At 37.3% G+C, this 72,089-nt stretch overlaps 1 long non-coding RNA gene across 1 annotated transcript; it reads left to right on the top strand.

Moving 5' to 3' along the window:
* Positions 1-35,749: 35,749 nt before the first annotated feature.
* LOC108507622 lies at positions 35,750-70,822 on the top strand. Its single transcript, XR_001878205.1, has 3 exons — positions 35,750-35,848; positions 65,383-65,457; positions 70,541-70,822. It is a non-coding gene; the product is annotated as an uncharacterized LOC108507622 (long non-coding RNA).
* The last annotated feature ends 1,267 nt before the right edge of the window (positions 70,823-72,089 follow it).

Below are 72,089 nucleotides of genomic sequence, written 5' to 3'. Positions count from 1 at the left end.
AGTCATCACTATGAAAGACCTAGAAATATAGAAGCATAAAGAAACTTGAGAAAAGTATACAGTGATGGTCCTGAAAACAAACTAAAAACTGTACATGAGAGTACCTCTGACTTAACAAAAACACGATTCAAATTGGAAAATAAAGAAAATGTGCATTTAATTCTGCCATGATTACTAGAGAAAATTAAAGTATCTTATTTGGTAGATTGGTTTACTTGAAGAAAGACCTGTGCCTACCTGACATAACTACTTTGCAAAATTAATAGCACACTTCCAAACATTTAGGTAAACTTTCAAATACCATGAGTTAATTTTAACAAGGAATTGAGGATTTCTCTAACTTCCACTTCACACATTTAGAAACTGGAAAATTCTAAAAGTTGTGTTAATATTAGATTGTAAGATTGTGAGATTGTAAGGCTCAACACTGTGGATATTCAGCAAATGGAAATAACTCTTGTAATTTTCTTGTTTGTATAAATTATCTCCCTCTAGTAATGTACAGTGGAACTGAGAACACAAAGAGAATTTGAATGATAAAATGAAGAACAACTGGAATTTGCCTGATATTGTATCAGATTATGAAAGGAAGTGAACTAAATTAATTCCAGTAAATGGAGTTAAAAAAAATCACTTATACAGATTGTGATTGCATGATTTTGCTCTAGACTCTGACAGTATTCTGGGCAAGAAAATTCTATCATAAGTGGAATGGAAACTATTCATTCTTGCTCTGGCCCGCCAGATAGCCCATTAGCTTTAAATTAAATAAATATCAGCAGTAATATTAAATAAAATTTAAATGTTGCCATAAAAGTCAACTGTCATTTATTTTATGACTGTTACTCAAAATAATGGTTATTGTTTTAACTATGTCAGAGGGAGGTATTTCTCTCACTGATTTCTAATTTTCTGTATCAGAAAGAAACTTCTAATTTATATTAGGGAACAAGTTGTCATTTGAGATCAAGAGCACTGCACTGGTGTTAGACTTAGCAATCTCCCAGACTTCTGGCAAAATTGTTTTAATTAGCCTTCTCCTAACAGCGTTTAAACAAATCCTATGCTGCCAAGGAAGGAAGAAATGACTTCTCAGTCAGATAGTTTACTTAGTTCTTTTTCTCCACTGCTATAAATCTTGTTGTGGAGATTATTAGTGACTTGACTACTTTTTTTAAACAATGAACTGTGACCACTTTACCCACTGAAAAGCTCACACATCATTCAAGTATAAATGTCCTATTTCTGCATGGTTTATTTTCACACTATTGTTGGGTGCTAAAACAGTTTTGCACCATTTATAAAGCATAGACGTTTTAGCTAATCTATCCAGTCTGTTACAGATTTGCCAAAATAGAAAAACTAGTAGTAGCAACCATGTATATGTGCAGTGCTGCAGGTACATCTGTCGGAGCCAGACATGTTTGGCTAATGCTAACAGATAACTTGAATGTCAAATTAAGTGGTAGTTATGTACTATGAATTCCATGATACATAGATAAGTTCAGAAAATACTTCAATTTGAACATGTTAAATGATCCAAAATGCCTCTTCCAAGAGAATTTACTTAGAGACTCGTGGGCCAAAGAACTCACTCACCTACAGTCTACAAAGACCCTGTATAAGGTTTGGCATTGGCCCTGCGCGTTTTCTTCACAAAAGAATTGTTGTCTGTTTCCTGACTGTGAATGCGAACTCCTGTGAGCGGGCTCACGGGGTGCGTGTGTGCGTGTTGCCCCAGCGTTTCCAGCCGAGGCAGCCCAGCGCTCCATGCGGTTAAGTAAACACAGCGTGGCTGCTGGGGCACGCAGCCAAGGCTGAGGCCGGGAGGAGGGGATGGGGCTGGGAGGAAATAAGAGCAAATTCCTCTGAAATGATCTGACAGGAAATGACAGAGTGTCAGCCTTATACAACCACACTGCGCGCGAGAGAGAGAGGGCGGGAGAAGTTCTTCCTAAACACAGAGTGGTGCCAGATCTCAGTAGGTGAGGATGATGAAATAATAAAGCATTTCCCGTGTGTGTTTTTCATTAGTCCTGTTTTGTTTTTCTTCCAAGTGCTGTGGAAACAGAACAGAAGCCCATGTTTCAGCCATGACTGCAATGGCCTCCTCTCATGGGAATAACAGCTGCATAAATAGGAGGGAAGCCCTCAGTGGAATTGCTTCCAACACCTTTCTAATGGAAATAATGATTTGCAAAGCCCAGTTTATACCTTTGCCACGTAATTAGTAGCCAAGATTAAAAACATTGTTCCAACTCCCAGCATCCTTCAAATCTGGCAAGACCTTAAATATTCCACTGTGTTCCTAAAAGGTAGCCCATAAGTGATCATTGTAAGGATAGTCTTGGCCATCTGAGTCCAACCCTGAATCAATCAACACTTATTATATGGAAATTAACCAGTTTGATGTCAATTAGTGGAAATTTGTTAGCAGACATAACCTATGAGACACTTTATTTTGAATTCCCAGCTCTCCTCATTGAAGTTAGCCGAGATGGGGCTGAACACCAAACCACAGATTTCTCAAGACTCAGAGCAGAATCAATTAAAAAAGGGTGTGGAGGGAAATTATCTCAAAATGTGCAAAACTTTTCCTGTTTATTAGGCCCAAGAAGCACAAAGAACTGGATAATGGATTTTTCCCTATAAAGAGTCAATTTCTAGTTATAGATTTGGGTGCATATCAGTCTATTCTGTATGTGTCAATACTGAGTACAGAAGAAATAAATGTTGCTAGAGTAATGACAAAACCTACCCTCACTTCATGCTACTTTTAAACTAAAATTCTTTTTCCCTCCTGTTCTTATAAATTATATTCTCATATTAGGAAAGTAGAAGTTTCTAAATTAAATTTTCTGACTTGATCATTAATTTCCCTTCTAAGGATAACTAAAAATCAAAATTTTGGTTATCTGTTCAAACCAGAAGAGGCAATAAAAGATTTTCCTAAGGCTTGAGGACATTAAGGACATTACCTGTCTGGCTTGCGACTTTACTGTGAATTCCACCTTTCATTTAAAATTAATAAAATACCCTAATATAACATTTTACCTGTATATAGCAACATACAGTGTGACAGCCTGCTGATATACCATTCAAATTAAATATTAGAACTGTGGTTTCAATCTCAAAGCTTTACAGCAATCCAAAAACACTCACAGCTAAGAAGTGAATACAAGATCAGAATCTTGCTATAATATGAAAAACTCCTGACAGTTTTGAAGTCAGGGTTTCCACATGGCTTGTGGAAACACTTCTGTAGCTCCTATTAACTGACTGTGATATATACAGCATGTTACCCTCCCATAAAAATGGGTGTTCCTAAAATAATGGAGCTCAATATTGCCTTCTAGAGTGCACATTCCCTATTCATTATTTACAATAAAATTGGCCAATTTTACTACAACTTCCATAGTTCAAACTTTACCTAATTTGAATTGTCCCTTAAAACTAAGTGTTCTAAAAATTCTCTCAAGCATTTTAAGTTGCTAGGAATAATTTTTCTGCTTGTTTAATTTATAAACAGTTATTAAATGAGCCATTCAATGTAGTGCAGTACAATACTTCCAGAAGCTGACAATGGAGACACCACTGTCAAACTATAATGTCTTTCCTTTGATACTGATAGGGGTTCTGTAACCTACATGATCAATGCAATTTATCACCAGATTCAGGCAACGACAGCACTCACTTGAGAACAGCCTGATAAAGTTGCAATTATTTCTTGATACTGTTGGCCATCCAATCTTCTATATTTACCAGTAAGAAGTGCTTTTAAAGACAGCAGCCTCTTTTGAAGGGTCATGTCTATGCGTGATCACATGGGTACATCCAGTACCTTGTAATATCACTGGCAAAAGATGCTAACATAAAACTGGCTTTCTCTACCCTTCAAGTCAATTTAAATCTTAACAATAAACGTACTTCACTCTACACATTTAGTAAATTAGACATGTTATTTTAAAATATGAGCAGACCTTGCTTTTCTCAGACGAAGAAAGCAGTGCCAGAAATGTTAAAATATTAGAAATGTGTAAAATTTATTGCAGGGTGCCTAGAGACTGCTTATTTAGTAATGGGTCTGTACATTGCTGCCGAAACAAATGCATAGATGATAGTGGGGCAAAATGGATTTGTAAAAGAACATATTTCAGTTATGCTCAGTATGTTTTGCATGAAAGTTTTAAATATATGGCAAAAAAAGTATAGATCCCTCTCTGAAGTACTTTTCATCTCTGTTGATGGTGTCAGAGACTATAGTTTAGATTAAGTATCTGGATAAATCCTTGACTGTTGAACTTCATGGGAATTTTGCTATCCACCTTAGTGGATGCAAGACTTTAATTCTGGAATTTTTTTCAACAGCGATGGAAAATGTATTTTCAACCTCAGTAGTCTAGGGACATATTCCACTTCCAACAGACAGGTGTATTTACTGTGGAACTACCAAGGTGTAATGTGGAGGTGTAAGGCAGCTGTTAGGAGAGTTCCTGGGCATACAAATTCATGTACAAGCTGCAAAGCCGAGGGGTAGAACTATTATATTATCAATATTTTCTGCTCCAGTTTCTAACTAGCCAAGTACATTAAAAGGCCTTAAGGACCTCAGAAGACCTCAGAGTAAGGAACTCAGGATCCAAGAGACGTTGCTGACCCAGAAACATACCCTTTTCTTTCTTCTGTCATGACATCAGCAGGTACTGCAAATCATTTACAGAAGCTGTTCATATAATGAAAGAAAAGGTCTTCCTGTGTCTTTTAATGCTCTAACTACTTCTTGAAGACATAATACTCAGTTTTTGAGATAATATATAATGTTCTCTGACATTTAGAAGAAGTTTTTCTGTTTATATGAACTAAGATAACTGGAAACTATGGAACCCAGTGTATTTAATCCCAGAATCACAGTATCTTGTGGTTTTATACTGTACAATTTACATGCTTCTATAATTTGAAGCTCACATTAATATGTAAATTCTAGACACAAAGGCAAACTAAAAACCTATTCTGCAGTTCTTTGTGTGTAGAAGCTTGATAGCAATGAAATACAGAACAGAACTGCTATTTTTTTATTCTGTGAATCCAAGAATCATTTGGACAATGTTCTCAGGCACATGGTATGATTCTTGGGGCTGTTTTGTGAAGGGCCAGGAGTTGGACTTTGATGATGATCCTAGTGGGTTCCTTCTAACTCACAGTGTTCTGTGATTTTGTGTTACTACCGAGCACCTACTTGCCGCATAGTGACAATAATATCTCTGCACCAGCTGAACGAGAATATTCAACAGTAAAAACTTGAATCACTTTTGGTTAGAGCATTTTAAATTAGAATATCATTGGACACATTCTGTTTAACTGTTGTATTAACTTGGAAATCTTAGAGGAGCTGTCTCTTTTCACCTGATCTTCAACTCTGATTCAGCATTTGACTGATAACTGAAACTAGATTTAGGTGAACTTAGGGACTAATTCTTAGTAAATAAAAGCAAAAACTTCTGGTAGCGATGCTTAAAACTAGGCTAGCTATATTACTTGTTTCAGTCTCTGCAACTGCTTCCCATCTTAGAGCACCAACAGGGAGCCTGACATTTCATAATGGTCTGCAGCTTTAAGGAGAAAACCACTTGCACTATCAATTGAACCCTGTGGGTGTTGCTGGCAGAGGTAATAAGCCTCTACATTCAGTGATATCTGTGTACATTGTATTACATACCTGCTATTAACTGGGATAAGAAAAAAAATCTCTAACATTTCATAATTTAATTGTGTGGAATGTTTTCCTGAAGATGTAAACAGCATGTCGTTGATGGCACATGCACAAGATCTTAACCATCTCCTGGTGTAATTTGAGTGGCACTTCATTACATTTTTTCAAATGAAGTGCCATTTCATTTCAATTTTTCCACAGGGTAGGTGTTTCAGGACGTATCTATATTGCATTATAAGAACATATACAGCCTCTTAAGGATAAACAGCATCTCTTAAAATTGTATCTTTATACAAGGAAAGGACAGATGCTCTGAAGAGAGATAAAGGTCATGTTTTGGGCCCTTAGAATGCAGGCTAGTAACCCTGAGATATCCTTTGGGTTTCTCCGATTCTCATCTCACTTCTGAATTTTTTCATATCAGAGTACAGAAGACAGGCCACCAGAAGTTGTGTGTGTCAGTATAAACAAACAAACAAAAGCTATAAAAAATAAATCCCTATCACATATGCAAGACTCTCTGATACTGAGAAAATGCACAAAGAATTTTTTCATGCTCATTTAGTTGTCTGCTTTGACAACTGCTTTTGTTTGACTCATTGCCTCAGATAGAAAATACCAACAAAATTTGGTCTGAGAAATTCAGTGGATTATATATCTTAAATCATCTTTTCCTCTAAGTTTAATGATTCCTACAATTTTGCACCACAACTATTCTGATATAACTTTAAGAAGGTTGCAAAGCCATGCACGACAAAGTTAAGAAACACTAGAATAATGGAATAATGGAAGTCTGTATAAAACTAATTCAAATCACTCATGTATATGTACATAGCCTTCATTTATGTGACTGCATGCTACTTTGAACACAAGTTCCACAACATTTTTCTCAAAGTTCCAGGATGAGGTAATAATCTGCAGGATGAGCAGTGACCACTAAATAAAAGCTCTTGAATCATCTTCCCCTATTGCCAGTGTATGGTCCCCTGAATTTCTTTCTATGCACTGTTCAAAGCATGTTTTGAAGACAAAAGTCCTCATTTTATCAGTCCTACAGCATTTACTTTCTATGAAGCATTTGTCTGCCTACTATCTCTTTGAGGTAAACAGATACTACCTGTAATTCACAGCTGTTGACTTAGGGTAGATTGATATAGAACCATAGAATCATAGAATATCCTGAGCTGGAAGAGACTCACTCACACTCATTGAGTCCAACTCCTGGCCCTGCATAGGAAAACCCTCAGAATCACAATATGTATAATAATTCTGAGAGCATTGTCCAAATGCTTCTTGAGTTCTGGCAGATTTGGTCACACTGCTGTGACCACTTCCCTGGGGAGTCTGTTCCAGTGCCCAACTACCCTCTGGGTGAAGAACCTTTCTCTAATATCCAGTCTAAGCCTTGCCTGACTCAGCCTCATGCATTTCCCTCAGGTTCTGTCTCTGGTCACCAGAGAGAAGAGATCAGTGTCTGCCTCCCCATTTCCCATTGTGGTGATGTTGAAGACTGCAATGAGGTCTTGCCTCAATCTCCTCTCCTCTGGGCTGAACAAACCAAATTACTTCAGCTGCTCCTTGCAAGGAATGGCTTCCCCTCCAGACCCTTCACCATCCTTGTGGCCGTCCTTTGGACACTCTCTAATAGCTGAATATCTTTCTTTTATTGTGGCACCCAAAACCGCACACAATATTCGAGGTGAGACCACACTAGTGCAGAGCAGAGTGGGACAATCACCCCCCTTGACCGACTGGTGATGCTTTGCCTGATGCACCCCAGGGCAGGTTTGGCCCTCCTGGCTGCCAAGGCACTGCTGACTCATATTGACCATCAATCAGGACCCCCAGGTCCCTTTCCATGGTGCTGATTTCCATCTTCTCACTCCCCACTTTGTACATACATGCAGGGTTGCCCTGTCCCAGGGATATTAAAATCAGAAGTTTCCAATACATTTGGCTGCCCATTTTAGATGGTTAATTTAGCCAGAGAGGGGAGCAGTGATTAGTAGCATGTAGTACTTCATACATTCAAAATTCATCTGCCAGTGACTTTTGCTGTGAGCAATCTTTAGTGCTGAAAGTCACAGCACATAAGCCTTATTGACCCTGTGCAAATTTGCTGCAGAGCAAGATACAAGGCATCACTAAGACATTGTGTGGTAGAGATGAACCCAGGAAGATCCATGGAGAGTTTTCTTTTGGTTGACCTTAATTTAAATTCCCAATTTTTGATCAGTGATTTCAGATATAGCCCTGGTCTGTAGCCCTGGTCTTGGGAGCATTACGATAAGTGAAGTATCAACTGTCATTCACGTTTCAAACATCTGAGCTGAAGGATGATCAATTACGTTGAAGATTTAGTATACATCTGAGCCAACTGGATATGAAATAAATAAATTTCCTTGAATAGTAACAACAGCCTATTTTAAGATCACTTGCCCCCAGGACACACCAATTGCCATAGCAACAACTTTCATTCATAGCTCAGTGCACCACATTTTCCAAAGGTGAGTCAGTGTCACTCTCACTTTTTCAGATCCCCAAAGCATTTGGGAGATGGTTTGTAATTCATGCAGCAAATTATTAACTAGGCATCAAGTGAGGGTCATGGACTCACTACAGGGGTCTGGAATTCAGCTCAGTTAGCAGGAAGAAAGAGACCAAAATAGCACTGTACCATCAATGTCTTGATACACGGTGTCATTGAATTGAGCGCTCTTTTGGATTAAAAGACATCCAGATATCTACACTCTTAAAAGCCATTACAGTAGCCAAAAATCTGCATAATGCTACCACTAATCTGAGTGCACTGTGTTGCATGGAGTTAGTTACAGCTCTACATCCCTTGAGGTTTTCTCCTCTGCTCTGGGAACACACTGCTGCCTAAGTCCTAAGGGCTGTGACTCTAACCTGCCACAGTCTGTGGGCAGGAGGATGTGGAAGAAATACAACTTCTTTAAGGTGAAGTGTCAGTGCAGGACAAACCATGCTGAGTTTTCTTGTCTTTATAAAAAAGGTCTTGGGAGGATATATAGATTCTCAGTGTTGGCTGCTTTGCACTCACAGGAGAACATTATTATTATTCTGCACCAAAGTACAAGTAAGCTCTGGCCAAACAACAAAAGATTTACTGCTTCTTCAATTTGTTTTTAAATGCAACTTGACAAATTTAACCAAAGCCCACATACTAGCAGAGTATCTTATGGAAAAATCCTTTAATGCCTTGGATTTATTAAGTATATGTGTTATATTAGTCAGAAACAGTGTAATAGAGGAGCTGTGTTTGAGTGCTAGATATTACAGTCTTTTTTACCACTTAGCTAAAGTAGTATTAGCTATTATACCAGCTAATAATAATTACTGTAAAGTGAAACACAATATTCTGCATTTTAGTTTGTAGTCACCATTCTTAGGTAGGTATTACCATTCTTATCTGGACCAGAAACTTAAATATATTTTATGTTTAAAGCAGCACAAGTGAGAAAATAGTCATAATGCATTGAGCAGGGAAAAAAGTACCCCCACTTACCCCCTGGTGTTGTAAATGCTTAGACCTAGGTGGAGCTGGGGAGGGTCTGAAACAACTACCCATCATGGTGATCTACACACTGAGATAAAGCTCAAAAATTCCGGTTATGATGTCTGGATGTTAAAAAGAATTAAAATAAATTTTTTCCCCACTGAAAATATAGCAGCGGGTTTTTGACACGGAAAGAAAGAACAGCTTCATAGCTACATACTACAAGCAAATATTTAGTATAAGGATATGAAGAACCAGAGAACATAAAATTAAGTAGACAAGTGATGAGAAGCCAATGTATGAAAGGGAAAACGTGTAGAAACTATCACAGCAGGTTGTTCTTAACGTCAGTGGATGAGAGAGATGAAAGACATCTGTAAGGCTCTAAGCGTGGTTTGTAGTGCTTCTGCAATAGACCCTGAAAAGCAAAGAGCTGAAACCTTTTCTGCCCTGTAAACTATTCTTATAGTCAGAAGCATCAAAATGCTGCATCAGCTTTTTTCAGTCGTCTGTCATTTATTCTGTCAGCAACAGTGAAGTTATGAACAGGATGCAGAACAGCCTAGTATGTACACTGCCATATTTGGAGATTACTCCAAGCTGAAGAAGCTTCCAAGCTGTTTGTCTACACCAGAAGTGCTTTTTTTTTCAGATAGTACAAAGCATATAGAGCAAAGACCAGGTTTTACCCTGAACCCAAGCCTTGGGAAGTGCACCATTCCTCTACCCGAATTAAATTCCCCAAGAAACACAAATGCTGAACACATCCAAAGGCTTCTTTACATCCCTGTAAGTTGTCCTTTGGTGCCTTCTAAATTAGGCAGCAAATGCACATCCTAATTTGCACAAAAAATATCTGTGGCAAAAATCATATTTCTTTCATGTAATTGGTTTTCTTTTAATCCTGACCTTAGTGCATATCATTCTTGATGAACTGCTTCAAATAGGCTTTGAACTAGGATTTTAAGAAGAATGTTAAATAATGAAAAAAATACCATCTTATTTTACTGCTTACTTCAACATTCAGAGATGAAGAACAGTGACAGCATAGCTGTTCACCCATAACCCTGGGACAGCAGGTAAACTGACAGTGTGTAATTACTAAGAGGTGATATTAAGTTAAAACATATAGCCAAAGTACTGCTATTGCATATGCATCCCTTGGTTTTCAAGGCAGTGTTTAAAATAAAAAACCTTCACTGAGACAGAAAAACTGCTATAGTTATATCATAGCACACTGAGTTGCGAACCTTTTAATGAAAGACATAATTCTTCTGCTGTCTGCATCATACTATATTCTCATGCAAAACACTTTAATGCATCGTGTAAATTATCTAAGACTTTCTTAGTATGTATTACATTTCTTAATCATAGATATTGGGTGTAAAAAAAAGAGAATTATGTGACATGCTGCAAAACAAATTGCTTGGTGTTAGCATATACTAGCTGGGTCTATATATGAAAAATGCATGCATAGAAGGGTTGGATTTTTTTTTTTAATGTGTTGAACTTGCTTCTAAGTGCATATGTTATCAATGAAGCAAAAATGACTAATCTGAAATGATGGTGGTCTGATTTTCAGCCATATCATCAGTTTAAAAACAAGGGATCTAGATTACAGTCTGGATGATCTATTCCTTCTGAATTTCAGAAAAGGCTTCAGGCGGGAAGAGGGTGCTTATAAATAAACCAAATGTTTTCAATCAGTTTTTCCATTCAATACCACTTAGTTTAGTTATAAAGAAGTTTTAAATGCAAATCTTGTTTTTCATCAATGAAGTGTTTTTGTTTCCAATTAGCAGACAGGTTTGATTTGCTGATCTCACCAGGTGAACACTACTGCAGTGTAAATGGTGGGCAATATCATCAGCACCTTGTAAGGTATGAGTTGCTCATAGATGTCCCTTTTGAGAACAAGATCTGATGAGACATACTATCTAATTTTCTGTTCTGTTTCAGTTTGATTGAAGGTAAAGGTCACTTACATTATATTAATGCTGAATATTTGTGAGTACTAAGCAGAGGTTAGAACTTAGCATATTCTATACTATTTATTTAATAAAACTTCATTCAAATAGATGAGACAGCTGCTTTGAATGCAACCTGAAAATCCATATGTCAAAAACCGTCAAATAGACCGGAATTTGTGAAGGTTAAACTCATGTGGCTCTTGCAAAAATATAACTGTATATTGCAGTTGTGAGTACAGAGGAATAGGACATCTTTTCAAATGGACTTCTGGGAATAAGGCATATAGATATATACAATAAAAAAGTCATGATCTGGCATTTCAAATGGATCAATTGCAATTATCATGCTTAATCATTACAGATATGTTGTTCTGTGTGTAAGCTCTCAGCACTCTAAAGATCAAGCGTAATCATGGTTTTATATGTGTTCTTTTTTGCTAATATAAAAACAGTGGTGCACATTCTAAGAGATGTTGACTATCTGGAGGCAGTGTTCTTCAAATCTTAGTAGCTTTTGAATTATGTTCATAATCCAGGGCAGGGTTTGAGGGGACACATAGATATGACAATGACAATGATACCAATCTATGTCTCCCACTGTATTCTATGACCAATTCCTTAAAGTATACTGCAGGATAATAATATTATGAACTATATTACTAAATGCAAAGTGTTATGGATTACAAGCAAACACAGAAATAAATGCAATGAATTGTTAATCAAAACACACATGCTAAAATGCCTATTAATATAACAAACAAACCCTCCCAATTTTAATTAACATAGGCTTTAAAAATAACTTATGCCTTTAGTGAAATATAAATAGAAGTAGTGTTGTAAAATAGACAACATCAAAAGACAGTAACACATTTTTAACAGAACATAAAAGGATCTAAAAGAAATTGCTTGTATATCTTCTGAATTTTTATTCGTACCATGGATGAAACACTGGCTGATGTTTGTGGCGGTTATTCATGACATGTCTGGTTGTGTTATGACCTTCCCTTTTTTATTGGTTTATTTGATGTTTGTGGTATTTTATATAATTGATTTATGCCTCGTGATATGTTTGGGAGCTTTCTAGTAATATACAACAGTGATTGTATGTCTGTAGTGATGTTACATATTGCTGTTTGTGAGTTTTCTTGGCCAGGTCACCATTGTAAATAAAACTTGTTCTCAATAGATTTTTATGTGGTTAAAGATTTTGACTACTTGAGTGACTGATTGATGGACCAGAAAACACTTGCTAGTAGGACAACAGAGTATCATAAAATATTGTCATTTGTATTTCTGATTCAAAAACCCCACTGTTTTCAGTCTTATAAAGTGAAATAGGTGTAACAGCAGTAAATGGTTCACCTGCCTTTCTTCTCAGTTGTCCTGATGTATGTAGGTGCCCACAACATTTCAAAGCTTTCTTCCTCAAGTTTACAGTAATGTTGCAGCAGTTGGCTTTATTATTTGGTAATTATCCCCCACATCCTTCCTCTGCATATGTTTAAGGCACAGATTAAGAATAAGACATAGAATAACTGAATTCATAAGCTTTCTTATTTATGTGAATTTAGAAGATTATAACCACTTGGGATTTTAATAGAAGAAAAACCCCAAGGAAAGCGTCTTTAGAATCTTTACTTTACAAATGATCTATCTGAAAGTTAACAGGGAAAATGAAATATCTGCAGAAACTTTATCATGACCTTAGTATGTAAGGTAATATTGGGGTTTTTTGCAGTATTACTCTATATACAGCCTTAAGGGTAGTCACAGCACTGGACAATTCTAACTAATAAATATGCTGAGACAAGCTCCAGAAGGACCACCTTCTGAAAGGACTCATGTATTGTATACCTCTGGCATGCTTGTAAGCAGAAAGCAAAATGAAAGACTCAAAAATGCCCCATCTTTGATCTGAAGAATATATATTTGAAGAGTAAACAAGTTATATAGTTATATATATAGTTACCAAGCCAGATAGGATCAATTATCCTTCAAGCCCAGAATTCTGCTTTGCCCCAGTGGCCTATGTTAGGTGCTTCAAAGAAAACAGTCAGCTAACTACGCAGTCTTACATGGCAAAAAGGGATGAGAGGGCTGTTTGTTATCCCAGTGATCAGCTAACACCCTGAAGTATGAATTTGAGGGCCCCTCCTAGTAAATACAATTATAAATTACACTATTGGTCATAAAATTAAGAAGTCCCTTTAAAAATCCCATTGCAATATTTAACTCTTTGACCTCTGTAGGTTAACAACTATTCATACTGTGAAAAAAACTATTTCATGCTTATTTCTTAAATACTTATTTTTTAAATGAAAGTTTCTTGAAGTCATTAAGGCTAATGATGGAAATACATTCTATGTAATGACTAAAAATTATACTCTGAAGTTCTTGATGTGTTGAAGTCTTGAAAAATATTTGGCATTATTAAAAGAAGTTACATAAACAAGCTACCTAATTATCTAAGTACTACAGCAAAGTTGAAGTGAATTTGTTGGGGCAAATCATGGGTTGATAGGTTTTGATCTAGTTCATGTTAGTTTACCTTTAGAGTGTTCTTACTCCCCATAAAACAAATTTCTTCTTCTTTTTTCCCTTCCTTTGTTTTTAGTGATGTGCTTTAGGCATTGAAAGCAGACTCTTTCTCCGAGCTCTGCTAAGCTGCTGTGCCTACATGCCATCCTACCCTGCAGTACCTGGGAATGCTTATTACCAAAGTCTATCTACAATAACAAGTATGCAAACATCATCAGTGATTTTGGAATACAAACAAATGTCCACTGAGACAGTCAAACTACCACTGACATATTTTTTTTCCTAAAGCTTTAACCCTTTGAATCACAACACTTTCCTGAAAATTGTTTGATAAGTTTCTTTTACCAAAATAGAAAACATGAGGAGAGAAGGAATAACACATCTTTAATTAGAAAAATTCAAATCAGCTCTTAATTTAATTCACCATACCAGCAGCCATGATTAGATCTGCATCATGATATATCTCCAATACTATCAATTTTCATAAATGCAAACTTTCCTGAATATGGTTCTGATGTATCCTGACATTTTAAAATATGTCCTATTGTCCTTTTCTGTGCAGCAGACCAAGCACAGAGTGTTCAGTCCTATATCACTGTCACAGTGGTATTAGACCAGATGGCTGCTTCCTCGCAGAATCAAGAATTAGAGGTAATTTATGCTGTTCACTGTTATTAGAATGTAAAAATATAAAGAGTTTGCAGCATGCATACATGAAAAGCTGCTCAGATCCATCAGTGACATCCTGGTGAAAAGGCATTTACAGCATTACTGCACCCTTAAAGGTAAAGTCTTTGGTGAAGCTATGGACTTCTGCAAAGCCTATTGACTGCTCTGTGAAGGATGCTACACAGGGGACTATCTAAAGTAGGTTAAAGTGCTGCTTTGGTGGGAAAAGAACATTCTGTGTTGGGAAAAATGTCCAAGAGCTGCCTTTTTTCTTTTTTCTTGTAAAATAATTCCACCACATGCTCATTTCCATTAATATGTGACAGTTATTTTCGTGTCATGAGGAATGAAGTAGAAAATGGAAGCTTCCTTCATTTAGTCTGTTAAGCAGTACAGGAGAATAGTTCTTAGTAAGACCTCATACCAAAGGGCATGAGAGTTACAGAAATTTGCTCCTGTGCCAGTGAGGGGAGTGAGTTTTCCTTATCAGGGCATCATTGCAACCTGTATCTCAGCTCTACCTGTATGTATAGATGCACCACAGTGTGTGTCAAAATACTGAAGAGAAACAATGTCAGCCTAACCATTCATTACTGTGAGCTCATTATAGGTAAGAGCTATACAGTTGACTGTATTTCAAACAGCTGAATCATTTGATAAAGAAATATTTATTATTAATGCAGCTGATTCATTTGGAGGAACTTCTCAACCTATTCAGGAACTAAAATGCCTCAGGTTCCTAAAATAAGGGAGAGAAAGGAAGGGTGAGAGAAACTAGTTCAGCTTGCCTGTGTTGCTGCAATGAATTGTATTAAAACAGAAGTAAAAAGGATGTAAGGACGTGTCAATGTTTGCAAGTAACAAGTTTGTTGCTTTATCTTTCCAGCTCAGGAAGTTTAGCACAGTACTCTCTATGAATGATGTCAGAGTTGCAGGCAGAATAAGGACAAACACTGTCATCAGTGTTTAGGAATATTACAGGAGAAGAAATTTTACTGGCATTCACTGAAATGACACACTCTGTGTGATTTTGGAAAAAGTGTATCACTGAGAGAATTATTTGATTTACTTTAAGTTAATCTTTAAATTATACTAAGAAACATTACTAGGGACAGATTTGCTTTCAGCTCTCTGTGAGCATATAATTTGTATTTATGGCATACAATGGAAGTATTGTGACTTTGAATGACTGACTAGCACCTTATGAAAGTCATTACTTTTGTATCAAGAACAATATTTGTAACATAATGTGTTCTTAAACGAATCAGGACAGCAGGAAGCAGCTAAGTGGATCACTTATCTTTATTTTGCAATTTAACCTATGTTGTGACAGGGAACCAAAAAATTAGATAATTTATAATTTTCTGTCAGTATTGCATACTTTGGGGTAAGATTGTAACTACTTGGTATAACTGAGGAGTAAGGAGATTTGGCTGCCAAATAAAACAGCAGAAGAAGGATTACTTTAGAGCACAATGAATTACTAGATGACTGTTTGAACCTGATCACAAAGATTTCTTGCATTTTTGTTTTCCTGATGATGGAATTCTACCTCTGTAAAAATCCTAGTACTAGTTTTATTAAAATAAAGTGTATCAGAATATAAGATAGTTGTTATGCAGGAGCAGTAACTCACATAATATGAGATGGCATTTCTTTCCAGCTCTTGCTGCTCCGCTGGTTCTAATAGCAACCTGGAGCTCAATTTCCTCCTCAAGAACATTGCATTTCATGTGGAATGTCAATTATTAAAATGCAGTGTCCCGTGTCTTACTTTTCACTAGATGAATTCATTCGCAAATTTGCTAATTTATGTAAATGATCCTTAACCTGTAACTGCCTGGTTTGTATTTCTGAGTGCCTCTTTTCAATTCAGAAATACATACAAAGAAAATGGTGCCAACAGAATGTATGATAATTACCTTGTGTAACTGTTCCAAAACCCAAAGGTTTAATTTCAGAGTAACCCAGAAAGAGTATCTGATGTTTCTTTACATTGTTGTATTTTCAATAACATTAGATCACTCAGAACAGATAAATGATTTTTAAAAGATTACCTCTAGTCATTATCATTGTAGTAAGTACTGTTTTAGTTTGATATTTTTGTGAGAAGATATGAGCTGAAATTCCTTGAACTTTTAATTTGATTTTCAGCTTTTAATTTTTTTGGGGACGTCATTGTTGCTTACAATAGGCTAAATCACAGCTCCTAAGATTTGATAATTCCTAAATTTCAAATTTTTGCAGCTGAATCTCTCCTCTGCATTTTAGAAGTTAAAAGTCAGATGGGGAATTTCCTTTAGATAGTCAGGGGTCTAGCTGCAACTCTAATCTGTGCATTCTAGATGCACATTCTAGATGCCATTCTAGATTTGTCACCTCATTTATGGTTTCACTACGAGCGCAACCTCTGTGCATCCATAAATGTTCATTTCATTCTCCAAATGATCTCAGGAAACTCAAACTCCTCCTATCTGTCTGCAGTTCTAATGAATTAAGGGATCTTCAGAAAAACGCAGCTGAAGACACCAATTTTTGCATGACTTCCCCTTGATGCCCACCCAAACTGTTCCAATGGTCTCAGACACCAAAGGCAGTTTAGAACCTGTCAATGCACCTGGTTCAAGTTGGAGATTTTAACAAAACCTAAAACGAGGCAATTTTCCTCCATGTTGTTACTGTTCTGTAACTTCCCACAGTCCAAATAAAAGGATCCAGATTCCCTGTGGTGTAATTGCAGTCACAGCTCCATTGATTTCAATGACCTGTGAATGGCAGATAGGACTATGGCCCAAGGCCTCCTCTTGACAAACCAGCTACAGCTTGTTTCTCTTGACTATTATCTGATTTACATCTCCTTGTTTTAGATGCCCTCCACAAGGGGTAGGCAAACAAAGCTCCATTTCAGAGCCAGCTACAGAGATCATTCCCAGCCAGCACGGAGGTCCCATGACCAGGACTCGGCTCTGAGCCTGAGCTGCAGGACACATGTCCTTCATGGTGCTCCTGCCCAAGTGGCCACCCCTGGGGCCTTTGCAGGAGATTGCTGCTCTCTTTAACTGACCTGAGGTTTTGTTTTCTCAGGGCATAAGGGAGGGAGAGAGGGATGAGATGCCTCCAGCTGACAGGCCAACATGCTGTCAGGCCAGCACGCTCTTCCGGAGCTGGAGCGGTCTCGTGTCTCAGTGTTTAGATTGGCTTTAGAGAGTGCAAAGCCAAGAAATGTTTGGCTGCTTTACCCCTGTTTCAGCATTCAGATTCCTAAAGAAAATCTCAAAAGGCCACTTGCTGTGTGTTCTGCAGACATTTTAGCACAAAATCGTCATCTCCAGTATCACCCGCTCACAGCACCCTGAGGTCTTGGGTATTTGATTTAATTTCTGCTTGGATAGCAACAGGGAAGATTAACTAATACAGTTGTAATTTTGGAATTAAAAAGTCTTTCACCCTATTTCGTTGCAATGATCACCTGCAAAAATTTCTGTGTCTGAGACTCAAAGTAGCCTTTAAGCTACTGCTTAGTTTTCTCCACAAAGGACATACTTTATAGGATAATGTCTCTTTAAATCTACCCTGAAGATATTCCTTCTGGCTCAGAAGATGCCAAAATGACTTGATGATTTATTTATGTGGAGCTTGGCAGACCATAGTCCAGATTGTGGCTGAGGCTGAATTTTATGAGCTTCCCCCCTAGTGAGTATATTTAAAAATTAAAAAAAAAAAAAAAAAAGGCCTTCATAGATCTTGGCATGAGAATCAAGCAAATACTATCAGGAAGAAGAATGGCAAGGAAGAGAGTTTTAGGACAGAATATAAATATTTATTAATAATACTTTGTGTTCAGAGAATTAGAACTTTCTTTTGATCTTCAAAAAATTAGAAAGGTGAAGTAGGCATTTCTCATCTCAGCAGAAGCCAATGTTTGATCTGGAATTTTTTAGCCATATACCACTTGGCATTTTGTACTGGGAACTGGCATTTTTTTCCACAGAAAGATGGATGTCTCATTGTCATTCCAGACCATACAAGCGGCATGTTGGTGCAATGATGTAAGAAAGCAATTTTCTGCCCTATTTTATTGATTTATAGTATTTTAGTAAAGTGATAAAAACTTAATGCTAGGGATAAAAAGGAGACTCATCTGATGTAGAGGCAGTAGGAAAGAATAGAGAATGAGGAAGATCCAGCATTACTACATATTTGCCATGTTTTCTCAGCCTCTCCTGTACAAAACCATTAACTAAGTTATAAAACCATATCTAAGCTTTTTGACTAGGATATTTTCTAGGCATTAATTCCTCCTTTTGAGGAAAATGTTGGTGCAGGATTCTGGCTTTTTGAAGCACACACATGCACAAGCACAGGCGAATCCTAAAGGCCACAGCAGCAAGGACAAATGTCAATTGTCCTGACTCCTTCCAGCTGGGAGACTCAGTGTTGGGTAAACAGATTCAGGGGCACTTTTCCGTAGGGAGAATCAGCAACAAGCAAGAACATGACTCTATAGCATTTCATCAGCTTCACAGCAGTTCCTTGGGCAGTCTGTCCAAGGGGTGTTACACAAATTTGTGCTAAGTTCACATTCTTGCTTGCTGCAGAGGAACTCTTGAAGCAGACAAGCCCTGAGGAAGAAACTCCTTTGGGAAACCTTTTGTTGGAATTCTCCCTCATCCTTGTGGTTCAGCATAGAGGCTCTTGCTATACCCATGCAAAGAGGAAAGCTTTGATCCCATCTCCTATTCTAATACCAGGAAATAAGCTCCCTCAAGTCCAGATCCATAAAAACTAAACTTTTGCCAATTTATAGGCAGGCTTAATTGTGTTGGAAATCAGTTCAGCTGAAAACTATATTACACAGTGTTCTAGAATGTATGGGGGATGTCAGTAAATGGAAGCTGGAGCATGCTAGCAAGCAGCATCACAATGGCATCCCCCCCTTTTCTCCAAACAATACAGGGAATATTCCTGAAGCTCCCCTCAATGGGAGCTCAAAGGAAATTCAAAGGCATTCAGGACATTTTTATGCTGTTGATAAATCAAGGTCAACAGGAAAATATCCACAGTGGCTACATCCATTCTTTTTGGGGTATTCTTATATTGCAGAACTCCTCACACTGCAGACATAATGGGAGAAGAATATTTTGCAGCCAAGCATCAAACTAACCTTCTGAAGTCAGATCTATTCTAATTCAACAAGTGAAATATCTATTTACCCTTGGAGAGTGCCTGGGAACAAACTAAGCTGTACATACCATGTACATTCGGGACTGGGAATTCTATGTGAAAGAAAGGGAATGCCAGTATGACAGTCTAGTGCAGCCCCCATCACATAGTGTTAAAGCTCCTACAAGGAAAATGCTTGCTAGATCTTAGTACTGCTTGGAAACCCTAAGCCCAGGCACCAAAAGCACTGATGGACTTCTAACCAAAGTTATTTCTAAAGACCACAGTTGGAGTGGTGAGACTATATATTTATTGCTAAAAAAAATCAGAGGACTGAAAATTATGTCAAAATTTGCAGTCAAAAAGGCACCACATGGAATACATACAGCCAGTAATGCTGCCAGAGATGCAGATTTAAAAGCCAGAAGGAAGCAGTAAATGGCGTTTTTGACTTCACACAGTAAACTATCAGGGCATTTACCTTTGGAGAACTGCACAGCATAAATTCAGCCACTGACACCAGGTGAGAAAGAAGGGAAACAAAACAAGTGTTAATTTAACTTCAGTCTCACCATTTTATTTCATAATTTCACTGTGTTATGTATTGAAACTATTCCTTGCACTTGACTCAATTTTCTGTATTTTAATGACCTGTCAAAAGCTCAGTCAGGGCTTATTGTATTTATATTTTTAATTAGTTTAGTAAGGAGACGAACTGCTTATATTTGATTTTTTTAATTAACTGTGAAAATTTCTGTACCAGGATGATATTGTGCACATTGATATGCATGCTTCTGTCATGTTGGCTTTGCTGTGTGATATACCGGAGGTATATGTCACAGGAAAGGCATACCTAAATAGGGCTTCAGAAGTTGCTGGAACACTGATGGGAGCTGGTTATGTATCATGTAATTAATTCTTTATATTCTAGCATGCAACTCAGGCCAGTATTAAAGAAAATCATATCAGGTCATGTTATATCCCTAGCATTTTTTTGTTACACTGTGGATGTGTATACTCTATTGCTTATGTAAAAAAGTTACATTTTGTCATCTCTGGTGACTTGCATTCTCTGGCCACAGAACAAATACTTCACTGGCCATGGCTTCTGGCTGTATTTTGATTGCTATAGGATGCATTAACCACATCCTTCTTCAAATCCTGCTCTAGATCTTTTGCTGTTTCACCAAACTCATGTCTGTCTTGTTCAAAATTCAAAACTTTTAAGTGTGGGAGTGAATTCAGGGTGCCTCATTAATTTTAGAAGTCCCTACATAGCAACTGGGTGGGAGTGAAGTCTATTCGATGTAATATTAAGCTCGATTTCAATGAGGGTGCTAAAAATGTAGGTACAGTTGTTCATACAGACAAATTTTACCTCTGTCCCGTGCATATAGAAATCAATGCATTGCTCTGGTGAGCTTGGATCCACATACCTCACTGAGATACCATCAGTGGTCTAACTTACTTCCAATTGTTGCAAGAAAGGAGAAGAGAAAAATTATCAAGTAATTTGATTTGCACAGGTGACCAGGAAAAATTGCACAGTTACTGAACAATAGCACAGGAGGATTAACAATTTACTCTGTAATCACCACTGCTCCCAGTGAAGTTATTCAGTGGATAACCATGCATTATTTCACAGTAACTATGCAAGGACTCAAGTCAACAGAGTATGCTGTACAAACAGAGCAAGTCACTGGAAGTTAGAGGTCTAAGTGTTCCAAGGAGTGACATGAGTTTTATTAGATGGATGATTTTTAGGTTTTTATTAATAGCCTCAGAGGTTTGGAGAAGAGATATAACACTGATGGAAGAGTTAAGGAAGAAAGTCTCAAGGACCTATCCAAGGACCTCCCATTGGCTCTCATGGGTACATTTATGCTCTTTTAATAGTCCCACTGCAGAAGGCAATGCAGAAAGCAGACCGTTCTTGTGTTCCCTCAGAGCAGGCACTAAAGTTTGGTTGGACTGGAGGAAGAGTTTTAAGCCCTTGTCTTATGCAGTTAGCAGGACTGGATTTAGATCTACAAAATATAGACCTTGTACTCTGCTTAAAAATGCACTGGCTTGTGCTCCAGACACCAGAGACATGAACACAAAGTGCCAAAGAAAATGAGAGAGATTACTCAGCCAATCAAGCGCAGACCACGGACAACTTGCAGTTCTGAACGCTGAGGATGCGTTTTCAAACAGTCTTGGACAAAGAAACCATTAGGAAATACAAAATAAGGAGATATTGCTCTGTGGTTAATGTAACAGGGAACAGTGTTTTGATTAATGCCTTCCCATTAGCGTATGGACAAGCTAGATTGTGTTACAGGATTATGGGCTGAGTTGGTAACACAAAAATAAAAACATGCTTAAAATTGGAGTAACAATTGTGGTTCGTGGAGGACATCACTAGGGACTGAGAGACAATATTTTGTATTGGAACTCTCTGAATAATCATTAATACCTAATTGTTCATATATATTTACATTTTTAAATTAATCAATTTTCATGCTGCTATTTGTGTTGAATTTTAACACTGAAGTTATGGCACGTCTGCTTGTTAAAACACTCACAGAAATAACCCACACTGAGAAATTGAACTTTGAGTTTCAGATACTGATCATTCAGGACCATCTGCTCACAGTCTGTGGGGCAGGAAGTTACTGAAGTAATTTGACAAAATCTCAGTTAGCAATTAAATTTGTGAAAATCTCAAGACAATTGACAACAATCTGCAAGCTGCAAAACACAGCAGTTTAACAAAAGAAGTATACTGTTAATATTTGATGGCTGTTTGACTACCAGAGGAATGGATCCAACATAATGACCCAGGAAGTCCCTGAGTGTCATATGTCCTGATCATCCTGAATTATGGGCTCTGTTCTGTATGCAGCAACACACAGTGTTGTATTTTAAAATGCTTCTCTTAATCTTCTGCAAGGTAAGTGCCTGACAGAGCATCTGAAACAAATGGCTCTAAATCTTGCCTGATTAGTCTTAACTGCACCTACAACCTACCTCCCCCTATGTTCGTCTATTATTGTTTAAATCTGTATACATTATTCTCGTTGCTGGAAAGGTGCAGTAATGCTTCACGATGCTCTTTCTACTCTAATGCTGCATAGCAGTTGCTCTCTTTAGGCCCAGCTCTTTCCTACATCTGTGCTTACTGAAGTGAGACTTTAATTTGCTACACCACGCCAAGGTATTAATAGACAATTATTTATTGCAAATCTGAACCATTTATACTGTTTACTGGCTGACACAATGTAAAATTTTGATCCAAATGTTAATGTGTCCATGACATTGCATAATTCTATTCCACGCCAAGGTTTTTTGTCTTTCCCAAATGAATCAAACTTGCAATATGAGGAAATAGAGTTTTTAATGGATGAATGATTTACAGTCTCAAACTTATATGACTGCCTACTTATACAAATAAGGGAAAATTGTCTAATTAAAATAGCACAGCAAATCAGAAAAATTTAGGATTTTACTGGAAGCAAAACTGAGGGAGAAAAAAATGGAAATAAGTTGCAAAGTGCTTAAAGAGTAAATGAATAAATCTTATATTAGTAATTTTAGGGTAATTATATTTTTTAGCAGGCGTCTTTGAGACCAGACAGTCCAATAAACATTCAGTTGAATAGAGTACAGATAAAAATTACCTATTCATAAAGAACTATATGTATAGAAAAGCACTTCAAAGTCTCCAAATGTCTGGTGAAATTACCTTTACAAATATTTTTGCAGTCAGAAAAAAAAAAACCCAAACCAGAAAAAGAGCTTTATAGATAGGCAAATTTCATTATACAGAAGACATAATTTCTAGTGTTTATCTCCTCAAGTCTAGATAACATGTTTTTAATGTCATCTAGATATGGAAAATTCTTTAATTGATACCTGCAGGAATCTTCAAAATACAGAGGTTTGAAATAAAGTAATGTTTTTCTAGAGATCATTCATGTTGGCTTTTTCTACTGAACCATGCTATTAACTTAATTTTTCCCCTTGTCATGATAAAGGGTTATATGGCAGTTCTAATTAAATCTCACATAACTATGTTCAAGTAGTAATACCCAGAACTGTGGTCAACTCAGCCTACAAAAGACATATAAAGCCTTTCCAATATTTCAGCTTATGTGGGCAAGATTACACTGGAAATAGCTCTAGGAGACAAAGTAAGCCTCATTCAGTACCAGAATACAGGAAAAGGCAACCTTACTAAAGACTTCATCTGGGGAACAGCAAAACAGCTCCATTCCTCACCTTGCTGAACCCCCACAACTTTTTATCTGTTTTGTCTTGGTTTGTTTTTTTTTGTTTGTTTGTTTTCATTTTCTTTTCTTTCCTTTTGGGCTTTTTTCAGATTTGGCAAGCACATAAAGGGCCCCACATATCATCCAGGATATCAGAAACATGATTAAAGACACTGGATCAGTACCGGGTTTATTACGATGGCACAGATTTGCGGCTGACAAGTTGTGACCCTGTGGAAGCAATGGTAACTGGTAAGAGGTAGAGAGATGCATTTCTGTACATCACAGCAGAATAACATTAGCCAGTGTGACTTTGCACACTGAATAAAGGAAATGGACACTCTGAACGGGTCCGAGATCTGTGAAATAAGTGGAAATGCGAGCACACTTGTACATCACAAGCTAGTGTTGATATAAATTTTTTTCAGGAACACTGACAGGGATATTTTTTTGCACCTATAGTGCAAAGATCAGACTGAAGTGGAAAACTGCTAAATTACTTCATTTTTTGTTACTAATTAAAGAAGAAATAACACACGGTTGTGATTCCATGTCTGAATGGCCTCACCAACCTAGTCATTGCATGTAGTGCTGTCAAAAGCTCAGCACCTTGGCAAGGCATTGCAGCAGCAGCGAGGCTGTTCACACACCAGTTGCTTCTTTGGAGTTCTTTAGAAAACAAATATAAGAACAGTTATTTTGAGGTCTACTATAGTACTTTGTAAAATATGACACAGGAACTAGCATGCAGGCAATGACTCCAGCAGAAAAGATTGTGCCACTGAGAAGACGAAAGAAATTAAGAATAAGCAAAATTTTGTTTACCATCGTTTCCTCCAAGTTCAACAATCAGAGCTGTCCTGAACAATCCCTGTTCCTGCTGTGAATTAGACAACTTCTTCTCTTTGTTTAACCTGCATTCACATCGAGATGCCTTTTTGAGCTACCAGGATACATGCTGTTCATATATATTAATGACAGGATGTAATTTTTACTGTTATCGTTCTGTAATACGGAATATGTCTAACTACATTTTGTTTATTATTCATAATGCACAATGAGAGAAGACACCAGAATGGCTCTTTTGGAGGCTTCACATGCTAGGCTGCAAATGTGTATTAACAATAGTACACATTTATGTGTTATGGTTTCATAAAATGCATTTGCATAATATGAAATCATAATCCCAAATGTACAGTAAAAAACCTACAAAAAATAGTTACTTCTCATATACTACACAATGGTTGATTTTAAGCTTCACTGTCTCAGATGTGGAACTGGTTATTAGGGATTTTTTATAATGGAAAAACGCCTAGACTGTCCTACAGAATTAAGTCTTGCAAAATGAACCAATCTAACAAGAACCTTTTGTAAAATAGAAAAGATGGTTTGCTAGTAATTTGCATTCACACTTCATTTAATATACTTCCAGGCTGAGATGTTACTTTCAATATCATACCAGAGACTGAAATAAACAGGCAATGCTGGCAGGTCTGGCTGCACAGCACTCCAGGGGCCTATGAATGCAAAAATGTGCAGTGGGAGTGGAGCAGAAATTAGCTCAGAGCAGAAGTCACTAGCACTAGGAAACCAGCTCAGAGGGAACCTTTGGAAGAATGTGATGTTTTCAAATTCCACTGTCCAGTGGATCCCAATACAGTTTTCTCCCAGTTTGATTGCAGAGATGGGTAAGTCTGTTTTCGTGTTGCTTCCACTTAACTGCAGCCACTTGTAGGAAAAGATTGACTACCTAGACATAACTCCCAGTGTCATAACTACAGCTGTATGTATGCCACAGCTACAATTTCTGTAAGGGGAAACAATGATTTCTACTTTTCTTCTTTAAAAAGAAGCATGGTATTTTTCACCTTGACTGGCTGCTGTGCTATTTATTTAGACAATTTGACTTGTGAGCTGCTTTTGGTACATATACATTATCAAATGATTAATGGTTGATTAGCATTTTGCTAATGGAAAATAAATGTTATAGATATGAGTGTGTGCCATTATATTTCCCCTTTTTAGTTCAAATTATCACATTTGCATTTTTATCAATAAAAGTCTATGAGTTTTCTTTTTCTAAGCCAAACGAAGTCTTAATTATATTTTAGGTTCCAGTACTTCAACAGATATTGTCTGGTACCCTGCTGCACCCACACCTGTCCATCACACCTTGCCAGCTCTAAAGTTCTCTTCCCTCTCTCAAAGCATCGTTTCTTGGTATATGGAAAATCTCAGTACTTAGTTATCTACCGGAATTTCTGAGTTCTGATTCCTCCAAGGTCTATGGTGACTTGTTCAGACAGTTAACTCTTCACAGATGAATGTATTTGAAATTATTGGGATGAAATGTTTGATGGGGTGAAAGGGAGTTTTCATACTAAGATTATCATTAACATTTTTACAGAACAAGTGGCTTGAAAGCTAAAGGAGATGGAGATCTCCAGGAGAATAAATATGAAGCTATTTTCTTTTGAGATTTCTACTGATTTACAAGCCATTAGAAAATGGTACTTTGTATGGCTGCTAGGAATCACAGCTTGTCTAGTCACAATCCAGTACTTCTGATTTCAGCTGAGACTGAAAACAGAAAAATAAACTCTCCCTACAACAATGTATGATAGAGAGAATTATTATTTCTATTCACCTGTCCTTCATATCCACACAGATAACTAATCCAGGTGAATCTACCTAAATTTGTCATTGCTAGGCTTTCAAACTTTGTCTGAACTTCAAACATTCAGAATTCACAAAAAGGAACAAAATTCCACCTTTTTAAAATTTCATTGTTATAATCTACTTATCTGGAAAGTGGGATTTTCAGTAGTGACTATCAGTGCCATGCTATGGCTACTAGTAATCAATGAATGAGAAAGTCAGGAGGAAGGGGAGGGGAGAATGCATTTTAGCAGTGTTTATTTTTTTATGATGATTTGTTTGTGCTGCTCACCAGAGATGTGCCAAGCTATTTTCTGAAGCAGTCCGGTGTCATCTTCTTGTCATGTGCAGCAGGTTATTGAACGAGAGTAATTTCCAGCAGTGGAAATGGCAGCTGAGTAATTTAAATATTTATCTAAAAAGAATACTTTCAAAGCTTTCCCCCCTCCCCTGCCCCTGCTAATTTGTTTCATCAGTTGCCTTGTTTGGGGATAGATCAAAACTGAAACTGCCCAGCTCCTGGGAGCATTCAGTCACATGAATGTTTCATCCAAATTTTTACAGCTGAGAAGGGTGAGACATGAACTGAGTGGTACCAGTGAAATGGTATCAGCCAGGGTTTGCAGAAAGCCTGGAACCATTCTTGAAAGAAGTGGAACGTTTCTGTCTTTCAATAGATTGGAACCTTTGCTATTGCTCAGGGTGAGAAAGGACAGATGCCATCTCTTGCTGTGATTGCTGGAGAATCTACACTGTCTGAACTCTGTCTGGAAGCACTGACTAACATAACTGTTGCTTCAAGGTGACACACTTATTTCTTCAAAGGATAATATCACATCCAACAACTGCTCTAAAGAGGAGACAAAGATTTAAAGATGGAGGAATGAGGAAAGGTGTTATGCTACATCCAAATAATCTTACTCTGGTTCTGATGTTGCCTAGGGAGAAAACACTAGAGGAAGGGGATGCAATGAAAATGTGATCTAAATAGCTTTAAAAAAATCCTGAAGGAGAAAAGCAGTTTTTTTCATTCATGCTGACATTGACATGCAGAATGGCATCTCTTTCCCACATCTAAGAAATGCTGAAACTTGTGTATTTTGTTATACGGCATCTGACTTGGTGCTAAATGTGTTTCACATCATGTTTCCACGGTGATTTAGCAAAGGTGGGTTTTTCCTCTCCAGCATTGGTAGAGCTGCAACAGGGAGGGTAATTCTGGTCTGCCTTACCGGCATGCAGCCGTTCTAAAATCAGCACAGTTTACAGGAAAGTAGAATTTGGCTGTACAGCAGACAATAGGATTGTACTTTCAAACCTGACCTGCTTCAAACCTATAGCCAACAACATTTTGAGTTTGAAAAACCAGGTTCCTTTTTAGCACATGAAAACTGTGTGAGTAATTATTGGCACTTACACTTCCAACTCCCTCATTTGTAGGCCCAAGAGGTAGTTAGACATCTAAGTAGCAATAACCAGGAGCACAAAATTGCTGGCACGAAAGGGAGTTTAAAAAAATCAGGCCATTAAGATGTGAGACAAAGACTCAAAAGGACAAAGATGACTAAAAATGACAAACAACGAAGAAGAACCCATAAACGGATGAAATTTTCCATAACCTCAATTTCAAGTTAAAATTTTTAATGGCAATAATTTACAAGAATAAACAGGAAGGAATGTGATGCATAGAAATAAATTTGTGCCTAAAATAGCAAATGAACTTTGTAACGAAGTACAGTTGAGAAGTATATTGCTACCTTTAAATATTAAGTTATTCCTGTAAGGTACTTTTTTAGGGTGTGATATAATTTTTTTCCTTATTTTAATAGAAATAATAAAAATGAGATATTATAAAGACATCATTAGTTGGAGGAGTAAGATCTCCTGCTCTTAAGAGAACACCATGCTAGGACTGCTGCTGTACCTGATATCAGCAAGTCACCACTTACTTAGTGATTTTTAACCACGTGGGGTGAAAAGCTGTGACCTGCATTTCAGGTGAGACTGATATACATGTGAACTCTGCATGTGTATAGTGTTTCTGGCAAAAAAAAATAGCTGGCAGTAACTGAACTCTCTCTTCATTGAAAGAATGCTATAGGGCTGGATATAGCCACTGCAATAGTGCAATAAAATGAGATGAGCTTAACACTACCAGATGGTACCCTGTGCAGTGCCTGAAATAAAATGGAGAATTAGGGTGCCCTAAGGTGTGCACAGGAAAGGCATTTACATGAAATAAATGGGCCTCAGACCTAGATGATGCTCAAGTATGCTACACAGGAGAGAGATAGTACATCTGGTGAACAGATTTTATCACACACTGGAAAGCTATAAAGCATTCCGTTGAATTTCAGATCTGGGCTTCACAATGACATTTTACCTGTGTTGGTATTCAGTGCTGTTTATTTTTAAAGGTGCTGTAATCTCAATGATGTGTTTTAAAAGCCTTCTTAACATTGTTTTCTGATGTGCCCCATTTTTTTGGACAGATTGATGTAACATGATGCTTTTTTCATAGATAAAATACAAACTACTTTGGCTGTAGATGATCATGTTTTTATTTAATATATCACGTTCCTGATGTGATTTTAGTAATATGGTTATACTTGTCAGCACTCACAGCTTGGGAGAAAGCCAGTATGTTTTTAAAGTTAACTCCCACTTTTCCGTTTCACTGCAAGGTCTCACTGACTATAAAAGAGCACAAATTCCTGGAATTTTAAGGCAGATACATCAGATTATGTGAGGATATGTACTAGAGTGAATCAAAGCAATAGTTTACTCTTACCTCTAGATGAAATTTCTCTTGGTTTTGTAAACTTCCTGCTCCACTTGACATTAGGTCTTATTAAGTTTACATTTATCATAACAGGGTTCAAATTGTTAGAGGTGCTGATGAGGACAACATTCAATCTGTGGTGCTGTGATTTTTATAATGGGGAAATAATTTAGAGCTTTTCTCAGGCTTCACTGTTTTTGATATCTCTCTCTCTAATTCCTCTCCTTTCACCTCTCTCATATAAAGCTATTCAAGGGAGCTAAAAATTCTACCAAACCTGCATAAAAGAAAAAATCTGAGTGACTGTAAGGTGAATATTCCTGACAGAAAGATCTATGAGCTGTGAAATAATGTCTCTATGGAAGTCATGAAAGTTCCATTCCCTTGAGACATTTAAAATAAGAAGAAACAAAGCACTATTACACTGAGGATATGATCCTGTTCTGGCCCCCTGTGAACAGATTAAATATTTCTAATATCTGAGACTCTCTATACCATTACTGTTCATAATGCAAAACTACAGTTTTCATAATGTTAAGGGTTTTACTTGAGGCTTGCTTATACAAGAAAATTTACTCATTGCTATACTTGTATAACTATATTGCTGTAGTCCTCTTAGTACAATCACTATATCTCAATGCTACTTCTCCAATAAGTGCCTTATTTGAGCTATTGTATACCTGTTCTAAAATCCACGGAAATAGAATAACACGAGTAAATTTTCTGCACTAAGCTCACCTTCCCAGCTGCTGGCAAGGTGAGAATCTTTTAATTATTAAGTTCTAGTTGAAGAAGAAAATACATAAATAAAGTCATGATGTATCAAACTCACACTGAAGTTTATTGTTAGCTGTATGTGCCACAGAAGATGGAGATTGATGGCAAAAGCAAAGTGTCACTTAAAACTCACAACAGTAGCCTCACTTGCAAAATGCAAGCAAAACTATCCTGTGTTCGGGCAGGGACAAACTCGTTCTCTGTTTTTTGCTTATGTCTAAACAGTCTCAAAACAGGGCTGTTTCTAACCTGTTCTTCAACACTTTTGAATTTTTTTGCTACTATTATAGTAATTTAGTATCAAAAGACAGGAAAATGATGGGAAAGGTTTACGTGACTTTCTCTGAAATAAATCAATTACTTCAACAGTCCTTCCCTTAAGAGTACATCTACTGCATAAAATTGTGCAAAACTTCTTGTCTATAATTTGAAGCAATAGGCAGCACAATTTTGAGAAGACCACTTATGAATTTTCTTAGTTCTAGGGAATTCACCACAGTCACTGTTGAAAGGAAGCAGGGGTTTGGAATATTTTCATAGTTCAATTAAAATTGTGGCACCAACTTTGAGTTTGGGTATCAGCCTAAGCAAATTTTCCAGGCTAACAAAGGGTTATAAAACATATACAATGACAAGTCATTAAATAGAACAGTGCAGTTGTGCAGTACCCTGTGTACAATTAGCACTGCCAAACAGTGCCTTTCAACAGTCAGTTATTCAAGAGCTCTGCTTGTCCTGCTATGCCTGCAGCTCAGTATTTCACTAAGCGACAGTCCTGAACGGATCTTGAATAGGCTGCTGAATAGGAACAGTTCTTTAGCTAAGCAAGAAACGAAGAGATGAAGAAAATAAATGTGGGAAAGAGAAAAATAAAAAGAAGGGAAGAGAAAAATCCTTATATTGCACAGATATTTGCCCTGGCTAGTTACACAGCTTTGCAAATCCCTCCTCCCCCACACACACAGCCCCCAGCCCAGAGAGGAGCCTCATACACCATGGTTTCTGTTATGTAGCTTCAGTCTACAAAACTAACTTATTTTCTAAGTGGCAGTGACCTTTAGTCAGCCTTGGTACAGCTACAGAAATCATGAAAGAACAGGAGTAAGACCTCCCAGAGAGAACATTGATGAATATGGCTCCTCCATAACGAGCTGCCTCCATACCAGCTATGTGCTGATTTGATTAAAAACTCCAACTAAAGACAGAGGGCCAAATCCTCTTGTAGTGTAAATTATGTAAGCTTCAATACACTCAGTGGTACTATGCCAGTAGTATAGTATCTTATTAAGGATCTTGTCCTCAGGGCTTTTCCCATAGCAGCAATCTTCCAATGCACTGAAGGCTAAGGGTGGGATTCAGGTGGATATAGGATCTGGTTGCCATAGCAGGCATCCAAGTTCAAAGTTTAGATCCTCAGTTGCCCACACCCACCCACAGCATCCCAGCCATCAAAATCTCAGAGCACCTAAGCTTTCAGGCTTACCTGTGCTCAGGTTAGGCACTTCACATTCATGCTGATCATGCTTAGCACATTAAAGCCATTCTCATGCCAAAGCCCCACAGGGTCTCCAGCACCAGGATTACCCCATGCTTCTGCAGCTTCACCAAACACCCAGGTGACGTTATAATGCGTGTGGCAGACACTGCACAAGCAGGAGGGACAGGTGATGAGAACAGCTCTGTGTTACCCACCCAGGGGCTGGCAAACATCCAGCACTGAAAGCCTTTGTGTCTGCCTGACAATGCTCCACCAGTGACACACAGCAGATCTTTGTCCGATTTTCATTTTTTTCATCTGTTTAGGTAACACAAGCTGCTCAGCATTTAAGGGCTGCGCTGCACTGCCTAGACATGTCTGAGCCTGTTACTCTTTCTCTGCTTCTTGAATGGCCAACACTAGTCAGCTGTGCACAGCAGTGCCAAATTGAGACTAGGAGAAAAGATTCTGTGGGTCACTTTACAGTCTGTGTGGGTCTGTGAGATTCAACTGATTAGTGGCTGTTGTTGACAGTGAGCACAAAAGGGATACAATGATAACTGCAATTAATTGCTGTAGAAATTAATGCAATGATTCAAAGAATTTTTAAGTTGATTTTCATTCACACCTTCTTGGCTGTTAGAGCTCTGCTGTGAATGTACTTTTTAAATTTATGTGATTCATATTTGTATGATCTAAATATTGTGCAGTTCACGTAGTGGAAACATTATTCTGAAAATGTTCATTGCCAAAAGAATAAGCTCTAAAATGAGTTCACTGCTAAATTAACATCCCAAGTTATCTTAAGCAGAATATTAGCAAACTTGGAAGTAAGTTGTTTTGCAGGAGGTGGGTTTTAATCATAATGGAATAGTGTAAATAAATGGAACATCAACACAAAAAATTTCTATGCATTCAAGAGAGCATTAATGATTATTGCAAAAAATAGACTAATTTTCAGTAAGATTATGGAAAATTAGAATCACTTCACTGTGGTACTAATGTTTAAAATGTATCTTTCAGGAACTTCACATCTATTAGTTTGGAATCCACAAAAGCAAGATAATAGAAATACCTAGAAGGAAAGCAGAGGTAAATGACATTGGATTACGCTGCTCTCTGAATAGAAGGGGGAACTGAACATACTCTAGTTTATTTGGGCTCACAGTGCATTAAAGGAGAGCACTTCTTTGGAAATACGTTTACATATTACTTACAAATCATGATTAACCTATAGAAATGCAATCTGACAATATGGCAAAAGGAAACAAATGTGTATTGGTTGCTTTCTGCATGATTAATGCTTCTTTCCATCAGACACATACATTTCATTTTATTAAAGATCACATTTCTGATTGCAAGAACTTGATCATAAATAAAGCATGCAAGTGGAAGTTGAAAATCCTCTAATATTAATGACAAGAAAAATGGATTTATTGAATAGTTACCTGCAGTTCATACATACATAAGCACATAAAATGATAACCCAGCAGAGGTACCATCTCCAACCTGGGAGAAGAGACCCTGTTTTATAAATAGCTTAATAATAATAGCAGTACATTTAGAGAAAGTTATTTCTGTCTTCTCTGTCTAAAAAGAACAGAATAACAGCCATTTATCAGCTATTTTCTACCTTGTCACTGTATCTAGGAATTATGAAGTTTGCCTTTACTCATTCAACTCTGAATCCAACATGGGTGGACTTCAATTTAATAGTTCTGAACTTAGGTATTTTTTGCCAATTTGGAAATTGGCAAAAAAAAAAAAAAGAGTTGCTGATTAATAAAGAAAAGGCTAAGAGCTAATCAAATGGGATTTTTTTGTCCAAAGAGCTGATATATAAAAAATCTAGTGTATTATTTAAAACTTGTATAGTTCTGGGAAAAAAATTAACACATCAATAAACAAACATAATTTAAACAGGGCTAATAGGCTTCACATGACATAGTACAGTGTTGCTGAGGAAATATCTAGAGCAGCGAGGGCTGGGTAGGATGTAAAGCAATTAGAAAACTCCTCCCTAAGGCTGGCAGGTAGCAGAAATAATTCAGTTGCACTGTGGAAAGTACCTGTCAGAAAAGTTCATTTTGTGAATCTACCAATAGCTTTCCTATCACCCACATGAGGCTGCCTGACTGTTTGCCCCACATAGAAAGGAATATCTGAGGACAAAAAATCTGCAGCTTCGTCCCTTACACATCACACCCCAGGCTGGTTCATGGATCCTGGGGATGCTGTTGCCTCACTGGCTGTTTACTCCATCAAAGCTGCTCACTGTGCCCCAGCTCTGCTGGGCAATCTCTATTCCAGTTACCACCAGCTCAGCAGCTCATGGGAGTATCTCTTGCTCAGTCAGTGTCCAAAAGAACTGGGTGGTTGCAGATGTCCATTACTTCTGACACAGGCTAGCAAAGCACAAAACAGAGAGAGCAGAGCTGGGAGAGTCAGAGGGGTAAGTGACAGGTAGAAAAAATCTGAGCAAGCTTTGGGCTCACAGTGAGCACCTGACTGTTTTGGAAAGAGCAACTGTGGAAGATCTGCTGCTTGCATGTCTCCAGCAGGCAGGGCAGCTGCCCCAGCTGGCATGGGACACATCCTCCAAAGAATGCTCAGTGCATCCAGGGATGCTGAGAGCCAAACTGAAAAGAGGTGTTTCTCACATAAACATCCTTGCAGGATATAGCCAAGCCTATGATTTGTCAAATAAATTCTTTTTAAAATAAATAGTAGCACTTACAAAAAGTACAAGTTGGATTTCTGTTCCCTGCTCCTGTTCACACAACGTCACATAGAAATTTAAAGACAAATCTACTGACTCTAAAAAAATGCCTGCCAGGCAAGGTTACAGCAGTCACACATGCAGCTATACAAGAAGGATAGGAACTACCATAGAAAGCAGGCAATAACTTTTGTGCTGAAACAAAACTAATTAAATGGGAGATGATACATGTCTCATAACAATAGCAAATGAACTGAACAGTTCCTTGAAAACCAATTAAATCAACTTCTTACTTCCAAGACTTAGACAGAAATTAATATAACCTTAATAAATGACATATAATTAAAACTTTAGGAAGCCATTCATGTAAAAACGATATCAGGTTGTCTTATGAACCCACAGAAAATAATTGTAATCTAAACATTTCCAGTTCTGATTTGGGAGATCAAGAGTGAGATCTCCATGTTTCTGAGTGGGTGTTCACATTACACAGACTACAGATGGGAAGGGTGTTAGGCCAATTTACAAGTTTAAATCCCTGTTTAAAAACACTATCTCAAAATATTATACAGATAGAATCAAAGTTGACAGAACTTGTCACAGTTCCATTCCTCAAAATGAATCTATTTCCTTGTTTTAATTATCCAGATACATATCTTAAATCAAAACCACACCCAAGCCCTCGTTTCTAGCACTCTCCTCTGGCTGCTGTTGATAGCACCAGATCCAGCAGCATCTTACATGTTAGTAGCCACATCCACAGCCTGCTTCCAGGCCTCTCTGCTCAGTTCCTGTGCCAAGCACCATAACCAAGAGGGAAAAAAAAGATACTTGCACAAGTGCCTGCTTGCATATGTGTGTTCTCACACACATACACCCTACACCAGATAATATGTAGGGAAAAATATCTAATCTCTTATTTTATGCTGTGCCAAAAATTGGGGAACAGGTGCATTGATGGAAGCTTATTGTATCCTTCTGTACTTCTAGTGAATTAATAATTCCTCTCTTCTTTTTCTTACGTTTTTAAACTAAATTTCTGGTGCCAAGTCTTTTTTTCTGCTTTAGATGGCTATACAGCTATAGTTTCTAATGATTTGCAGTGACAATTCCAGAGTAAGGAACTACCTCTCCCTCTGCTCACAACCCTCATTCCTGTCCCATCCTTTCCCTTGTGCTGACATGACTGTTTTCAGGGACATAGGAACCGGCTCAAGGAAATAGGTTTCAATTTAAAATAGCACTGGAAAAGTAGATAAAAGTAGAGGAATGTTTTAATCTGAACCTGCTCCCTTACCTATTTTCCTACACCTCTTTTAAAAGATTTGTATCAAAACAACTAGTGAGGCAGGTACAGGTCAGGAAAAATCAACTGAGGACTGAAACCCTCTAAATGTTTTTGCTGAACAAGAAGAATGTGAAACTGCACTGTTAAACAGTACCAGGTATTATTTAGCTAGTTAAAGAAGAAGTAATACAGAGCTTGGGAGCTGAGGTTAAAGCACTGTTTGCCATTAACTTCAAAGCAATGCAAAGAGGGAGATCAAGTCAATCTTCAAGAGTGCTACTGGTGTTTGAAATGTATTCATTAAACAAAGGAACTGCAGGAACTGTAAGCGCATTTCAAATAATTACTAATTTTAATGTTATTTTCTTGCAGAATTTTTTATGCTTATGATTAATTTATTTGTTTTAGGGGCTGCAGGGGACTATTTTACTTTACAGTTTTATTAATTATTTGTTCTTGCTACTGTGCAATAACATGCTTTTTTGCCTTTTTTTGTTTGTTTGTTTGAAGGCTTTTTTCCCTCAGAAAAAGTATTATTACATGATAGAATTACCCACCTGTAACAAACTCACTTCTGTGGGAGAAAATTTGTATTAAATTGCACTTCAAGATGGGAAGACAATCTACCCCTTAAAGAAAGATGAAAATAGTTGTATGGGAAACTTTTGGCAGAGAACAAAGGTTTTCCTAGAAAATGCTGGTCTACTGAGCAGATCCTTTGCTGTTTCTTCAGTTTTTCCGTAACTCTTCAAGATTAATTATCAGTAAGAATATACGGATTAGATTCTGAGTCACTTTATTTCACATATTTCACAGTTAATTCATGATTTACTCAAATAAATTTCTCAGGGTTTGGCTCCATTAGAATAGTGTATTTAGGATTTTTACACAGTATTATTCATCAATAATTACTTAGCTGCTTAGGCCTTATTTTTCAAAATCTACATCTGTATTTGGTTACATTTTAAAATACCTAATATCCTGCTAGGACACCTCATAGGAGTGTTAGAATCCAAGGCAGCAAAAAAGAAGTGTCTTTAGGATTTGGTGAATATTTTAATTACTTCAGAATACAGAAAAAATCTTTATCAGAAGACATGGAAAACATAATTGTACCGGTTCCTGTACCAAATTAATTTAATTGGAACACAAAATCACTAACGTTAAATTCTAGTGAAATTTTTTAATTGATGGTATTCAGGCACTTAATCCTCCCAAAGACTGAAACAGTAGCTAAAATTGTCTGACTTTTAGGAACTTTAGGTTCATTTCTAAATGAACTTAAGGTTCATTTCTGTCAAAGGGAGGAATTTATGTTGTTTGGAATATATTGTCCCAAACAGCCACACTTATGAAGAATTAATCCAAAATCAGCAGAATAAGTACAAATACTCTCTTTGTGCCCTTTTTTCTAATCTGGCCTTTCACTCAATTCCCTGCCCCAAAGGGTTCTGCTTCTGAGCTCTCTCTTAGTGTCTGCCTGCATCTTTCCTTATTTGTTGGTTTTTCTTTGCTAACATATCTGATTATGAAAAAATTCCCTAGAATCTGGATTTATGACTGGTGTCTATATGGCTTAGTTTTTCCTAGGTATTGCCACATGACTCAAGTATCAGCTTCTCTCTCTTTTTATATATGTCTATTGATATCCATATATTGGTTTTGATGGTGTTAATGAGAAGGTTCATAAAATTTTCACTTTGACTCTAAGTTCCTATTCAGGTAGTTCCAGCTCTCATAAAGGGTAGTGCCCTGTGTTTATTAAGACAAGTAACAAAACATGCTTCCCTTCTCTGTTTATTAAATCTACAAGGATCTGAGACAGGGATCCAAAGCTGTCTTAGACTTTCATATTGCCCTGTATCACAGCAGCTTCAAAGCATTCTGTTCTCATCCAGGAGCAAATGGGCAGGAGGGAGTCACTGCCTGGAGTCTGGATTTGGTTTTTTTTTGCCATTGTTGCTGGGAATTGGAAAACTTATGTTACAACTTTTTCTGCAATATGGCTAAGCCTAAAGACTTAATTTAATATTACATCCCAAGTATATTATAAATATTATTTGATTTGTTATTTTTGGAGCCTGTATGACAGCATTGGTTTTCATCCCAGATTACATCTAAAATAAGAAAGAAAAAAAGGCAGATAGACTTCCTAACAAGCAGTATCTGTTTACCATCAGTTGCCAAGAAATTATGTAGTGGCTTAGAGAAATTGAATGTTTTTTTCTATGGCTTAGTAGTCCAGACCGTCACGGGAACTTATGAAACTGGGAATCCACATGTTTTATAAAATTTCTCTTTTGGAAATAAAAATTTGGCTTAAATCTATTAAATGTTAAAGGTAACACAGAATAATTTTTCAGACTAAAATCCTTAAAGAGGGATTCATGTAATAATGTGACAGAAATTGTTTTTCATATTTCTAACATTCCTTCTCTGTTCATACAGCTCACAATCTATCAGCTACAGGGTTTTATTTGCCTGTATCTCTTAAAGAGTACAACAGAAAGACCAAGAGCTAGCCTTTCCTGTACCATGATCAGCCATGTATCATTAACTAACCACAAATTAGAAGTCACTACTAATGCTTATGTATATAATATTCCTGAGCAATATCTAGAAAACAGTTGTTGCTATAGGAGTTTTGTAAATATGAACCCAAAGTAATTATAATCAATTTATTGAACACAATGCAATCATTGACTCAACAAAATCCTTCACCACAAAAATGTGCAGGTTAGAAGATCTGAATACAGGTCAGCAGTTGTTCTTGTATTTTCAGTAATTGAACCATTTCTCTAACTCTGTAGAAATATAGAAGAATCATAAAGAGACAAGAACTTTTCATTCTGGCAGTGTAATCACATTTAAATCCCAGTCAGTACCAAGGTTAATCAAAGGAGCAGGCTTCATTACAAGTGTTAACTGTAATTTTAAATACCTTGCAATAAAATCAGGAGTTAACTTTCACAGTCTTTCAAAACATGGATATGTCCCTGAAAAAAGCTATGTACCTGCAGATGCAATAGCTAAAGCTAAAGCTGTTTAAATAACTGCATTTAAGAGCTTTCTGAAACTGTTTGTAATATTTGATGAAAAAATAACTAAAAATTATTTTCTCCATAATTAGTTGATCCTACTAGTATAACCATAAGATTAAAAAAAAAGCATCTATTCTCCTATCAATTTTTTTTGAGTGTTGACATAGATGACATACAAGAAACAAGACGACAAATATCAATATATAAGCAATGTCTCCAGGAGAAAGTAGATTGAATGACTAAATATGGGTTTACCAAAATGACTGAGCAATTGTCCCTTGCCCCTTTCATGTCCTGAGGGTATTCATATCTCCCCTAATCAAAGTGCTCACTTAATCTGAGTTGCTCCTATTCACTCAGTCTGCTTACCTTCTAACCTACTGACACAGCTTTCATCAACATTTATAGAAATTTAAATTAGTTTTTCATCAATAATTGTTTACTCCCCCGAAAACATACTTATGCTGAACCATAGCTTTATTTGTTCAAAATTTTGCCTCTAGATGCGGTACAGTTCTGCAATTAAGAATTACAGTATAAAGGCAAAGATCTGCAAGTTAGGATTTTGGGGCTCTCAAACCATGACAGTATTCAAGATTTGGAACTAGATAACCAGCTAGAGATATCCCACTATACATTTTTTTTTTTTTAAATGATGTTTCACTTACAGTTTGTTAAAAATGGGATAGCAACCTCTGCCCAAAGATTCATGTATGGGAATATTTTATTGTTTTTCTTCTAGCTGATTCACAATAATTAACTGAAGCACAGAAGTCCCCTCTTAGTGAGGAATTCTTTCAGCTGGGATATGCTTTGACCTCCTGCATAACAACAGATGGGTGAAGCTTGCCAAATATCTCAGAAAAGGTGGCTCAAATCAATGCTTTTTCTGCGTGTCCAAAACACACGTCCGACAATCACAGATACCATGTACATGCTGCTGCTGTTCCCAGACTGCGATCTCTATTGTCGAGGTCCTGGTAAGATATGACACAAGGGATGGATCTCTAGACATTGAAGGTAACAAATGAAGCAAACACTATACTATCTAATTCAGGCTCTGGGCCCCAAATTTTCAAGCTTTTCACAAAAATTGTAGTTAGGACTAGAATTCCCAAAGTATACGTGAGTTTTTTTAAAGAAGCCAAATTCTCAGCTTGCCTGAAAAATACATCCATGTATGTCCATAGGTGAGATACAATTCAAGCAGGAGAACTTCCTCTAGTAATAAGTATTTGGAAATAGTTCTAATAGGTATAATAATGGTGTGACGAGATCATCTCTCAGCTGAGGCTCAGAATAATCTCTCCACTTTCCTTATAAAATATGCAGTTGCAAACAAATAATGATGTCTCTTGATCTCCCTTTCTGGGATCCTTTTAAGGCAGAAAATCATTTTGTTAATAATTATTACTTGTTTAATAATAACAGACAACAGCTAAGGAACAAGTATAATACAAGAGATATATTGGTCATTTCAAGCAAATCAACCATCTCTACAAACTTAGAGGAGAAAGCCAGAAGGTACATACTCAGATGCAAAATTATAATTACAGACAGAAATACAGCATAAATCCTCAGCTACCAAAACTATTCTAGGCTGGAGACCTATTTTTACTCCTTCTTTAATATCTATCATCTTGATATGTAAAGATGACAAAAAAAAATAGTCTTCAGACTTTTTCACCAGTATGTTACCATATGCTCTTTGCTACCCCACTCAGTGTTTTAAGGTTTTGAGTCCATTGGTTTCACTTCTGAAAAGTTGAGAGGAGAGAAAGCCAAACAGAGAAGATGGATTTTTACTTTGTTCTGTTTAGCTCCAGTAAAAAAAATATGGCATAAGTAAAATGTGCCAGGCCCGGTCCCTTTGAAGTTCTTACAGGAAGGTCATACACATTCTCACAAACTCTCACATCCCTCACAGAACAGGGAGAACAAGTAAATAAGGGGAGCTCTGGGCAAGCAGCTAAATATTGCATCTGTCCTTAGCTTCTAAAACACACCTATGAGGCTATAGATGGTCAAGCAGTCTGAAGCTGCTCTGAGTTATATCTGGGACTCATTCCAGAAAAAAACCTGCAGAAATGACATGGACTGTCTCTCTCCTTCCCAGCTATGCCAATGATTTCTCTGTTGCAGTCTTATTCTTACTGGGATTCACTGAAGAATCCCAGGCTTCATGATGTAAATAAGGAGAGACACTGTTATCCCTTGTAGAATCATCAGGCTTAATCTTTAAGGCTCGCAGTAGACTGTCCCCATTGCTTTCTGAAGTGACACAGGAGGAGGCATACAGTTAAGAACACTACCTCTGAAATGAACATTGCACACTTGCAAATGAGATCAGTAGAGAATAGAACTAATGAGAGAAAATTCCACATTAAGTTTAATTTTTATTTGTCAGTGGAAACTATTGTTCCAACATTAATTAAGAATATTCTCAGGATTACAAAAAGTGAAGATGAAAAAGCAGTACTGTCAACACTATCCCTCTGAACACTGAAGATGTGAGGACCAACTTTGAATTAAATGTCACTCGGTGGAGTCAGAATAAAGAATAGAGCACTGCAGAATATTCCCATCTCTCTTTTCTCATCAGCAGTCAACTGTGCTTGAGCTATCGAAACTGCTGTAGGTTCTAGCAAGAGACTACAGATGTAAACTGTCCATGGATAAAAAATAATCTTTAAAAGGAAATTCTCCTCCGTATTGTCATAATCATTCTTTAAATAGATATATTGACCAACCTGTGTCTTACAAGTAGCTATTTATCAAAGCCCACATCCATGTCGTACAGCCTCTCTCTAGTTTCCTCTAGTTTCCACTTTAAATTACTAGGAGATATCTCTCTGCTTCTGTATTGACCACTAAGAATATCAAAGTATTTATTTTCCTTTTTATTTTTGTAAACTAGTTGCAACAATGGAAATTAAGCTTGATCAGTGTATTTTGTTTAGCAGGTATAAAGTCCTTCATTTAGACAATATTACTGAAGTGCCTACCATGAACTCTAAAGCAGTTGGGAGTTTAATTGATTCCTAAAGGTGCAATGGAAGCAGAGAACATAAAAAATGACAGAGTTGTTGTTGATGCAAATGAAAATGTTACAGCAAAGCAGCTGCGGAGAATACTGTAGATGTTTACATTTTCCCAACATTCTTACATTGTTTCTTCCAGATTTTCCAGGCAAAGCTCACCTGGTTTTGCTCAAGGCCTGGAATGCAGCGAATTGTGTACAGCACCTAATATTTATTCATGCCATTGTCAAGAACATCTTTGCAGCTCCTGCCAAAGTCTGTCATTGAATGTGTTTGTTCAGCTGCATGGCAAAAACATAATACACAGTCATCATTTTTACTTCGTCACCTACTCAATATTTTTCTTCTCTGATTAAATTAACTCATAAATACTGTGCTTTTCATGCCAGGAAAAATCTTACTACATCCATTCAACTAACACCCATTTGTACATTTTTATGTTCTTGAACATTTAGCTACTTCAATAATTAATTCTGAAACAATGAAAAAGCCAAATGCCCTAATTTACCGGGGACTCTGGGAACTCTAATCACAATTCCAAAAGATTATATATTCAGGCAAAACTTTCTGCTAAGCCAAATTTCATCATTACTCACTATCAGCTGTAGAATGATGCATAGGAATGGAGAAAACACAAGGATAGTAAAGCACTTGGTAAAAAAAACCACTCTGCGTTTCCACATGAAAAGACTGACTGTACAAGAGAAGATTGACTGCAGCACAGATGATGAAGAATAGTGTTAGGTAGCCAGACTAAAACCAGAGCACACGAGGGAACCTGGCCAGACACTTCAGCTTCTAGCCCCCCTCAGTTGCTGCTGCTACCCACAGGAGGTAAAGTATGGATATTCTCTAGCACTGCAAAGAGATCTCCTACCCTGGATGGCACAGAAACCGCAGCTTACAGGCATCTGACTTTGTGTCCGGGAATCAGTGGAAAATAAGATTCCCCTGGGAGGTCTACCCTCTCTCTAGGCAAGTTTAATTTGAGAGATGTTCCTCTTAAACCCATTCTTAAACATTTTCAGTGATGAAGACTCCACAGCCCTCTCAAAAAATCAACTTTGCTATCTTTAGAGTCAGAAAGCTGTTTTCTAAGGTCTAATTTGAATTTGCCAGAGCAAATCTTTTCTATCTACCATGGAGAACAAATAATTCCTGTAAAAGGCTGCTGTAAATAAAATCAAAGGCTGTTCTCCTGGCCCATCAGTCTTCTTTATTCTAGAGAAAGAAATACAATACACTTCTTCCAATTTTTCATATATGTCATGTTGTTGTGACCTGGTTATTCTCCCCTGGGCTCTAACTACCTTTGTATCTTTCCAGAACTTTGGCACCCCAAAACCTGATATAACGCAGGCCTTAAACAGTACTGAAATAGTTGTTCAAGACAATATCATGCAACATGGTGTCAAACAGTCAGAATACCTGTGACCTATCATCTTTCCACTTTACTTGTGACCGGTTTTATAAGGGAGTGAAATCAATTTGACATGATTAGTTACTGACAAATTCCTATTCATCAAGTGAATGAATTTCACAAATTCATATCGGCTGCTACTTATTTCCTTCTTATCTTTTAGGGCTTGAATTTTGTTACGAATTACAGAAAAAAACTTTGGATAAATAGACGTGGCTAGCCAGAATTCCTTTTCTCTTTCTCCCCATTTCTGAAAGAAGGCATCACATTTAACTTTCTACAATTTTTCTCTTTGGTCTTCCCAGTGTCCTCCAAACAATTGCTAGCAAATTTGAGGTGACCACGATGAACTTGATTCTGTGATAATTAGGAAGTGTGTCAAGAATATGAAAAACATTTGTCTTGCCCTTATGTTACTCTAGGCAGAGGCTTTACCCTTTTTAGGTGGTGTTAATTACACTAGCCAGCTGCTACAGTTGATGCATTTAGTAGAATCTGGTCCAATAAAAAGTACAAAGTATTTCAGCTGTCAAAACATCACATATCCTTTTCTCTTGAGCTTGCTTCCCAGTTGTCTAACTTCAGAAGACTTTCTCTTCCTGAAGACTATCATTTTACTTTTGCTGCTTTACCTTTCTCTCTTCCTATGCATTGTGAGTTCTGTCTGTCACAATTACAAGTGCTGCTGCCTGCACGTCTGTCTGCCACAAGTGCTGCTGCCCTCAGTGTTCTGCAATGGAATAGTGTCATATCTTATGCACATTCCTCAGACCTTGGTTTCTTACTATTCACATCGGAAAAAGTATTGAACATTTGCTCAGGCCCTTTGAATGTCCAAGAAAATCAGAAACAAACTACTTGACTAAGTGAAACAGAAACTTATAAGCATTCAACATTATCTGTCTGACAATGTGTCCCTGAGATATTACCTCTTTCAGGCTTTTAAAGAGTTAGGGCACAGTCACAGTGTGCACCCCTGATCACAGTGTACAGCATGTATGGAGGCAGCCTGCAAAAGGGAGCAAAACAAAGGAAGTAACGTGGAATAGGCCTCCCAACCAGGAAATTGAGGAAGATGAGTTGTGAGTTATCTAGTCCTGGCTGAGAGGTCTGGTTAAGTTATAGAACTGAAAAGATGTCTGACAAGAATAATTTCTCTGATTAAGGCAAAATTTAAAGTAGGTCTGGCTCTGAATTAAAAGTCCAAACACAAGGACTCTGCAGCTAAACTGAATCCAGATTAAAATGAGTCTGATCTTCACTGAGCTTTAAACACAGACCTTATGCTTTCATTATTCAGTACAACACACTAGAGAAGATGAATTCCCCATTGTCTTTGCTGTCCATGCTTCAAGCAAATCACAGGTATCACCAGACCTGAGAGAATGCCTGGGACCTGTTCAGCAAGTCCCAAAGACCTTTTTGACAAGGTAAAATGTGAGTATCTGAAAAAGTCTCTCAAAAATTGGAAAACAGCCTCTAGGAAAAAACCCCACAAACTTCAACTGTTTTGGAAAACTGATTCACCTTCAATTCTTCCCTTTCAACTCTCATCAACAAAGAATTTGCTGACCAGTGCCTTCGCCAACAGTTTGATTGTTAAAGAACATAGATTTCAGGGCTTCAGAGGAGTCTACTACCTAAATATAAAAATTATCCCTCACTTGAACTTCCAGATTTAATGCTTTGTAGGAGCCCCAAATGGTGATATTGCCTATGTCTGTTTCTTCTTCACCATCATACATATTCTTTGAGCTCCATTCTGGACATCTGAGCATGTAATAACCTTCCTTGTTTTTAACCTGCTTCTCCTTCCTGAAGAATCTATATCCTTTATCGCCTTTATATTAATATTCCAGCCATATGAATTCTCTCACCAAGGCTCTGTTACACCAATTCAGCTATAATCATAACCAATTACTTAGATTTTCAGTTTTCCTTGTTTGTTTTTTATATTCTTCAGTTTAATTATTTATAATACTCATGACTGACCTGCTGTTTTGCTCCTTGTCCTTGTGACTTTATTAGGAACAAACATTTCTCTATTACATGAAGTTTTTTAACCTCATGCAAGTTGGTGGTGATTATTTTAGTACATGGAGTTTTGCCAGCTCTCTCCTTAACTTTTAGACTAAAGTCATTCTTTCCAGGATAGCAAATGTCTGTTGAAGTATTTTTTTCTTCTTTTAGTGTGGGCCCAATATTTGCCCAGCGACTTATAGAATATCACTAATAGTCAAGGTAAATTAACATCCTTTCAGTGTCATAGTGTTCATCTTCGGGTTGTGACCTGACTGTCAAATAGGAGGTTTTGCACGAGTTCCACCTGAGTTTCTGATCTCCACGTCTCCATCCCTTTTCTGCAAACCTTTTGATCTGCCCAGCATTGCTTCCAACAGTATCTCTGTGACAGGAGAAGAGGATGCAATAGAAGAGACCAATGAGGCAGATGAGTTGGAGAAATAGTGATATTTTGACCCAGACTGGTGAGAAGGAGCAGTTCTTTGGGGACTTTCAGGAGATGTTAATACTGTCCTGAAAGTGATGGGATGAACTTTTTTCCCTTTCTGGCAAAATGGCTGCCTGTCCATGAATCTCACAGCTCTTCATGGTTTTGGCTTTTCCCCCATTATCACTGAAACAATCTTATTGTGGCCAGAAAAGGGTTGTTCTCAATGTTGGCAGGTGGCTGGCATGGGGTCAGACACTTTGCTTACAAAATGCAATAGACTATACATGCCTTCCCTCAGTACTGGACATCACCTAATCTAGTTTACAATATCTGTTTGTCTAGTTTTTTCAGTGGTGATTGTATGTACCCTGTTTTATGATAACAGATGCGTCTCTACCTGACCACTCGCAGCTCTTTTCCCTGCTTCATAAGAGATTTTAGTAGCAACCACAATCCAAACCAGATGTCCTTTCCTACCCAGCCTTCTTTGGAAGAGAATGTAGGTCACACTCCCTACAAATCTAATGCAGGACCGGAGCCAAGGCATACAGGATCAGGTCCCCATCTGGGCATGGCATTCAGTTTCCTAATTGCTTGCACAAACCAGGATGTTATATGTATAAAGAATTACATTATTTGCTGCACTTCACCAAAGCATAGTAGAAAACCTATAGAATCAGGGTGGAAGAGAAAAGGGGAAGGAAGAGCAAGACAGAGGCAGCTTTAAACCATATATGTGTCTCTGTGGGATGTTTCAAGAGCCCAAGTAACTAAGTTATAGTGCACCCTGAGGTGTTAATGGGCTGCCCCAAAGTCAATAGCAACTGAAAATCCATGTAATTAGGCTATGGAAACACTCCCTTCCGTCTACATGTAGCCCCATGCCAGTCAGAAGCTTTTTCCTCAGTTACCGAGCAGGAGGAATGTTACCCTGCCTAGACTTATTAACCTGCTCTTTAGACCTCTGTACCTGGAGTACAGGAACCACAGCCCAGGCAAGAATATGCAACTTTTTCCTGCAGAAGGCTGACATTCTCTTTGTCAAAGATGGAATAGTCTTTTTTTTATCATATGACTAGAATATGGCTATCACCTGGCTAAAATGCTGGCTAGCTGGCTAGGTACCTACCACCTGAGCAGCACTGTTGACATGTGGCAGCCATGCTTTCAGTCATCAGTCATATGAAAACTGGAGGTGACTCTTCAGCTGCCAGAGGCAGGGCAGAAAACTAATGGGGGAAGAGCAGGTCCTCGATCGTTATCTCTTTGAAGTTTTATTACAGCAGAACTTCCTTCTGAATATTTGACTGGCTGCAGCAGGAGTGCTGCACTTCAGTGGGCCTCTGTTAGACTCCCTCTGATGAACATTAACATGCAGGCTTGGGAAAAACCTCTATACTCCAGAACACACTAGGATCTGCTAAATAACCCGAGACTCGCCTCTGCTAAGTGTTGTACATACCGTGGAAGGAAGCCTTTTGTTACAGGTTTTACAGCTGTTATTTGCTTTGGGTTTTGTTTTGTTTTCAAAGAAAGGAAAATAAAATGAATTTAACAAGTAGGTTTCAGATCTTTTACAAGATAAATTGATAGGTATTCTGCATGATTCTCATGTTTTTACATTATTGCACTCATTTAAATCACCCTGTTAGTTCTCGGTGTTGGAAAACCTAGTGAATACATATGGAACCCTTAACTTGCCTTTGCAACTATTTGAAGCATTTAGGAATCCATCAACCAGAAAAGAGAACAGCATATTGCAACTACCATATGGGCATTAAGTGTGATCTTGTCAAAGGAAAAGAGAATTAACTATTTTTTACATTCCTTGTGGCCTGCATTTTTTTTCTTTCAGAATATGAATTATTTCTAACCATGTTTTGTTTTTGAAAACTCATTACAAGCCAAGGAAATATCCAGGTTACTAAAAAAACTCAGCGGGTTTATGGTCTTCTCCAATGATTACCTAATACATTTGTCTCATCTGCTTTCCTTGTTGTGTGAAAACACACTGAGGAAATGTGTAAATGTAGTGAATTGTTCCCAACTCTTTTATTCACCTTTCAGCATTCTAGTTCCTTCCCTTGGCATTGATATCATTATGCATTTGTCAAAGACAGACTGTCACTTTAGAGCTTCTATTATGTGCAAGATTTGGCAGCACATTTTACCTTTGGGATTTGCTTATATCCTTTGCATGTTATTGTACTGCTTTGGCATTCAGCAACTTCAGTACACCCTCTTCTTTGATGTTCATTCCAGCCCCTAAATGTGGAAACAATGACTGAAATTTTGGATCAAAGCATCCCATAGATGGCAGGCAACATAATTTTGTGATAATGTACATGAGCAGAAAGAAATCCCATAGCTAGAATCTAAGTTTCTAATTGTTCTACAATTTGTGTACTCTAACATTCAAGAAAAGGAAAAAAAATGGGAATAAACAATGTAGAGGTCCAGTTGAATTCATACCAATGGGCAATTTCTCAGTATAATTCAAAGAAAACACCCTTTTTTATTTTTCCCCACAGTTGAACAAGAAATTACGTCTGCCTCATATTTGTTCTAGAATCAAAGAAAAAAAACTATCTTCCCATTTTTTACTGTTTCCTAAAATACAGTAGGAAGCACAAATACAGTAGCCAATGAAGTTAAATGCAAAATTTCATTCGTGATTTAAAATAAAAGAAGCAAAAATATTTAAAAAAAACCAAACTATTTTCAAAACCACCATTCCCATTTATATTTGTAGTGAAAATGAAAATGGTTTGGTCTAGCTGATTTTAAATTAGGTCCCATTGACCATGAGTTTTGTGATGAATTCAGCTTCCTCACCATTCATGTGGGTGGATAGAGGTGTGCAGAGAAACTAAAACATTTGAGTTTACTGGTGATTCGTTTTACATAAGCCCAAATTAAGTTAGATTAAAATAAATGAAAAAAAAATTTTTTTCTTAAATTTTTTGGGTTTTTTATTTTTTTTTTTTTTTTTTCTTAACGAGGGTATATGCAAGTGCTAGGACAGCTACTGAGGTTATTACAGTAATTTATTAACACCCAGGCTTTGAGACCTCGGCGGTGCAGTTTGCGTGCCCGGTGACCCCACACCCACAGGTGCGTGCGGCTGCCCCAGCCCGCGTTTTCCAGCCGGGGCTTCCAGAGGTCAGTTTTTCCAGCCAGCCATGTGCAACAGTGCCATCCAGTGGCAGCTCTTCCTATTCACATCCGGATAACCTCTAGGAATCCAACAAAATTACTACTTATAAATAAAATGAATGAACACTCCCACCCCCATAGGTAGCAAGCTGCCTTCATGTTAACTGTTAACCACAGAGCGACACATCTTCAGTTGCTGTAAAATCCTCTCATTGTATCCATGGGCAGATTTTAACCATACAAACCAGAGTGCTCTTTTCTGTTTCTGGGGGCTGTGCAGGGTTGGGGCAATGCCCCGTGGAGGTGAGAGCACTGAGCTCCAGGCTGAGAGCCTTCTAAAGTGTGCAGAGCTGCACAGGCCTGGTGCTAGATCACACCTTACCTAAAGTATATATTCACCACTGAAGCAAGACTGTGACTAATCCTGGCATTAATTGCCATTTAGGGCTGCTGGTTTAAGACCCTAAAATCCCACCCCTCCTTCTCCTATATGACACTGAGTTTCTTTCAAGTGATAGCAACAGCTGTACTTTCTACTAAGGTAACACTCTTGATTGCTGCATTTAAAACTCTAATATTCATATGCAAATAAACACCCCCCAGATCGACCTACACGTATTCATTCTATATAAAGCTACACAGAATAAAGTATTGCCATAGTAATTCATTCACGAGAGCATTAAATACCTCCCCATTGCTTAAAAGAGTTATATGAACATATATGCACAACAGAAATCATGCATTTGATAATTCTCAGCCTTGCACAGTTTCCTTGTTGTGACACAACCTGCCCAAAGCCTTTAACTATTTAATTCCCGTGTGATAACTGCTGATAGAAGTGCTTACTATTTAATCACTTTAAGGATGGATAGACTAAAATACAGAAAGTCTAAATGAGTTGCTCAAGATCATGTCACAAACACTGATACAGCCAAGAAACAGATCATGCAGAACTGACCTTTAGTCTCCAACCCAGGCTACTAGCCCATAGTAGGAAGTGTGATTCTCTTTTTTATTCTGAACAAGAGAATACACCCCCTTGTTATTTTAGATGTAAGAAAAATGACAGAGTGTGTTTCAAGAAAAAGGCTGCAAAAACTTTCAAGACTGAGGGAGCATCTGCTCAGGGGAACGATCATATTAAACTTTTGCCTAAAACATCTATCAAGAAAAAAAAGAAACAATCCCTATCATTTGAGACCAGATACTCTTCAAGGCCTAATCCAATGATCAGCACAGTGAACTTGCTTATTCAGGCCCCAGTCTAGTAGATCCTGTTGCAGGAATGCTGCATTAGGCTTATGAACAACACTTTGGAAGTAAGTATGCATAGTTCCTTGCTTAAAGTTATAACCATGTTCAACCATCCTTTTGAAAAGGAGCTTAATGATAAATGAACATGAACATTTTAGTGCCTGCTCTAGAGAGAACAGGATATTTCAGAGTCCAGAGGCCACTAACATGCGCTTTGGCAGACAAGCTCTCCTCACATCACATTCTGCCTCTCCAACCCCTCCAGTTCAGGGAAAGGGACATCTCAGCATCCATGGAATAAACTTCTGGTATTCTCCACTTTCCTCACCTCAACCTCTGCTTTCCTTCCTTGATCTCCCATACCCATGTGCCTTCCCTGAGGCTGGGCAGAGCTGGATTGGCCTGCCCCAGATGCCCAGTGGTTCCCCTTCAGCAGGGCTGACCCACACTCTGCCCCAGTGCTATCATGTCCTGCTGGCCAGAGAAGCAAGAGACCGGCACTGGGAACCCACGCTGGGCTCCTCCTCACAGCCCAAAGCCCAGATCTGTTTTGGTGACCTTGGGTGTGTTTGGCAGTACAGTAAAGAGGTCATCCATGGTGGTCCATGTATGTTCACTCATAACCTTCAGATAACTGTGTACTTTAATCTATTGCCTAATCTAACATTGCATTACATTTCTTGAGGATAATTTATACTTACAGGCTATGGTTTGATGGGATCATGCACAATAAACCTGTCTGACCAAATCCAGATTTTGGAACACAGCAGGAAAATTTGTTTTAAATGGTCGATTGGTCATTTTTTGTATCTCAGAACATATCAGACTGTCCATAAGAAAACATAAATTCTGTAAAGTGGTAGCAGGTTTTCTGATTTACTGACAGTTGCAGGTTTGAGTTTTCACAAAAATATTTAGCTATAGGACAGTGTATTAGGCGTATTCTTAAAGGTAAATAACTGCAGCCAATAAAAGTTCAGCCCATAAAGGGTCCCATCTTCTAGGAGTTTTCTGTACCGAGAATTACTACCAGCATAATCATGGCTCCCTGCACACTAATATTTCCTCTGATACAGTATGATCAATGTTGTGGAAAAACATTTATTATATTTCTTCTAGCTACTTAAAGGCATTACTGAATTATGAGCATCGCAAAACGAATCCACTGTGCATTTTTTCTTTATGTGACGTTTTTACAATCTTCATTTTCTGCTTTGCAGCCACTGAGCTATAGTGATCACACTATGCACCCTCTTCCAACTGACACAGGGGCCAGGAACTCCTTTCTGCTTTATTACATTTGAAATGCACTTCATATGACAACATTCATTCTCATTCTGCATTGGACCCTTATTTAAACAGGGAAGCCATTTTTTTACTGGGCTGTACTTAAAAGGGAGAAGTTATGAAAGAAATTAAAATGAGGGGAGAGGGTTTAAATAGCTGTTTCAAATATGCCTAGTTAACAGAGGTGACAAAGTTTTGATGCAAAAGGGACAACAATGGACAAGATACATCAAAGCTGTTCTTAAAATGCTAATAATTGTAAAGATGGCAGTTTATTTTATTTTACATGTTTTGAGACACAGTGAATTACTGGGGTATTATAACTTCACTGGAACAAGAAATAAATGAGTAAGAAAGGAATAAAGGAAAGCTGAGTCAGGAGTAAGATTCAGCTATGTAGGATACGATCTTGCAGAGGCAGTCCATCTAATGGCTAGCATTCACAGCAGTCATAGACTCATTAAAGCCTTGTGGTAGGAAGTCAGTTAAAATAAGATGGAAATAGTAGCAGGTTCATTGAAATTGTGTTTTCCTTTGGTAGAAGAAAATAGAATGTAACTCTTCAAAAAAAAAGCCTAAGTCATATGTAAATGTATTATTTTCTATAGGGAAGAAAGAATTATGCACTCTTCCTGCCTTCAGTTCAGTGACTCATCCAAATCAAAGTATAAACAGAAAGAGAGAGTGAGGCAAGAGAGAAATGTATAAGTTTGAGCACTTGAGCCCATGATTTATGGCCTAGAGCTACAGTCAACTTTATTGCAAAAACAACTTCACCTATTATAACCTTACCCTAGACTCTCTGGAGATGGGAGGGGGTTGAGCAGCATTAGAATATCAAGAGAAGTTCACAAACAATTCCAGTCTCATTCTCACTTCCCTTTCCTCTCTCGCCCTTGATACGTATTTATCATCTGTTGCCTCCTTTCCTGCTCCTTGATGTGGGCAGATCATGGTACCTCTCTCTTGTCTTCCTGTGGGAATTGACCAGGGCCTCTTATTTATCATGAGCTCTGACTGAAAAGTTCCTCTCATATTTTTATCTCCTCTTGTCTGAAGGACAGTACAATTCTGACAGTGACACCTTTGACACCTTTGGTAGCCCTTGAAATTTGCTAATGATGGTTTTCTGCACACTCCAGCTGATGATGAACACTTGACCACCATCTTTGAAGCACTGCACAACACATCAGTTAGGCTTTGATTTTGTGAAACTATTGCATCAATTTCCGGGAACTGTTTTATTAAATATATATCTGTGCATGTTTTATGGAGATTGCACACCCATTTGCATTACTCCAGCACTCTGTCTTTAAATCGTCTAGTGAGAATCCTACTTAAGACAAATTAATACTCTCTAAATGGCTTTAGAAACAGAATTTCGTTTCACAAATGCAGATAAAATAGTAGAGCCCACAACAGATGATTAGCAAGGGCAGTTACACAACTAGTTATGGCCTATCACAGGAAACCTGAAGTTGTCAACAGAGATGACATTTCTTCAAGTGAACAGAGATTCTTCAAGCATTACTCTAAAGAACTTCATTGTCAGTCATGAGAAAACTTCCTGTGGCATGAATGGAAGTGACACAGAGTGCCCTGATGGTATCCTGGGGGGTCTGTAAATTACGAAGGAGCTGTGTATTTACCATGAGGTGAACAACATCACAGCTGCAGGACATGGTCTCTTTAAGTTGCTTAGGTTGTTTCCCTCCAAAATAATATTTTGATGGCATACATGAGATACAAAACTGGCTGTCAGCCAGGTTTTAAAGCATAAATAAGCCATGATCTCATTTACCTACAATCTTTACAGGCGACAGTAGCATGTATGAGTGACTGCTATATTCAGGAATGACAAGATGGACATTATTAATAGCTTAATTGACATTAATGCAATTACCCCTATTCTTATTACAGTTAGTAGAATTACACAGAAAGCACTGGCTGAGGCTTCATTTTCCCTAGAGCTACCCAAGGATACGACATTTTCCACCACACCAAATCTAGTCTTTGACATTAGATACTTAGCTACAGAATCATTCCAGTATATCATTATAAATGCATTATAATAAAGATGTTATGAGGTATTGGATATTAACCCCCAGCCCCTGAAGAGAGATAAATACACTGACTGTAAGATTTCTGCTTTTGTTGTGCAATGAAGAGAGAGTTTTGCTCGCAACTAAAGAATTATGAAATGTTATACTGATAATTAAAAAACAGACTTAACCTTCTTGGGTCAGATTAAAGCTAAACACATCCTCAACATAAAAATAAATATATTCATAGGATATAAAGAACCAAACTTTTGGTCCATCACAATCAATTTACAATTTGATTTACAGACGTGTGTTTGTGTCTATACTGTTTGGAGACACAGCTATCCTACTTGTGTATGCAAATATCTCCATTTAGACATCTGATAGGTATGCCTGATCTCTAGGAATTTTGTTCCCTTTTTAAATTCTGTTTCTTTGTTTGTTTCTTACTCTTGATCTCTCTTCAATACAGAAACACAAGATTTTCCAGCCTCGGGACTGCCTAATATTAAACTTTCATCAACCGTACAGGAGTCATGAATTAAATCAGTTTCCAGCACGTATAGAAACAGAGAAGTAGAAGCATCATGACCATACATTAATTATACTGAAGCAGCATACAGGAGCATTTAGGACCACCACACTAGGCATGGGATAATCTAATAAAGCAATGGCATATTGCTTCCTCCACAAAGGAATTGCATTGCAATACAAGGAAAGTAAACACAAAGCACTAATCAGTATATGTTGGTCATTATGAAAACCAAGAAAACAATTTTCACAGGAGAGAACATAAAAACCCAAATTGGGATCATAAATTTCATTTTCAACCCAAATATAAAGTTTTTCCAACAAAACATGTTAAAGAGAATACCCATATGACTTCATGGTTTTGCTGTGTTTAGTTTTTTCTAATTCAATAAATCCAATTGATTGTGGTTTTGTTTAAGTCTGAAGTCCATTGTAATAAATCCTGTCATATGTAATTATAATTTTATACATGCATATGAGTTTCTATGTCTGTATTAGCATGTGTACCTACTGGTATGCACATGTATAGAGGAAAGTTTTGTTGTCTTCTCTTCTCTTCTTACCTCCTGAGAGAAACCTGTAGGCACATAGATTATAAACTTTTAAAAGTCATATATCATTGTGGTGCATTCCATTTTTAGTGAGTCTTTCTTGGAGGTGACTGAGAATAAATTCGGCTTGAACTAGTCCCTGAAAGAGATCTGTCTCCAGTATAACTGACTGCTCAGCTGTGGTAGTTTGTCAGCTTTCAGGCCAGGGTTCATGTGCCTTATCTGTCCTGGCTGTGCTCCTGATCACAGCTCACACTCCCAGAGAGAACAACTCCCATAATAAAGAATGAATTAAAAATGAAGCTTTAGCACCAGCCAGGCACTTCTTATCTTGTAAAGTCTTAAGTCAGGTACTTCATTATACTTCAGCTCTTCTTAAACAAATACAGATCTGGCATCTGGTGAAAACGCTTCCTGGGAAGGTTTTATCTGTTCTAACGTGAAACTCAAGACAAGGCTATAGGATGTAATTTAGTGTTTTAATCGAATGCTCAGTTCACAATATGCACTGTGTATTTTTTGAGGATAACATTTAAGTGTTTGCGAAGTCCCTGTATTTTGTACAGAAAACATTTATTTTTGACTACCAAATCGTTAATCACTGAGGCTTATCAGCTATGAGGGAAAAATAATCAGGACAGTGGTGGATGTCTTGCCTATTGATCTCTTCAAAGCAAAGCTGGATGCCTATGGAGAAGATCCCACGGTCCACTAAAAGGTGTGAGACAATGTCAGGAGAGATGAAATTTCACAGTCTGTAGAAATAAACAGATGATCTACTGGTCCTTGTCAGCCTTCATTGTTTAGATTTATAATATGCATGGAAGGTTTTAGAGAAGAAAATATTTAAGTTTGTGTTATTTACTCCATTATTTCACATCGCAGAGCAAAGAAAAATAGAAAAAAGTAGCACTACTTAGGTACTATCCTAATTAGCTGAGATCCAACAATGTTATAAATCCCTATTCTTCTCTCAGAGGAGAGGACAGGAGCTTCTGCAGCATCAGGGGGTCTGCAGTTAGGAGGAAGTCTGAACTACCCTGCATTGACTAGTTTGTAAGGTAGTATCTGAGGCTCAACTCATTGAATTCAACTCTAGCTTTGGAAGATATCTCTGGTATTAAAAGATGTGATATAGCTCAGAAGACGAGGATACATTTCTTTGCTCTGCTACAGATTTCCTGTGCAATGGATACTATATGGAACCATTTTTATAAGTAACTTGCCTTAAGAGAACAGGATTTTTTAATCTTTTCCCAGGTAACATCTTGGGTCTGCCTCACAATCCCTTTTGGAATAAGATGCAGCAGCTAAAGAAACCTCTACTCTGTAGAAACTATTGAAACTACAACCCACTCGCTCTCTGAAGAATGTGTGGAGCCCATCAAAGAAGCACAGAGCGGTAGTGTGCAAACTTCCCAGCTGCTGCAATTCATTGTCTTATATATTAGTGTCTTTAAAAAAAAAAAAGAAAAAGAAAAAAAAAGTAAAAAAGTTAATTAAAGTTATATACCAGGCTGTGAACACTGGCAAATGATGGCTTTGATTCACAACCCTACTTGGACTTAGCTGCTGCAGCAGCAAAAGTTACTGCACCTCTTTGTTGCTCAGTCACTGTCATCAAAATGGTGAAAGCTTATTATTATCCTATTATCCAAATCTGGTTTTCAGGCTATAATCTAACACTGATTTTCAGCTGGCCTTGGAGCTGTCATTACCAAATCTCTGCACAGAGAGTGACCAAATGTTCAAGATAAAAGTGAAACCTGACAGAGGTAAAAAGAGAAAGAGAAGCCGCATACAGCAGACCACAAGTCGAGGCCAACAGTGAAGAGGTTATTGGACACTATCTGTAGATTTAGTCAAAATTTTGTTTAAGAATGTCAAACCTCACTGTTGACAAGCTCAGTTTTGAACGCAAGCTGGAAAGGAGCAAAAGAAAGTCCTTTTCTGCTATGCTACTATAATGAAAGTAATAAGCATCCTCTCCCAGCTCCTAGGATAAAGCACAATTCCTGATCATCACCTTAGGAAACACATCCATATTTCTGATGACTGTTCAAGCTATCTGCACTGTGAATTTCTTGATAGGAGACTGTCCTACTACTACTTTTGTTCATAGTCTTAGTCCTGTCTCAGGCTTCTCAGATTTATCATAATAAGAATGTGCTGTTTTGCATACTAAATAAACATTACTGTGAATTTTTATAGAATTTAAAACTTTTATATATGGGAAGTGTCTCCAGTATGCATTGAATAAAAATTATCCTTTTTAAAACAAGTTAAACAAGAAGTACTGCAGAGAGAAGGTCACTACTTCTAACCACTGTTGATTACATCAACTCCAGTTTTATTGCTGTTCCCTGTTTTGTTTCTTTTGCATGTCAAGGCATTGTTCACACCCAGCCCTTTATGAAATGACACTGATGCTGCACCAGGTTTTTCCTGCAAACAAAGTGACTTTCATACAAGCTCCTTTTCAACTTCAAAAGTAAAAATTTTTTGTAGTTATTAATGATCCGTTCTTGTGACTATCCATGAGTGAAGGGCATTTACCTCACTCACATCTTTAATAGAAAATAATTAATGAGGTGTTGGAAATTAACAACAATTAACAATGCCTGGGAACAACAACAGAAGGTGTTTGATCCTGTTTAGATGAAGTTGAGAGAATTTGTTTCTCAGGCAAGGGCTTGTGCCTGCAAGGAGGGAGAGATGGAGGGGGACTTCTAATGTGATCCTCCTTCTTCTGCATTACCTTGTTGAAAGTCATTACAGTGACTTGTCAAGTTGAAAAGAGAACAGGAAGGCCTGTCTCTCTGAGGTACAGGTACATCAATTCTAGCTTCCACAGGGACTTTGAACCTAAAGTTCTCAACCTTCAAGAAGATAAATCAGAACTTTCTGAGTGGGATTATAACCCCAGACTTTTTGCAGTAATTAGGTAATTTCTGTAGTAAACACAAAATTCTGGTCTTTTATATGCAATTATTCATGGTGACATCAAGGCTGCAGAATGCTTGCATGTGTTTTGAAAGGTTAGATATGCTCATGGAAGATGAACCACAGCTCAGGCGATACAGTAAGAATGCTCTGGGAATATTCACTACAGTCTTGTTTTGTGCTTTTGGTCTTACCCAGGCATAGACAAGATACTTGATCTAATGTAGTACAGACTATCCATTTCTTCTTTTGTTATATGCAAATAAATCACTTTAATAAACAGGCAAAGTTGCTATAAAAATGTGTAGGATAGTCATAGGATAGCATACATAGGAAGGGGAACAGGACTATTCTCCTCTAAGTGATATATTTACCATGATCCACAGAAATGAAAAGCTGATGAAGAAATTTGGTGATGTTGTTCCCTAGTTGCTCATGCTCTACTCAGTACAGCAAACAGGAAGATAAAACCTTCAAGATAAACAGTCAAGTCCCCACTCCAACTCCTCATCATGATTTTGCAGAAAAATCTGCTGGAATTGAACTGAAGAATGTAACTGTGTCTGTTTACTGTCTCTCTAAATTTGAACAAGCAGCTGTGGAAATAGTTTGGGCTGACCTTTTCCCTTATTGGAAAGCAAAAGAAGTATAGAAATTTTTTCAGGAACCTGCCCAAAACACACAGAGTTTCTTCAGCCTTCTAGCTTGGAATCCTTCAGTTTTAGCCTGTGGGATGTAGTTTAAAATGCCCCAAAAAATCTACAGCATACAACAAGAAAACAGATAGAGGAAAAACTCTTTCACCTGAATAAATGAAATGCAATAATATTCTAATCTCTTGATTTATATATGAAATTGAGAGTGTCTTATTTCTAAGAATGAAATTATACAACAGAACTGAATGATGATGACACATCACACTCTGCCTCTCGCCTTTGCCCAGGGGAACAGGAAAGATTTTGACAAATAATGCACTAGATGTAAAATACAAATTTTCTCAGCATGAGTTCAATCAATGATCCCAATTTACAAACTATTTGTGATTCATCCCTGAATTTCCACATTTTTTGAATATGGTATTACTATTGGCATTTCTATACTCGGTAGGGAGTTATAGAAAAAAGAAGAATTTCTTCTTCTATAAGAAGAAATAATATCTCTTTTTGCAGTTGTTTAGTGTTGGAGGTTTAAGACACTGACTCCAGAAGTGATTTGTTCTGTTCTCTTTCTGTTTAGTGCGATGAAAAGACTAGATTTGATAATTCCATATACAAATGCAAATTCCATATTCAGGAAATTTAATAGAATGTACATCAATTGTATTTTGCCTTTGGTTTCACACTGTGGAGGTGATTTCTTGCACTGTGAATCTGATGATCAGTAGAAGATAATGAGTGTACATATCACTTCTCAGTATTATACGCACAATTTTTTATTTCAATCAGGCACTACCTGATTCTACAATTTATTACCTATTTTACTCAAATTTGCTATTGGAAAACCTTAAAGTAACATTGCAAATACTGTGGAAGGATAAAAAATATGCATAGAATGCACATCATGACACATGAAATGAAAATTTTAAAAAATTAGTTTGTTTGATTCAAGACAATAGTAGCACAAACTCAAGCAAATAATGGTGGGCTTTACTCAATCCTTTTACTCCAGAGCTACATAACGTGACAAACACGAAATACGAGTGTAACAGAACATAAAATTCAGAGACAAGGTCTGCAACTATAGGAGTCTTGTCTGTAAAGAATAAGATGGCAAAAGACTGGAGAATGTTTACAGAGATAAAGCAGATACAAGAAACTTCAGAGGCTTCTGTGTGAGGTTAAGCCTCCACTTTTCAGGTCAACTGCTGTGGACAAATTTGTCACTCAGTGCATGGTGACTAAGTGATGGGAGCTCTGTGTCTACAAGCAAGGGTCAAACACTGTTCACCCAAAATGATAGCAGACAGTTTCAGCTGAGCAAACCAGGTAGAGAAGGAATGCACTCCAACTGTTTTTAGCATCCCATTGGCTTTATCTGTACTTCTAGGCATGACAGCATGCGTGGTATTTATGGCTTAAAAGAATTTCCGTCTGTAAGTTTATCACCTTGTAAAAATAAGTGAGGAAACGACTTAGATACACCCAAACCAGCTTACAATAGGGCAGATAGATTTTATTCTCACTTTGTACACCAGAAAACCTATTAGCATGTTGTTATTAAGAGATTTCGTTATTAGACTATGCTGTGTTTCAGAAGAGCCAAACTGCTTCAGCTCAGCAGGTCCAGCTACTGCTTCACTATGCCTCCAAGGTCATAAGCAGATGCCTATAGAAGAACAAGAAGAGGGGAAACATACTTCCCTCTCATATTCTCCAGCCTCTTCCTATTTTCAGCGTGGGGACATTCTGAAGCAGAAGTCGTTCCTATACATTTCATATAGATGAACCACTCCCTTTTTTAGCCACTGTAGTGTAGGTATCTACAAGATGCTCTGGTAACAATTTCCAAAGATCTGATATCCACAGGATAAAGGATCCACCCCATCCTCTGGTTTCTGCTACAGAATACTATTAGCAATCTATTTTCCTACTAATCTTATCCTAGTTTTCTTCGTTGTTTCACACAAAGCCTTAGTGTGCAGTCTTCCTTCATGCAACATTTTCACTGACTCCAAGTACTGCATGTTTGGGAGCTGAGTCGTTAACCCTGAATGTGTTACCAAACCAGAGTACTTCTCTGACAGTTTTTTCCTGCAGAAGACCAAATATATGAAGCTGCTACTGTAACCCATATTATTGGGCTGAATAGAATCATAGAATAATTTTATTTGGAAAAGAGCTCCAAGATCATCAAATCCAACTGTTAACCTGAATGGTCAAAAGCAACTGGCACTATAGGATTAACTTTGTATTCAGCTGATGACCTTTTATGCAAAGCTAGGTGCATTGCTCGGTTTTAAATAGAACAAAAAACCCCCAAATGGTAGATCTAGATATATAGCAGAAAATACTATCTATAAGGAGAGTACATTGACTTAGAGATACAGATATGTGAGTCTGGAAGTAAACGCAAATATTATGAATATAGATCTTTATTCTATAGAATCCCTTCCTCCTCTCCTTCATTTTGTAAAATCTCTTTAGAGAATTCAAAGGAACTATTTTCAGAGCAACCATCCACAGCAAGTTCTTCCATAACCACTAGAGAATAATTACACTTCACCATATGATAATGCCTTAAAACCTTAATGATGGGCAGACCTTGGGCATAGATTCTTCACAGTAAAGGTTCCAGCTGTACTTGCATACAGGTATCAGTGTCAAAAGTGTCAAGTGTTAAAATTACCTATAAATCACAAAAGAAGTTAAAAATTATTTGAACATTAGGCTGGCAAAAGAATAGAAAACAGATTTACAGGGAGAAAGAAAGGACTTAGAAGAGCTTTCTCTCACTCTTTAGTACACTACGCAGTGTCACGGTCTTCCTTTTCCCCATTTCAATTGCAACTGTGTTCCAATCAAGAGACATCCTTTCCTTCCTAGAAGACTGAACAAGTAAACGAACAAGTAAATTCAAAACACTTTAATTCACTTTCTTCCTTAACTAGTTAGCAAAATGTTATCCAAGTTTATTGCCTTATTTCCCACTGAGAGCTACATAGGACCCTCAGATAAATATATTCTTACACAGTGAAGTTCTTCCAGATAAAATACTCTACAGAAAGCAGGTAAATATAACATGATATGCTGGGTATCATACTGGAAATGGTACAAAGCCATCTGTTAGTGAACCAGCTGATAGTATTGATGACGTCATTCACAATAAAAAAGAAATGAGAAGATTGTCAACACAGTCATAAAAGGAAATTATAGTCCCCCAATATGAAACAGACTCTAATTGCACACATTCCCTGCCTGTGTGTCCCCTCCCCATTGGAGCTGTTTGCTTACCTTCTCTTGCAGATGGTTCAGATCATTTTGTCTCCTCCAAGGCCTTTTCTGTTCCTGCCCACCCCACATCACCCCTTTTCATTCCTGACTCTTATTTTAAGGATACTGAAGCTGTTGCACACTCTTTGCCAAACATAATGTGTTCTCAAAGCTTATACATGGTGCAAAAATAAGTCTGCATGAGCCAAACTTTGGGATAGAAATACTACCTCACACTGAAGTCTTATACCTACTTGAAAAGAGGGGTAGTGTAAGGTCAGGACTTGAGGACCTAGGAACCCTTATTGCAACCTTCTTTCTCCTCATCAAGCCCAGTGCTGTCACAGTTTAGGATATTAATTCAGGGATGCACAGAACAGAAGCCCCAAATACATACACATGTGTAAACATGGATAGAGTTAGTCAATGCTTCATGTGTAACTCCACGTGAATGCCAGGAAAGGTTCATAAGTTCAATCAGAAGTGTAGAATAGGACTCTTCAGCTTCTTCCCCACAGACATATTATCTGATGAAAGGTTTATGGCAAATTAAATATCATTTTGGCATAATGTATTAAACACCAATGATATGTCTTTGGGTTTCCTACAATATATGCTTTTCTTTTTACAATTAGTTGGAAGATTCACAACTGACAGCTTCACAGGAAAAAAAGGACTGACAGCTTCACAGGAAAAAAAGGCTGGGGTTTTTAATATTTATGAGAAAACTTAGAGCAACTTGCAAATTACAACAGAAATATTTATCCCCCAAAGGCACATCGGTCAAAAAGAAGGCAAACCACCACCTTGCTCTGATTTAAGCCCTTTGGTATATCACCTTCCCAACTGTTTCATTCAGTAGGAGAGTTCACCATAGTAGCTTGCTTTCTGAATGTAATCCTTCATTATAAATACTGTCTGAACCCTTCCAAGAGGAATCTGTTTTACTACCATTTTCTGTCAGACTGGAACTGCACAGGTTTGTAAAATGTACAGTTACTACATAATAACTTCAAGTTCTACTAAGCAAAGATAAAACAATCACTGGGTCGAAGAGTGTGATAGTTTTATACACAAATTTAAGTTCAAAAAGGATGTAAATCCAAAGTCAAAATTGCTATTGAAATTTTTTTTTAGTGGAAAAATAAAACCCCACCCAAATAATCAATCCAAAATTCAATAGTAATATTAAGCAGATACATAAAACTAGATTAAAGGTCAAATTTTCAACCAGGTTTGGTCACCAATTCATATTGATATCACTATAGTTTACCAAATTTACACTGGAAACTGGTGAAAAAATAGTCTACATAGAACTATAATATGGTAGGCCACTTAAACATCATGTTCATTTTTATAGTCCTCTGCTTCTTGATCAGGAAATACTGTATCCATTATCAAATATTTCAGTAAATACTAGACTTCAGATGTCCTAGCAATACATGCAAATGCACACCATATTCTCATGTGAGGCTGTTCTTACCATTACCACCGATTTCTTCCTGTGTTAAGCAAGAGATTGTAACAGCAAAAAATACCTTTTTTCTAAAACATATTGTGTACCCACCGCAAAATTAATATTTAAACTCTTAGTCATGACTCATATATCAGAAAAGATTTTCACAACAGTTAGTAGCATCTTATTTACAGTGGACCAAACTCAGGAAGGGTCTTCCATTCATAGCAAGTCTGAGCAAAGTTAGCTCTTTTAAAAGGATTGACAGTAAGGCATTTTTGTGCCATGATTCTTACAGCATCTGTGTCAGGGGTGCTAAGGAATTCTGAATTCTCTTGAATTTTCTAAGCAAGAGAGGATGTTCTCAAGGGAAGGGAGAATGAAGTACATTCATTCTTCATTAATGGGAGTTCTCTGTGACTAAGGAACTGATTAGACAACCAAGAGAAATGAGACAGCATCTTTGCACCTATCAGACAGAAGTCATCAACTCAATGTCACCTACCTGCCTTCCACTACCTAAAAGTAGAGCTACTTACTGCAACTGCAATGTAGTCTTCCTTCCAAGTTACTTCCACCACATTCTGCATTGTGCAATGTGATTTGGATACATCACAGAAAAGCAGGTGAGTAGAGCGTCAGCCTACACTAGATAAGATAGCTGGGGGAAATGGCGTTTTCCAAACCTCTGTTTTTTAAATGAAAAAAAGGAGTGAGAAAGACAAGTTAGGTATCTCTCTTCAGGATAATTTAAAATACTTTCTTATCACTAATATCAATTATAAACATTTATTCTAATTTATGAACACCTGCTTGACATCAACAGAACTAACACACCCCTCCAATTACTTTTCTTATAGGATGGCATATTTATTTCACTCTGATGAGATGAGGCTTTTCTAATTTCCTGTATAACCACCCCCAGCTCTCTGTCTATCTCCCATTAAATTGTGAACAGGCTTCACATATATTTTTAGATGTTTGAAAACTGCAGGAAGAGCTTTTTGATGTTTCAGAACATGTTCAGTCCCAGTGTCTCAATATTGTTTGCTTGCTAACTCCTCAAGCTTATGTCATCCATATGAATGGACTTCAGGCTTTGAGAAGGGTTACCATATCATTACCATCTGCCTAAACTGCTGCAGTCAGAGGTCTTTCCTTCTAATGTCAATGCCACTTTGAAAACAAAGTTGCAGGATTCCTCTGTGTCTTGGAACATATTTAGAAGTCAATGTCTTATTTTCTATGATTAGTCTGTAACAATGTCAAGTGTGAAATTTAAATTAATGACCGTTTCACTTATTGAAATGACTTCAGCACTTTTGCTACTTTCATTGATTTCTATTTACTTTGGCAACCACAAATATGAAGAACATATTTCTAGATGTGACTAAACAGACTAATAATATGCTAGTATAGATGTACCTACTGATCGAACATTACACTTAACTCTAAACTTATTTTGAAAAATTAACATAATAGGGGAAATATATTATTTATAAAACACTGTTCATTTCCTGCATTTCAGACAGTGTCACCTTTAAGTTATTTTCTCCCAGCTCTCTCCACACTAATGATTGGCCTACACTATTGAAACATAGCAGTAAATATGGTATCAACATTACCCATCCATAGAATCAATTTAAATTTTAACTAATATATTCATCATCCAGTAAATACTATCTCAGCAGCAGATAAGGCTGTAGCTAACCTTCAGGATATTTTAGCCTCCTGGTAGAGGCCAATTTGAAAGAAGCAGCTGTATTTAATTCATAAGAGGTAGAGAAAAATCTTTCGTTCCCCTCTGTCCTTCCCCACACATCAAATAGTAATTTATTTTATTTGTTAAAAAATCTTAAAATATTTGTATTTCTTGCTAACATCTAAAAGAATTCTGATCAGTGGAAAAAGCTAAAGGGATAGTTGCTAAGAAGAGAAAGAAAAGGCCATAATTCTCTGCCTATATGTTGGTTTGGGGTTTTTTTTGAAGAAAGAAAAAAATAGAGAATAAAAGATAAGTGGAAAAGGGAAAACAAGCCTTCCCAAAGGCTATTCAGTATGTTTGTAATGCAGCAGGTGGCTCAGAGACAGCACTGTGATGGCTGGAACTCTGCATATGCTCCACAGCATGGGTTACCCCTGGCCTTCTTGAAGAAGTGTTTTTATACAGCACAGCCAAATCCACAGCTATTAATGCTGCATTCTCAAGAGAAGTAAAACTAAAAAAAAGTAACTAAAAATGGAATCTGACCTTCAAACAACAGAATAGTCACTGATGCAAATCCCCATTCTGTAAAGGGGTGTTATATGCAAATATAGATTAAAAAAAATACTGTAAAAGAGTATGGAAAGGTTGAACTTTTTAACTTCCTTTTTGTTTCACAGTCAGATTCTGCAAGGCCTTAAATTTCCCTAAGCAACTGTACCTAAATAGATCCTTGCAAAATCAGTTATTCAGTCTCTCAAAATACTTGTCTACTAATTAGGAAACTTGGATAATGACCACTGTGCCTGTGACTCTAAACCTGAAGCCTTTGTTCCTGTAGAATTCCAAATGTGCAAATCCTCTGGACATCACTGGAAGATGAAGAGTGCAGCATCATGTGTAGTCTAGAAACTTCAACATAGCAGTCTGTTGATGTCGGAGATTTATGAATTCTTTCATAGATGGAAGATTGTGCTAGCACAGTGCTACTTGCTGCATTATAAGTTTGAAGATTAAATGACCTCTCTCTCTTTTGTTTCCATTTTGCAGGAAAACCTGCTGCCCATGGAGAATTGCCTCTGGGGATACCTGACCACTAAATATGACAGCTGCGGAAATAGAAAGGTCTCAACCTTCACAATTCCTGTATCTCAGCTTCTCTTTTTTGCTTCATTAATTTCTCTCAATTTAGCAGACCAAAACCTTCATTTTTGTAAAGGACCAAATCTGAAATATTTCCTATTTAAATTCCTAAATGACCCTCATTCCCCCAGACCCTACCTGTGATCCAAATCCCTCTGTTACTCTCAAGTAGATTGCTGCAGCATGACACCAGTGTACGAGGGTCTTTAAACACAGCATGTCACTTTTCAAAATGGCATTTTTAAGATCAAGAAGGCTATCTATTACTTCAGAAAATATTGTCTCTATAGCTGTGATTACACAGGAAGAATGATGTGTTCTTATCAGAATAGATGACAGTAGTTTTCCATGTAGAAAAGACTTCTAAGAGCGGATGACAGAGACAAAATTAGCATTTTTCTAGCAAGCATCCCACACATGCACATCTGCAAAGTGTTCCCGCTTCCTTCTCTGCAACCACTACTATACATGACTGTTTCTCCTGAAATTAGAAAAGCATGTGAATCAATTTTGGTTTCATGGTTGCACCTTAGTCTGACTAAGCAATTACAGATGAACAGCAGAAGGCTTACAGATCCTTTTATTTATTCAAAGCTCTCCAGAGTTCCAAGTAAAATGTGAAACCTTTCTTGATGTTTGCATCCAGATTGGAATTTATTTCTTAGTCTTCACTCATTTATAAAGACATTCCAAGGCTCTACAGAAATTTTGAATTAATATGCCTATACATTGGCCTTTCTAATGTAGAGAAGGACATGTCTGAGCCTATTAACAGGGCCAAAAGGCTTTTACTCTGAAGCCACTCACTAAAACTGAGATTTGAGAAGGTTATATAAAAAGATGTGAAGGATGACACAAGCTCTTTAATGAGCTTGTAAAGAATTCTTGAATCCCTGTTTGTGCACAATGTGACCAAACAAAGATCTGGTTTCAAGTTGGATTTTTAAACTGATTTAACTTATAAAAGTAACACTATTTTTCTGTCATTGATCTCCTAAGTCAATATTAGAAAAACAGTTAAAAGAACTCATTCACTTGATCAAAAAAAGTAAGTAGAATCAACTATGTGGTTCAATGGAGAAATGCTTTCTCTCAGTGTGATATATACACTCGTGAACTGAGAGAAATCAGAAATAGATAGCAAGACTAGAGGCAGTTGCTCCTAAAAGCAGAATGCTCAACAGTGGCATCTACTGTGCAGCTCTGGGGCAAGCACTAATTTGCAAGCAATGAGGAAGGAATTTCTTTGGTTATTTCACATGTGGGGATGTGGAGAACAGAACTGCTTGCACAGAAAACGGGCAAACTGTCTGTATTGCCATTTTCTAGGCATACGAGGCCAAAATCAGTGCTCAGTTACAGAAGTCTGAAATAACTAAAATCATAAAATATATACAGTTTTCTGGGTCTTGCACTGCACTACAAAAGTCTGTCAAAAGCTGCCAGAAGCACTGTACACTTCAATGAGAAGAGTGAGACAGAACTTCCAAAATTTGCTTTGCCTGTAATGTTTGATAAAGAAGCCAAGTATGTTGCCCAATACACCATGCTGTCACCTTTACCCCTGCTGTTCTCTCCTGTGGTCACCTTTGAGTTTTATAACAAGATTACAGTGAGATTATTGCATAAGGAGGGCAAGGGCTCTTCTGATGAAGTATGAAGAAACTCATCTAGCTACACACTGAAAACACAGAGAAGAAATAAAGCAAGAACTGATGCGAGGGCAAAATTCAACCTATACTGGTGTGCAGGTGCTCTCTACGTGTGGTGCTACAGCTGCACTGGGAGGAACCAGCAGTTCCTGGAAAATAGCTCTCTTCTGAGTTGTGTGAGTTGTTCTGGCACAATGAAAACACAGCTAAACCAGAAGCCAAGGCTCTTTGGGGTGTCAGGATATCTTGCTGCTGGTTTTAATGAGCTGTCCTGTGAATTCAATTCATCGGCATCCCAATGACCCAAGAACTTTGCTAGGTCCTTCCTGTGCTTCCTGACCCTGCCATAGTAATAACAGTAAATGCATAAGAATTTTGAGAGTACTAGGGCAGATGGCATTGACATACAGTCATCATTTTCCACCTCACACCATCAAAACATGACAACCAGCAATTCCTAGAAACAGATACTGCAACTGCTCAAACCCCACCAATATTTTTACCCCTCTCACTGTGCTATGTGTTTGAAAATATATACATTGATTGTTGCATTAAATAATTGTCTTGCCCCACACAATGCAGTGTTTTGCATATTTGCTGATGTTTCCCCAAAAGCACTGGGGGAATGAATCATTACTGAAACAATTTACTTTCAGTTAGTGCATGAATGCCTTCCCATGATGCTTTGATGCTTTGTTTGTCCTCCTATAAAAATTATTTATGACCCATGTGTGATCTTTTAAATCAGAATACTTATTCAGAAATCAAAGCTCCAGCATGTTAATGCAAGTAGAAGCCCTAAGTAATTTTTCAAAGCCACGTTGAATATTCAAAAGCTAGGACTGAAGGAAAGGAGTTAACATTAATTAATATTTGAAGCAGTAAAATAAAAGCAACAGTGAAGCTAATTTTGCAGGACAATTAATCATGAGTCTTGCTAATTACACATGGGATTTTGCAAATGATTTTTTTTCTCAGGTAGCAGAGTAAAAATGATAATCCACTACCCATCAAAATCATTGGCTCCTCACCAATGTCCCCAGCAAGAGCAATTAGTGGGAACAGCAGAGCTCTAGTAATTGCATGTCAAGAGAGGAGAATGTAAGAATTTTAATTGCTCCAAATAAAGACCACTTGCTTATACATACACCTGACTGTCCAAAACTAGTCTGCAAGCTGGAGCAAGTATATAACCACTTCCAGGTGTCTGCACAAAAATAACTCTGTGGGAGAAGTACTCTAAGCAACACATGCAGTTTCTGGAAGAAAAATATCAATATGCACTTATATTCTGAACTGCAGTGTCATCACTTGACTATTAGAACTGGGAAAAAAATATATCACCCACTTGGGAAAATGTGCATATTCTTTATATTTGCCAAATATTTATTGCTGACATTTTTTGAAGAACTTTAACTATCTTCAGGGTGCCAAGGGCTTCAAATTTACTGAATTTTAGGATCACCAATAAAATGTTTTTAACAAGACATCTCAAGAGGACATAAAATAAAAAATTACCATATTCATGAGAGCAAGCCTGTAAGATTGCAATGCTATAAACTGGATGTTTATAATTTGCTTGTGGCTTTCTTAATTAAAAAAAAAAAGAAACCCAAACAACTAGTAATTAGAGACTCCAATTCCATTTTTGCACTTTATCCCAATCACTGACATGCTACTATTACTTTTTTGTATAATATACCTACACACGGATGCACACAATTGCAAATAATCAATAATATTTAAGTATGTGTCCAAGTTCTAAATGATGATGGATATATTTAAATATTGCTTTCCAGGAAATTATTACTTTACTGGTCATGTAGTAACTTTAAAAACTTAGAGGTTGAAAGAAATGCCTGCTTTTTCTCTATTTCTCTTTAAGGTGTTTAGCATTTACACTCATTTTCAAATGAAATGACTGAATTACCTTCCAAGTGCCACTACTCCTATTGTCTTTTGCTCCCTCCTTCCGCTTCTATGTACACCATATTGAGGTACTAAACCACTTTCTGCTGTTAGCTTTGTTAAGCATTAAACTGAGAGCAGTAGCCTTAACTTGTCTAAATATATTCTTTGCATGTTCAAAATCACTGTACACTGTTTATTACACCATGACTGCTCGAGAGAAAAAAAGCAGGTCATGCAGAGTGCTGCTTCCTTTCCTGAATTACCAGCAGAGCACAGGTGTTTATCAGACTCCCGGAGGTGATTCAGGTAATAAACACCAGGATGGCAGTTTAAATGGTTAGAAGCTTTTCCATCAAATACAGTCCTTGCAGTCCTATCATTTTGCATATATTGCTCACAAATGGCAAATTATTTATGCAGCCTCCTTAAGTGGTTCCTTATGGTTTTACTTTATTTTTCCAAAGCAGGAACCTTTTGAAGATGTGTGTTCTCATGACAAGGCAAACTATCATTCCATCTGTGATTCTGACTCATTTCTTAAAGTTCACTGTAGATGTATAATGCCAGTGACCTTGTTTTGCCCTTCTGTTTAGCTCAAATATCTTTTCTAAGAAAGCACCAGTGTCATTGTGGAAGTTACTATTCTGTGCTTGTACAAGGAGATCAAGAAAAAACTGTATGCAGTAGAAACTGGCTTTTGAATAAGAAAAGCTTTTTCAAATATTACCTTGTGAAAATAAAATTAAAATAGACATTGATTAAGATTGCTACATCTAACACAGATTTCAGAAGGGCTTGCTGTAAAATAAAATAGGATGAGTTTTGGGAAAAAAAATGTTTAAATAGAGAGGTTTTTTGTCTAAGCTGACAGAGATGAACTTATGTGAATTTATGCTATTACAGAAAGTTACTGACTGAGACATACGTGTAGCAATTGCCCATTACCTGTTAATAACTGGAATTTGTTTCATGGTGCTGAATCACCAAGTCCATATTTAATGCCAGAGCTGTGACACAAACCAGTGTGCTGGTATGCAGATCACCTGCTTCTTCCCTTCTTGACAAACAGCTCTGCAATAATTACATAGAAATTCCCTATATGCAAAGTAGGTATCAGGAAAGGATTTACGGTTGTTCAAAAAAATTTAGCACCATGAAAGAAAGAGAAAAGCCAGCACAATATAAAATTTCTAAGAATCATCAGATCATAATTACTGCACCACTGGTGTAATAACTGAATCACTTACAATTTTATCAGTTATACCCTCACCTTGTGAAATAATATGGATTTCCATAAAAGTGGTATGGAATAGAAGGTGTTAGGAAACACTCAGAACATCTAAGATTAGTTTCTGCTAATTTTCTACAGTTTGACAGATAACCTCAAGCCATAAACCGAAGATTATGGCTGCATCATACGTATCAGGTAAGTAATAAAGTATCACCATTTTGATCATGGTGGGTAAGAGTAAACAAGTATTACCCTTTCTACTTTTTTACAGGATGAAAATTAGCCACAAAGGAAATAAGCAACTTTCCCAAGAACGTACAGTAAATCTATAGAAGTCCCAAAACCAGAATTGAAATCTACGAAGCACTGAAATCCTATTAACCCCACAACATACCCTTTCTTTTGGATTGAATATCACAAATAAATGTACAATTTTACAAACAGTAATTTTACAGCTTAATGAAAACTTATTCTGAATATAATATTAGATATGATGAGGAATGTCAAGTATTGTGCTATCCAGTACGAAGTAGAGACCGAACTCCACTCCTATCCCATTGTCTGATAAAGGCCTAGGATATAAGTTCTCTAGCATTGTCCATATTCTCATGACATTTTAGACTGTCACTGAAATAAACCTGTCTTACCTCACAGGCTGTGAAAAACTTTATTGACCTTAATCAATATATATGAACAAAATGCAGGATGGCAGAAAATGCCACTAGATTGAAATCAGACAATAAAGATTTTCTATGACTTCAGTTTTGGAATTCCAGACACTTCAGAGAACAATAATTTTCAGAAAAAGTGAAAGTAGTTCTACACGCCAGTTCTGTTTTACAGGCAGGGGAACAATTTCAAAATGAACTCCATATCACAGGAATGTCTTATGAATATTAAACAGACTGGCTTGCCCAGGGAACTTGTCTTTTTATAACTGTTTTGGAAGAAAAATAAGAAGAATTCTTTTCACTTCAGTAAGTCATGACCTAATCAAAACCAACGAAGAAATAAGCTAAAAGGTGAAATACATGTTTAGATCAAAAAAGGTAACTCACTTTCTTTTGTCATTGAAATGAAAAAATAAAGAAATAAAAACTCCAAAGTCAAAAATTCAATCCTCATGTAATCTCAAGATTTCAAGACACTGATATCACAAAGTCTTACTACAAATTTCGCTCTATTGCATCGGTCTTTCACCTTTGATAAAAACCTAATATTCCAAAACACCTTGAGCAAAGCAACTTGAAAAATGGTACTGCACGTGGTATGCAAATCGCAGGTGGATTAAGTAATACACATACAGAGCAGCTGGGTTTTATCTGGCAAACAGGTGCTAGATTTTGGATTTGCTGAATAGCCACAATTGTAATGACTTTTTGATGAGAGGTGAAATGGGGACCTGGGGAGTCTTCCATTCATGCTTGTCCAGCTATTTTGGTTTTGTTTTGTTTTTACTAGGAAGTTTCAAAAGAACATAATATATGAGTATATCACAATATTCTTCCTCAGAATATCTTACTCTAAGTCAAAAACTGGCAGTTAGTAAGGCAGAAAATAATGTGTTTAGACACTGGATTAAAACAAATCCAGTGATGTGGCAGAAGACATTTTAAACAATGCAGCCTAAAGCATCAACACATATAAAGTGCAGCACATCAGAGAAGGTACTTTAAATTTCTAGCTAAGAGTCTGGTCCAACATGTTCAAATACACAAGAAGAAAACTAAGCATCAAAGGCATGAAGTTCTCTCAGATTTGGAACAATAACAATGAGGTGCATTTGCTGCATCTGCCCACAGGTTAATCTGGTTCTTTTA

The sequence above is a fragment of the Lepidothrix coronata genome, unplaced genomic scaffold, assembly GCF_001604755.1.
Source record: "Lepidothrix coronata isolate B3197 unplaced genomic scaffold, Lepidothrix_coronata-1.0 Scaffold7, whole genome shotgun sequence".
In the NCBI taxonomy this organism is placed as follows: Eukaryota; Metazoa; Chordata; class Aves; order Passeriformes; family Pipridae; genus Lepidothrix; species Lepidothrix coronata.
The sequence above is the reverse complement of the archived record's forward strand: the minus strand, read 5'-3'. Positions and strand labels throughout refer to the sequence as shown.